General features: G+C 46.4%; 3 protein-coding genes and 1 non-coding gene across 15 annotated transcripts in view; 1 reads left to right on the top strand and 3 right to left on the bottom strand.

Annotated features, from left to right (window-relative positions):
• Positions 1-11,289, top strand: part of LOC119396471 (plasma membrane calcium-transporting ATPase 2) — a 332,288-nt gene extending 320,999 nt beyond the window's left edge. For 2 of the 8 annotated variants that reach the window (XM_037663712.2, XM_037663709.2), the window contains 2 exons: positions 1,060-1,089; positions 4,072-11,289. In XM_037663712.2, coding sequence (XP_037519640.1) covers positions 1,060-1,089; positions 4,072-4,350 — 309 coding nt within the window. In that variant the 3' untranslated portion in view covers positions 4,351-11,289. Of the gene's footprint in view, positions 1-1,059; positions 1,090-4,011 lie in introns of all 8 variants that reach the window. The other 6 variants (XM_037663710.2, XM_037663705.2, XM_037663713.2 and 3 more) reach the window with 3 other exon arrangements.
• Positions 11,290-16,440: 5,151 nt separating this feature from the next.
• LOC119396468 (sodium- and chloride-dependent GABA transporter 1-like) lies at positions 16,441-37,041 on the bottom strand. Its single transcript, XM_037663684.2, has 14 exons — positions 36,889-37,041; positions 33,133-33,316; positions 32,011-32,142; positions 29,764-29,983; positions 28,769-28,901; positions 27,288-27,422; positions 26,244-26,347; positions 25,772-25,896; positions 24,742-24,854; positions 23,652-23,780; positions 23,169-23,271; positions 19,021-19,121; positions 18,273-18,443; positions 16,441-17,462 (listed from the first exon to the last, which is right to left on the bottom strand). The coding sequence occupies exons 1-14, from the start codon at positions 37,009-37,011 to the stop codon at positions 17,370-17,372; spliced, it is 1,866 nt and encodes a 621-aa protein (XP_037519612.1). The 5' UTR covers positions 37,012-37,041; the 3' UTR covers positions 16,441-17,369.
• A 2,659-nt stretch (positions 37,042-39,700) lies between these two features.
• On the bottom strand, positions 39,701-60,042 carry LOC119396469 (sodium- and chloride-dependent GABA transporter 1). 5 transcript variants are annotated; one of them, XM_049417113.1, is made up of 17 exons: positions 59,947-60,042; positions 59,712-59,791; positions 58,327-58,435; positions 57,525-57,654; positions 56,664-56,847; positions 54,933-55,064; positions 54,262-54,481; positions 52,743-52,875; positions 49,714-49,848; positions 48,676-48,779; positions 47,486-47,610; positions 46,464-46,576; positions 45,574-45,702; positions 44,996-45,098; positions 43,957-44,057; positions 41,988-42,158; positions 39,701-41,321 (listed from the first exon to the last, which is right to left on the bottom strand). In XM_049417113.1, the coding sequence occupies exons 4-17, from the start codon at positions 57,642-57,644 to the stop codon at positions 41,229-41,231; spliced, it is 1,863 nt and encodes a 620-aa protein (XP_049273070.1). In that variant the 5' UTR covers positions 57,645-57,654; positions 58,327-58,435; positions 59,712-59,791; positions 59,947-60,042; the 3' UTR covers positions 39,701-41,228. The 5 variants fall into 5 exon arrangements, with proteins under 5 accessions (XP_049273070.1, XP_037519620.1, XP_037519616.1 ...); XM_037663692.2 differs by lacking the exon at positions 58,327-58,435 and having other exon boundaries at positions 57,525-57,663; XM_037663688.2 differs by lacking the exon at positions 58,327-58,435.
• On the bottom strand, positions 53,301-53,374 carry Trnas-gga (transfer RNA serine (anticodon GGA)). Its single transcript has one exon. It is a non-coding gene; the product is annotated as a tRNA-Ser (tRNA).
• Positions 60,043-71,115: the final 11,073 nt, after the last annotated feature.

Here is a 71,115-nt window from a genome sequence, read left to right as displayed (position 1 = left end):
GTTTCCTAACCTATGCTTTTAATACGACGACATGCATTGCACTTAGGACGGCAGCTGACACGCTTTCGATGAACATAGCAACCTACAAAGTGCCATTTGATAGTAGCAGAAGATTGAACTATCACCTTGGCTACTTGTCGCATTGAATCTAGCAATTAACGGCGTCATTTCTCAATGAAGCTCTGCTGCCCCATCTGCTGCACCTAGCTCCCCTTGGTTCTGTTTAATTTTCTTTTTGTTGTTGTTTTGTATTGTCTCTTTATTTTTACATCATTTCGTGAACTGCTGTTGTAAAGGAATTTCTCGTTACTTGGCTACTCGTTCTACCGCTTTTACGAGCTAGCTTCAGTAGCTAGAGGGCTAATATGTTAATATTTTGCTGTTTTGTCGTTGCCATAGTTATTGGTCTAATTACCCACGCTAGAGTGCAACTTATGTTGCTGTCCAGCGAGATCTTCAAGTAGGTTGCTCAAATTACAGGTCCTCTGTGTAATGCTGCTATACTGCACTCATACTTAGTGCATTTCTGCATTCGGTCAGGCTGTCAGTTACACCCATAGCTAGCATGTGTTTGTGCATATGACATGTGAGCTTCAATTGCTAACAGACACTGTACTTGCTTGACCATTGGAAACTGCTTGGGAAGACACTACTAATGTACAGATCAATTACCAACTGACACTCTCACTACCGTCCTTTCTCCCTTACGTCAACACTAGGACTGGCTTTCTCTTGTACATGTATATATATGGCATATAAAAAAAATTTACCCATTGTAATGTGGCTGTGGTAAAAATCAAGTTGGGATCATTTTCTTGTGCATTTTTCACCACAGGCAGCAGCATTTGTATCCAACGAATCATGGACTCTGGTTGCCCAGTTTTACCAAGGTTTCTTTTGCTTTTTTGTTTTATAATTTGTTTTCGTGTCAGACTCTGTCTCCGTCAGAGGAGCTGCAACATTCTGTTGTTTTTTTTCTGATTTTCACGCCTTGTTTGTCCTCTCTTTTGGTGCCTCTGAGAGCGTGTAATTTACTCCATTTGTCATTTACGCATGCAGGCCTATCATTCTGATGTTTTGGCGAAACAAGTAAGTTGAAACCTTCAACTTATAGGCACGCAACTGCGACGCAACTGGCATGGATATCTCTGTTTGTGCCTTGACGAGTGGACAGTTTCCCTCCTCTCTCTCCTACCGCGCTTCACCAGTTCTCGCGTCGTTCGCATGGCATACTCTGCCGTCATTATCGCTCTCTCTCTCTCTCTCTGCCCAGGAGTTAGGTTGCGACTTCCTGTGCTGTGATGGTGACACGCTTTGTCGGGTCTTGTGTGGTGTGTGCGCCTGCATGCCGCTGTCTTTGCTGCTGCTGTGGCTGCTACGTATGCCGCTGCTGACGCTGTATTAGTGCCTCCTCTGGTGTTGACTCCCGCAGTTATTTTACTCTCCACTGTGTGTTCTAACCTGTCTGGTGGGCTTACTCCTTTTGGATCTTTCTCGTCGTCTCTCGTGAGCGCGTGCGTTGTCCGGAGGTTCCCCCCTTTCTTTTAAGCTTTCGTAACGCAAGGAGAGAGAGGGGAAGTGATGCGGTCTGTCCCTTTTTTTTTCTTTTACTAGTGCGTGCAGTGATGCCTGTTGTGATGAAAGTTTGGCTTTGGAGCTACAAGTGTTGCTAGTGCCTTGCTAGCTTGTGCTGCTTTATGGTTTGGTTTCGTTTGTGATGTGGTTTCCTGTGCTAGGCAGCTTCGCTTTCTTTTCTGTATGCCTCCTAAAGGACGAGACTCAGAATACAAACAAGCAGTTGTGACAGGACGAAAGCATTTGGTACGATACATGCCGTGCAACACATAGCTGCCTTTCTTTTCTTTTTGTCTTTTTGTTTGTTAGGGCTTTGTGTGACGAAATGAGAAATTCTGAGACACTGGTCACCTCACTTCCACACGCGTAGCGCTGCGCTCATTGGTCACCGCCCTCTGGTGTGTGCGCAAAGGTAGCACGACAGTCTTGGCACTGGCAAACACAGCCGCCTTAGCCAGGTCCCCGCACCCTGTCTTGGTGGCAGGGTCCTGGTTTTAGGTCGACGACTGTGTTTTCCCGCAATGTGTGACCAACAGCGCACGCCACGCGACACGTGTTTGACATCACGGGAAAATGTGACAAGGGGAAACAGCTGTACATGTCCATGGCACTTTGTTCGCACTGTGTTCGAAAGAGCATGCTGTGACTGTGCGCAAAGTTCCCACAAAAGTGAATGAACAGAAACCGGGACAACGGCTCCGAGAGGTGATCTGGAGGAAGACATCGCAGACCAGTCACACACAACACCTGCTACAACCCACCTCACCACAGAATCTGAAACTGCCGAGACCTGCGCGGGACACTGGAGGAACACCTACAACCACCACCACCACCACCACCATGATCACAACCGTCACAGACTGACTGTAAACATATCGGTTTTGGAATTTCCCTTTGTTCTTTGCCTGCTGTCGACACTTGGGGGTCGCCACACTGCTGCACTTGATGAAATACTTGATTTCAAATACTCAACCTTGTCAAGCAACAAAGACCAAAGATACGAGCTCTCGTGCGCATGTCTTGGTTTTTCTAATCTTAATGTGTATGTTTGCATTTTTTTGTTTCTTTTTCTTGTTTGGCTGCCCATTTTGATTTTCAGCAGCTGTTTACCTTGAAAACCAACAAAACCATGCAAACAGCATAGACGACAAAAGCACATGAGGTTATCAGTGCGAGCTCATACCATTTCTCGTGGTTAGCCACATATTCATCCGCGTTGCATTAACATAACAGGCTCTATAATATGCTTTTTTGATTGTTTTGCTGGGGTGTGCACCTTGGCAAGGATTGTCCACTGTGTGTGTATGTGTGTTTTGTCGTGCCTCTGAAAAGTTCACTGGATGTGGCAGCGGATGCTATTTGCAATGGAGTCGAGCCTGTAGCTACTCTATCGGAATTGCACACCATAGTGTCAAGTGCGCACCACCATTGAATAGGATCCGCTGCCACCCAGCTGCGATTGGATGCATGCATTCTTTTGGTATGAGCATGCTTGCCTTCAGGCACAGCTCTGCGCAAAGCCATGCAGTCGGTGGCCATGCATATTCTGTTCTGTGTTTTGTTGGGTGAGATGGACCATTTCTGAATTTGCCCGTGTCACTGGGAGAGTGCAAGTGTCACGGTGATTGCAAGCTCTCATTCTGTGCACTTCGAAATAGTATGTATTGGCACTTTTCTCTCCTCCCGAGCTACTCCTTATTTTTGTGACCCCCCAGGCAAGCACTTGTAATGGCTTTGACAGCTTGCTCTCTCCCCCTTTTTCTCTCTTAGTGCTTTAACATTAAGTAGTTCTGCCAGCGTGGATTTTCAAGCTTAGTATGGCGCCTCTCTGTAGAGCTAGCCTCTTGTAGCTTTGAGGGCACAGCCTCTGTGCACTAGCGCTACATTGCCACGCACTGACTTTTTTTTTTACCTCCTGCGGCACTATCTCATAGCTGTAGTGGATCAGTTTTGATATGTCTCAGCCTGAGCGAGGCAGTGATCGTGCATTTGGTTGCCACTTATTTCTACCAATATGGGTGCTGCTGCAACTGCTCTGCCTTTTTCGACAAAACTCTATCATCTTTTCCGCCTTTTTGCTGCTATCTGGCTGTGCTGCCTCATACTTTTTTTATATTTTGGTTTTCATTTTTGCGAGCATTGTTTTGTTTTGAAGCTTCGTTTAGTTTGCTCTCGTTTGTTTTGCTGCATTTTTGTTTTGAACTTTTCTCTCTCTCTCTCTCTCTTTCTCTCTCTTTATTTTGGTTTGGTACTCACACGTTTTTTTGTTGCCCCCCCCGCCCCCGCTCCCTCTTTTTTCTTTCTTTCTTACCCCCCTGCCTTCGTGGCTCCCGTGTTGTTCTCTTTGCTTTTCTCTCCCCCCGCCATCTTCTTCGCCTGGACTCCCCCCTTTCCCCCGCCCCCCGTCTCTCCCCCCTTTTTTCTGGCCTGTTTCAGATCCGAGTAGTGAATGCTTTCCGCAGTAACTTAGACGCTCGCAATAATCCTGCCTACCAGACCGCGCTCCTACGGAAGGCGTCGGCTGCTTCCCCATCGGGCACGGGCACCGGCTTTGTGCGGTCTCAACTGCACTCGCAGCCGCACACGTCCACGTCGGCCGCTGCGGGATTCGCCTCGCCCAAGGAAGAGACGGCTGCCTCATCGGTGGCGGCACCTAGTGCCGCCGCCCCTGCCTCCTCGCCCCCGGGCCGGGAACCTCAGCAAGCGTCGTCGCCGCCAGGTGGCCCCAAGGAAGGCGACGCGACATCCAATCACAGTGTCGAGACTGCCGTGTGAAAGAAAAAAAAATAATGAAAAAAAAGTGGCCGCGAGATCGGCCCTTCTTCCTCCATGCCCGTGTGTTTTTTTGGACGCGCACGCTACCACGATGATGACGCCGCTTTTTCTCTCTTTCTCTCTCTCTCACTGTCCCTTCTCTTGTCTCCCCGAGTTCCCGTTGATCGCGCCGTATGGCGCTGTTAACAGCGTCGCTTTCGATTGTAACATTGTGTGTGTGCCTGTGTCGCCGACCCCGATTTCCTTTTCACGCCGCTGCCGCGCATTCACTTTGACCGCCGGAGAGATATCTCGAATGCACACAGCACGTGTTACCTCCCTCCCCCCATGTCTGGCCCATCCGCCTCTCATTATTACCGTTACTTCGCGCACCTGTCGGCCCGTCGCCGAACTTGGCTTCCTCGGCCACGACATTTGATTCAGTCGCACTTGCGAGAAGCAGCGCCCTTGTCTTGTATGTGTATGCGTGTATGTGTGTCAGTGTCTAGGTCTGGCTTTTTATGCCATTGAACGAAGGTTAGCCGAGACGTGCGACGGAAACAGAGCGAAATGCGTGGAGATTGAAAAAAAAAAAGAAAGAAAAATGTAGGCGAGTGTCTTCGGAGACTCGCGTCTCTGCATCCGTTCGCTCTATCTCCCCCGCTACGTAGCACGTGCCCGCTGAGAGAGAAAAAAAAAAGTGCAGTTTCTCGTTTTCATGCTCTTTCAGTTTTTTTTTTCTTATTTTCTTTTCCTGCCTTCTTACGTAGCTCAAAGTTTGTCGCGATCTTATTCTATATCGGTTACGAACCGACGTGCGAGTGTCGGTAGCACGGGTTGCGGCACTGTAGTTCAGTCACTTGAGCGGTTGTTGGCGGTTTGTTGGCTCGTGGGGCTGAGCGGTCGCGGATAAGATGGAGGAACGTTGTCATGGCAACCTCGAGGCGCCCGCGCCCGGTGTCGCCCCGTCAATCAAAGCTTTGAAGGCACTCGGTGTTATCGTTGACGAAACGAAAACTGATCGACGGTGTGGAAATGTTTTGCAGTGTGTGTGTGCGAGCTTGAAAAAAATGCTAGCGGAAAGTGTCGTTGGGACAAGGTTGCCTGAGAGAGATAGCTCCGTTAAGTTTGTGCATATTTTAACGCTGGGCAGCGCTCCGGAGGAGCATTAGAGAAACGTACTCGAGAAATGCTACACCAAACGTGCGAGTGAGTTCATTTTCTTTAGCCTTTTTTTATTTTTTTGCACAGGTTTACTTACTCTTTCACGCGTTTGTTCTGTCTGCAGTGTGTTCGTAAAGTGCTTTAAATCGTTCTACTTTAACCCCTCGCATTGCCCCCTTCCCCTTTCTCACTAATTTCGCTTACGAATCAAATTGTGACAGAGGACTTGTCGTACAACATGATTGTTAGTTACTTCGCAGTGCTTGCTGAATTGTATGTTAGTCGTATACAAATATAAATACTATACAGATTATATAAATATATATATAAATATATGACGAGCATTTATTTTAGCATTACATTGCAATGTCGCGAGTAAGTAGGGGGAAGAGAGGGGAGAGCGCGCAGTTTCACGCAAAAAAAAAAAAATACTAGTAGCAAAGTTTTTTCAGTACTTCGCCGGAGCTGGTGGTAGCAGCGGAAAACACATAGTAGCGGCCGCGCAGGTTAAGCAAAACAAAACAAAAAAAAATGGCTCAAGCTGTCCCCGCCTGGCCTCCGTGCGTACGGCTTTTGTTGGGCTTGGTAGATTTGCATGTTGCCGAAGTTGTACCTTGTTATCGAGAGAGACATGCCATTCACCCACCGTGCACCCCCACCCCACCCACCCCGCACTCCACTTTTGTGTAAACTCCGAATCCTTGCAAAGGGCTGCCCGCCTTGTTGACGGAAGGTCGATATCCAATGCCTGTCTCTTGCTATTAAAACTGCACCTCGCGTCTCTGAAGAAGCATGCGTGAATGAGTTTTTGAGTGTACGCCTACACCCTCCCGTCTAGAGTTGTAACATAACGGAGGCGATCGAAGACGCGTACAAAAGATGAGGGGAAGAAAAAAAAAGGTGTTGGAATTGTGTAAATGTTTATTGCGCCCAGCGTCCCGCGTCACTCTTGCCTTACATGACCTCACGTGTCACGTGGCTCGCGCGGCTGCGCCTTATTGGCTGTGAAGCGAGCGGAGCCCGTGACGTAACCCGCACATTTTTCCCGTATAGCCCTCTTCCCTTCTTTCCGCGTTATTCCTTAATCCTCGAGAGATTGAATAACACACCCCCTTCCTTCACCAAGTATCGAGAGATTCCAGTTTTCTTCGTGGTGTTGAAAAGAGAACACTAATGCAAAGTGTGAAAGTTGCTGCTGAGAAAGAAAAAAAAAAAGTGCTTCGTGAACATACCAACTTTCCTTTCCTTTCTTTTCCTTACATATATCTATGGCATATACATATATACATATATATAAATATACATATACGATATAAATATACAGAGAGATATACATGCCTAACCTTCCCGACCTAACCCGCTCTCTTATAACAAGAAAAAAAAAAGTGTCTCCTTTTTGTCACTTCCGAGGTAAAAACCGATTTGGTCGGCAACGCTGGCGCCAGCTCTGCACTTGTACAACGAATACGACGGGGGTTTTTCTCGCGTTTAGAAGAGTCTCGGTGAAGAAAAGTTTGTTTTACTCTTCACGGAATGCATGGTTCGGTTTTTTTTTTCGTATTTTGAATGCTCGTTTTACCTTTCTTAATTTCTCTGCCTTGCTTGCACTGTTGTCGCAGTTTGGCCTTCGTTTTTTTTTTTTTTTTTGGTTGCGCGTGCGTCCTAACAAAGACAAAAGCTGAAAAAAAAAAAAGAGGAAGACTTGCGCAGTGACGTGCTGGATGTCTTAGACTGAAGGGTCCCGCTGTACGATATTGAAAAGGAAAAAAAAAAAAGGAACTGACGACGGAAATGCGTTTTGTGTTCGTTGGCCGAGCTCGTTCTAAGCTAAAGCATGAGCGTGGTGCCTCACATAACTCGCGTTCCCTCGACTGCAGTAGTCATGATGAATCAGCAAAACAACCATCGTTTTCGCGACGCAGAAGAGACGAATTCAGCTTCATACTCAATGCCATCATAAAGCTCACTGTTTTTTTTTTTCTTTAGAACGTGACGCGTGCCTTCTCTGGTTGCGCAGTTTCTCAACGTATCGGAGACAGGGACGCCAAAGAATGAGATCGTCTCAAATAACATTATGCAAATTAACAGATACACCCCCGAGCTTGGCTCGAGAAATGTCGACTCCGTTTTTAGAGCAAAGGCGAAATTTTTTTTGACATAATGCGTTCATGCCCTCAAATCTTTTCCGCCACCCCCCCACCCACCGCTTTTTTCGGAATAAGCGTGGGGTCGTTTTGTCTATACGTTTGTTTACCACGTTCTAGCAATATGTTTCGCTATCGCATGTGCATGCCACAGCCCACGAATGCGTTCGGTGACCCGCACTCGTTCGCTCAAGTGTTCTCCGTCATCCCCCCCCCCCCCCCCCCACCCTCCGCAATTAATAATCTTTAATAATCTTCAAGCGGCCCAGCGCAAATATCGCCAATAAGGAACTGTACTCCTCCTGGTAGCGTGATCTTATCGCAGTCCTCGATCTGGAGGCGCGTTGGATCGCCATGATTCTTGCGAGCATGATTCTTTTCTTTTTTTTTTTTTTGCGTCCAGCCAGTTTGAGAGGACTATGAACGTGCGTAACTGACAGCAGTTGTTATTTGATACGTAAGCGTACACTTACAAGGACACAAAGGAAATGGGGTATGGGAACAGGCTGACCACTGCCACAGAGGGAGGCACAAAGCCTATCTGCTCTTTTGGGAGGAAGGAATAAATATAGATCGAGATATGAAGAAAAGTGGGAAATAGGCAAATGACGGGAAGCACAGACAAAATTGAAGCAGGAACACGAATATAGCTCTAAAACCGGGAACTCAAGTCACGCATGAAAGTTAGCGGGACAAGATGGGCCTGCGCGTGTCGAGCAACCCACTCTCGAGTTCAGTCAGTCTATATTCCTTAATTAGCGATTTATACGCCGCCGAAGGAACGTAAGACACATTAGGATAAGATTAGCGCACTGTAACCGGCACGCAGCAAGCATTAGCGAAAGGAAAATCGCAGCAAGAATGATGGCGACCAACCGTTTTTCGACAAACGCACAGTCTTTCGTCAGAGGTTCGGAGGCCGCTCGCGCTTGTGGCAGGAACGGTTTTCGAGCCTTGCATTGAGATACTTGAAAGACTGACAGCGCTGCTGAAAGTGTTCATAGTCTTGGAACAGTATACTCCCGAGCTTGAGAGCGACAGACGTATTCCTTTGCATAGGGGCCGGTTGGCCGGTGATGTCACTTTGCGGAGGGGTATTGCATTCTTCAGGAGGAGTCCAGTGTTCACGCGTGCGTTGCTTTCCGCCGTACCTTCTTTTTTTTTTTTTTTTTTACGCTGGCTGTCTGTTATACCTCTCTCATACGCCACTCGTTGACGTCACGGGCATACTGCCCAGCTTGTTGTTACATCTATAGGTATATATATATATGTACATCTTGCTTTCCTAATTCGCACGTTCGAGATGCAGAGCGTGCCTTGGCCACTGTAGTATTCGCCACTCCGTCGCTTGAAGATCGAAGTGAGAAGGCAAGAGCGCGGAAATCTAGTTCCTTTCCGCACGAGCTTAGACTGGTGCAAGGTTTTCGAAGCGTGGAGATGCTTGCGAAGTTGTACTCGCGACGAGGGCAGAGTCGGTTATCGGCAACTGAAGAAGAGTACCAGATGAAAAGCTCTTGTAAAAGGAAATGGGGGAGGGTGAGCAGCGGATTAAAAAAAAAACATCCGTGTAGAAGTTGAGGAAAATGCTCATTTTCGCAGAATCGTAACATTTCACCGCTTTACGCGACTAAACACTAACCACGATATACTATCTGTAGAGGTTGGGCGCGTACGTTTTGGAAAGCAGGGGTGTTGATCTAACATTCGCTCTGGCTCGCTCCCGTGGGGCTTTTTTTTTTTTTTTTCGTTGCGCGATTTTCGACTTCGTGCACGGAGACCCAATATGGCACAGCGCTACGTATATCCGTGTCCGTTTCTTACGGTGTGAATCGAACTTGCCTAGAGTGATCAAGTGACTGGCAGATTGCTGTTCGAGATGTTCCATGTGGTGTACGGGCCGAGCATACATGACCAGGCGTGGTTTTACAGTAGCATCGGCCCGTACTTTTTCGCACGAAATGCGGCATTCAAATCAGCTCAGTTGATCACTCTAGCCAAGTGCGACTCGCATTATACGTGACAAGAGCAAGTCACCGAACCGCACCTAACAAAGCCATCTGTAGCAACCGAATTTCAACGCCAACGGCGGCGAACTCATGTTCGAAGCCTCGTTTGGATCGCGTGGTCTGGGCAACTTGTCTTCCGTCGCCTCTATTTCTGATACGAACGTGCTTGCACGCCTCGCGTTCCAATATCGGTGCCCTTAGGCTGAGCTCCCGGGTCGCACGGTTAACGCGCTCACAAAACTTTTTTAACGCCAACTTTCGCGGCGTTTTGAACGTTTACTTTCTCTCACACCTCAGTGTTTACTCGTTCGTGTTTTTCCCTGCACGTCAGTTTTTCCCGTGCTCGTGTTTGTTTTCGAATTCATTGCCTGGTACTTTCAAAGCATGTTCTACGCAGTAGCCAAAGTTGTACGTTTGCCTGCACCGTTCCGTTTCGTATTGTTTCTTAGAGACTAGCAACGCTATTGCACCTTGCCGAAGAGGCCCGGAGGCGGGAGGAAGCGCGTGCGATCTGTTAAGGGTCTAGACTTTACGGCGAGGCCATATTGTGCGCTTAAAAAACCACGCGTCTTCGACGACGCCTCAGGGCGCCCTCTTCTCACGTTCTGAGCGGTGGCCGAGTTTCAAGGAAGTTGCAAGAAGTCCTTTTGGGGGTGGGCGCTTTTACAGTTATAGGGAGTCATACCACAAACACACACTCACACATCGCGTAAAACTATGCGTAAGCTATTACCGTTATTATTGCCAGTTGCTGTTGACTGTTAACGATCGCGCCAGTTTTTTGGTTTCTTGTTTGGCTGTTGTCTTCATTTTTGCTAACCTCCCTTTCCCGTCTATTTTTTTTTCTTCGATCTCGTTTGAGGAACCAAGCTGTCCGTAGCTTTCCCTTCACGCAGGGCTTCTGGCCGTTGGGGTGGGTCGGTCTAAGATATCATTAAAGCTATCTCTAGCAAACTGTAGGCATCTTCGATGGTCACGATACCATTCTAGGGCCCATTTGAAACTTTTTAAATGCTACACACAGTTGTGGTGTTAGAAGCTAGTTGTATTTCGCCTTTTAAGTGTCTGACGTCCATTGTGGTCAAGTTTTGGAAAGTCTGGGTGAATATTGTTCTTTTTTTTTTTAATGGTAGAACTCGCACGACTGCAATCATCTGCAAAGCAAACTTGTGTCACTCCTCCTGTTAAACTTGCCCTTTTTTTTTTTTCACATCGCGAGAGTTCTATACACCGATCTGCCTGCTGCGTGCTTGTGTGACGACCATCTTTGCGCGTCAATGTTCATTTCGTCAAAATTGTCATAGCTTTCTTATATTCTCCTTTGCGTGCCTCTTGTTCAAACGTTGCTTTGCTTTCCTCTATGAGCACATCATGAAGTGAATGTTCTAGAAATAAAAAAAAAACGAAAGTCTTGGAAAAAATATATATAACACCTAGTGAGACGTAAAAAAAATTCTGTGTGTTAATTATACTGAATGCATGCCCGCACTTGTTTTCAGGGGTAATTTATGCAACAACTTATCGGTGGTACATCGCGGCAAGTGCTTTGCATTTGAAACATTCTGCATCATAATGACCGTTCAATGCCATTGTAAATGAATCATCAACTTCATCTTCTGTTGCGAAATAAAGTTACCCAGCTCTTGTCCGGGTCTTGTCTCTCTCTCCGCCACCAGGCGCCGCGCCGAATGCGCGCGCTGGCAATTGTGGCATCGGGTTGCGACCAGAATGACGACGTTATCCTCAAGTGAATATCGTCATTCTTTAGAGCAGATACGTCCCAAGAGCTCAGCACGTGCCGCATTAAGTAGGGCCACAATTTATTGGCATGTAAGCTATTTCTTCACTCGCCATAACCTCATGTGTAGTGCTTATCTGACGTCATGATTGTCACATGACTTCGTCATAGTTACCTACTGTATTCACTGGAGGGATATCTGGCGCTGTGATCGTGCAGCCGTCATGGCTACGGTGGGTAGTGCATGACTTAATTGCGTATTACGTCTAATGTTCGTATTACTGGCCTCAGGCGGTCGTTGCGTTATTCATGGCGCTTTATTAGCTTACATTCTTATAAGCACTCGTATTTGTGTAAACTCGTGAAAAGAGAAACACTACGCACTTGTGCAATCATTGCATTTAGAGCGAAATGTGAGCATAATCGACGTGCCAGATCCAAAAATTGTTTTGAACCCTTCGAACATAGCGATTCCAATACTGTCGGAGCGCCCGTTCATTCTAGCGCCAGATTTTCTTCCGGTAATTTTTGTCGGAAACACGTTCTTCGATGAGATGGCTGCAGATTCTCGCCGCCACAGTGACGCCAGTGCAAATACTACTTAGGAGCTTAGACTGTCGATAAGAATTCTGCGGCTGAAATGACGCCGTTACAGTGCTGCATTTCGTTATAAGGCATAGTTACGACTGTGTAAGTCGGAGCCTGTGCCCTCTCGTTTCTGAAGCGGGCGTTCTGCGAATCGAACCTGCAAGTGCGTAATCGCTTGTTTTGAGGCCATGCACTGGAAGTTCTGTATAACCCATGCATACTTAAAATATCAAAAGATTTAGAGCAACGGGGCTCAGCTCACTGCCCCGTGTTTTGGAATGCTACAGGCAACGCGGCGACAGGTTGTACCACGTGCCGAATTGATTCGGAACTATCGACAAAGATTACCTTTGTGCAGTTGCTATCGACTTTAAACCAGCACTTAGTACTTTATTGTGATCGAGCTATTACCAGCGACGTAGCGTACAAGTTTACCGGCACGCAGGAAGCTTCGCGTGGCTTGCCGCTGCTTTGCTTCTGTTCACAGGTGAAGAGGCGTCAACTACATCTTCGGCTGTCTTTGGCTCACTTTCGGTGAACCTGAAGTTCCTCCACATCTTTAATTGGCAGTGAACTTAACAATCGCCCTGGCTTTGCCGTGCATCCGTTTCACCTCCTGCCTGTTTAAACCCAATTAGACCTACACGCACCATCTGCCAAGCCACTACACCGCTGAGCTTGCTTCGTTAACATCACACAGCTTGTCTATGTGAATTAGAAGATAGAAGAACTATTTAATGAGATAAGAGTAATGATGGACAAGCCGGTTAACTGAATATGTATCTCGCCGCCTGCACTCGGCACTACGGGGAGGGGAGAGGGTAAACGCTACATTTATTTATTTTATTTATTGCATACTGCTTACCAAGAATTGATCCAAGCGGGATAGGTTCAAGAGGCAGGATATAAGCAAATATCCACGGAGTGAATGATGATGAGTGGGCGAAGCTGCGGAGGTTCATCGGTAAACCGTGAATCTTCCGTGAATTCTGCCCAGTACATCATCACCGACGTGAGATCGGGCGCGTTTATACTAAAGGTTCGATGAGTTATGACGACTTGCAGCTCACTTTAATTTTACATGTACGCTGTGAATTTTCATTGTTTAGAAAACCATTGCTTTAGAAAACATCTGGCGTCTTTCGTTAAGCAGCTGGCGTCTTTTCGTTTTGCGTTAGAAACATCTGGCGTTCTTTCGTTTTGCTTTTACAAAACATCTGGCGTCTTTCGCTGGTTTATTTCATCAATCAACGGCGTTTTGAACAAAATTTTTATTGTTTAATCACGCACAGGAGAAATCTCACCAGGCACTACCTTGGAGGTAAACAATGGCTGCTAATGGGAATGAGAGACAGAAGAAGTCGGCTTTTAGCTAACACTTACACTTCTACTTCTACTAACGTTTCCTACTGGAACATGCCAATGGCTGCTAATGGGGAATGAGAGACAGAAGAATTCGGCTTTTAGTTAACGCGCACGCTGCGAATTTTTTATTGTAAACAACGCACAGGAAAAATCTCCCACCGGCACCACCTTGGAGGTCAAAGCGTAAGACTGGTTACGCACTACGACTACTACGACTACGACTGCGAGGGACGAACGGGTGCCGCCTTAAGGAGCTTCGCCCCTAAAAAATTACACCATCTCACACTAAAGGGAACCATGTGGGGATGCGAAGCAGCGCATGGGTCGACTTAAAGTTCCGTTCATCACGGGCACCTTGGCCGATGTTAACGCGTCCTTGCAAGTGGAGCACACCATGAATTCACTGTAGTTGCTGTTGCTGTTACTCGTCCCGAACTCTTGTTGGAGCACTGCACGCGGGTTCATCGCCACGCCACGCGGGAGCACGTGGGTTCATCGCGCGTCTGCAGAATATCGTTCCCCGACGCAATCACGTGATTCCTGAGAGAGTGTAAGGGAGAAAGGCCACAGCGTCTTACCCAGCCTCTTACACAGGCCCGAACACGCTAGCGCGTGCCAGCGCGTGCCAGCGCGTTCTGACTAGAAGACAACGCGTTGGTTAACCGCGCGTCTGCAGAATCTCGTTCCCCAATACGATCACATGATTGCTGAGAGAGTGTAAGGGGGAGAGGCCACAGCGTCTTACCCAGCCCCTTACACAGGCCCGAACGCGCTAGCGCGTGCCAGCACACATGGTTCTAAGGGGGAGAGGTCACAGCGTCTTACCCAACCTCTTACACAGGCCCGAACGCGCTAGCGCGTGCCAGCACACATGGTTCTCGAGCGGACGCTCGCCAATGGAAGGACGGACACAGCCCCGAGCAAAAGCTGCTTCGCATCTAAAACACGAGAGATCGCACATCAGGCCTAGCAGAAACACAGAAGTGGGCTTCCCCTCATCGGGGCTGTTGTTGCGGAAAAGCCAGCTCTGCAGGCACTATTAGGGAAGCTGCACGTGCGTAGAACTTGGAGGAACAGCTCTCTCTCTCTTCTTTACGATTGCAACTTAACCATACGGACACACGATATCCGTTGCATCTACCGGGCTGTTTTAGTACTGACAGAGCATATGCGGCACGCTCATTGAAGGTCAGGTCTCGGGAGTTGCTTGGAGGGCTTGTCTGCAGCACGTCACGCTTCGCCTATTTTCTCTGTCGTAGTTGGGACAGCGTTTTAGCTTGCGCTGCTTGCGTGGTCGTAGCGCGTGCCGCAACAATATGCATGCCATACACCGCTCTCAGCGGAACTGCCGGTAAATATGGCAGTAAGTGTCGGGGTAAATCTGTCTATAACCATTCTATTGGGCAGCTGACAAACGCGAGCATATACTTTTTTTTTAACACGAAAGTATTTTATGCCGGGGTCCACCAAGTACATCCGTCACGGATATACGTTGGCATCACGTTGATAAAATGGACGCCAACGGGCGAGAAAGAAAAAAAAACAAGAAAAGATCCCCCGCTGGGAATCGAACCCACGATCTTGCGGCCGCGACGGCAAGCGCCCGACGCCCTACCGACTAAGCTAACTCGACAGGGCTGGACACGGCGCGAACGCGCCTTATATCTTTCACACATTCTCTTTCGCACGGTGCTCTCAGTTGGCGGTGTAGGTAGGCGGTGCGGAGCGGGGCGGGGCGGTGCCGCCGTCTGTGATAGGTGAAAAGAAGTAATGCTTCACGATCGACACTTACTAGCGCTTCCTTAGAGATTGCGCGCGATATCGGAGGTCATGGTTACAGCGTCTCGATACCAGCGAGGTACACTGGCCGCGCTGGCGTCGCCGAGGCACCCTTGACGCAGTTACGTTGGTTACGTTCTTTCTTTGCCTTTCATTTCGTGTTAGCGTGCGTCGGCTCATCGGAGTAGTGCAGCTTCCACATGCACCAACGCACCAACGGGATTTCTCCGCCGCCGACTGCTTCGATTGCGAGAGCACCAACTAACAAAACAGCTGCGATAAGCGTTGCAGAAAGGATGCGATTTCGACGGGCGAATGTCGTGCCTCGGTGACAGAGCACAGCGGGACGCACGCGTTTGCGGCTCAGGCTACGAACCTCTACCTCCCGTGTTGCTGAAGCGTAGTGCGTGGTAGTGTATGCATGAGCGCAGGGGTCGGTCACCCATTGCTAGAAAGCGCGCACCGTGCCGTTTCTCGATCCTTAATTGACGACGCTTTGAAGAAGTGCATACCGGGTAGAAATGTTGATTATGAGCTTGTTGATATCATCCTTACGCGGGATTCACGATTTTCTGTGTCCAATTATATGTTCACAACGTCAGCTACCACAACGGTTTAATCATGATCATGGGCGTTAGTCGTCGCGATAGAGACATGCCGTCAACATGGGTGCATCCACGTCAAAACGGAGCTGTAGCTGCCAAACACGAATAGACATTGTACAAGCTCTCATATATCACTGCACAATAAGCACTACTTCTGCGAAGACACGTTTCACTTTCGTGTTATACCGATTCCTATGACGGAGGGATCAATCATGTTTTTTCGCGTAAGACTCCATTTTCTTTAACGCAACTGTGGCGATTCCCTTCCTCCTCTTCCAGATCCCTCCTTTCGTCCCTTTCTTGTTTCTTTCCTTTCTCTTTGCGCACAAGTTTACCCTTCTCCTCCTCTCCCGTTTGTGGTTGGGAAACGGTGAGCAAGACGTACACGAAAAAGCTGCTTAGGAAAGCAGTTGCTGCTCTGGCGAAGACAAGTCCGCTTGTCTAAACGTTGACTCCAGCGACATTGCCTATTCAATTATTTCTTGTCACATCAATACTGCTTGAAGCATTGTAAGCTGTCGGCATTAATGAACTTCGCTCGTTCACTCTTATGCGAAGTTATTTTAGTAATAATAATGATGGTAAGGAATTGCTTTGAAGCGACCGGCTGCTTCATCCTTGGCGCAGGTTACTTACCGTTACTTTCCGCCCCTTCAGCGCTGACAGGTTGCAGCAGAACCTGTAACACTTCAGGTGCGCGTTGCAGGAGTGAAAGGAGGACGTTACAGAAAGAGCGCTTATTTATTTATTTTTTTACATCGTAAGCTCTCATCGGCACCAGTCCACATGAAAGTACAATGTTTTAGTATCCCTGAAAGACGTGAACTGCACAAAAACTGTAAAAGCTAATGTGATGTACCCTAGTAGAGACACAGACAGCCGCACTACGAGAGAAGTCATCACAGTGAGCTTCGAAAAGTAAAACGTTGAGCGGCAGTGAATTTAGGGAAGCCTCATGTAAGTGCTTCAACGTTACCCTTAAGTTATACAACTTGCGAGCAGTCGAGACATTTTGCTGCGATGAGTTACCTTGCTACGAGCCGTTATCTTTCTGGAACCTTCACACTGTCGAGGCTTTAAGAAACGCAGACGCTACAGCTAGGCCTGACGTTCATGGCGTTATCACTCAGAAACGCGAACAAGACGAAGAGCTGGGCGAAGCGTGACATTGCGCGAGCTCGCAGCTTGTTAACCAGTCAGCGCGTGTTGTCGCACCGGCCACACCATCATCTCGCACAATATACAGAAACAAGTCTGCTAAATCTTAACGAACATCGCTTAACAACTCCAGTAACTTCTTAGATGCCTCCCTCGTAAATATTCCGTATCCTCACGGGAACCGTACGCGACGTTATTCAACCACCTGCTGCTTAGGCGCGCCTATAATTTTTGTATCCTAAATGATAATCAAGCAGAACATGCGCAGCAGACCGGATTTACGTTCCAAGACATTCACACGTGCATTGTTTAGAGTTCATCGCTTCGCTTTTTTGTGACTGAGGTATAGGTGGCAAGTAGGTTCTGGCGCACGTCCGTTCTTGGACCACACACTCGAGAAAAGAACTTCGGCGGCACTGCTTCGCGTGTGCGCTGCGCAGCTACAATGCATAGTCGTTGTGTCAGGTATGTACCTCGATCATCACGAGCTTTCTCAAGATGGAGTCGCTGTGCACCTCAGCGGGTAGTCTTCTTCTTCCTTCTGGTCGCATTCCACAAGCTGTGGAGACAATCCCGCTCGGATTCGCTGGAAGAAAAGACACAGTAATGAATTATCAGTCGGTGCTACTCTATTCCGTCGGAATAGAGAAGGACCACGCGAGATCACTGACAGACAGCTTGCTCGCATTTGCACGCAGACATATATGAAAATTGAACGATCTGAAGCAAAACTATAACAATTCAAGAAAACGTCATACACACGTATGATATGCTATAGCTACATGTCCATTTGAAAGGGATCCTTGCCAAGCACTAATACGCCCAGCATGTTCTCTTTAATTTGACTTCATTGTACATTTGAAATATCAAAGCGTTTTTCGTCTTGCGTGTCAATTTTCATTATTGTACATGTGTCTGTGTGTGAGAGAAGAGGGGTGTGCTGCAGCAGTGACTCCTCTAGTGAGGCAGTGATGCCTGCGACGTGTGCCGAAAGGCTGGTTTCCAGCCCTCTCCTGTCTCCTCCTCGGTGCCAGAAAAAGAGTGTCGGCTGCGATCGCTCGTTGCGATGGCCGCTCCAAACCTTTATGCCTCCGACATCAAAGTACTGTCTATTGCAGTCCCGGAGGCAGCGCCCACCGTAGACACTGCGCTAACGGTTTTTGATGACGTCACCTCCGGCACTACCGGAATGCGCGTCGGCTGCGAGCGCTCCTTGCGGAGACTGCACTAAACTACGAGAGACCTCCCGTCTTAACGGAAAGTGAGCGACGCCGCAGGCATATAGTAAAGGAGGTTTTGGCTGCAGGCATCTATCTAAAGCTTTACACGAAGCCTGAAACTATATTTCAGGCCTGATAGGGAACTGTGCACATGATAGATGACAGTTCTGCCTCACCTGTCGAAAGGAGCCAGGCGTGGTGATTAGGAAGTAGACCACGTATGCAGGAATCGCGACCATGGAAGAGAGCGCCATGAACCAGCCCAGCATCTCTCCCCACCACGGGTACGTGTACGTCTTGGCGTAGACTAGTGGTTGGTACTTGATCACAGTGAACATAAATATAGCCTGAAAGAATGCACAGATACCTCGCTGGGTAACAGGTGTTTGGAAAGCCCGTTTTTATGCGTGACTACATACCTAAGGACAGTCTTGGCCACGCGCTAAGCACAGTTACCACATTGTTCGCACAGCCAACCAGTGCCATAAAGTAAGAAGTAATGCCTTTTCACACTCTTGGTGTCCATAACACGCGCTTGCATCTTTTACTCGACCCTTGAACTGTGGTTAAACAGCTGCTTATTTCTCGTTCGCTCGAGCATAGAGGAGACCGGGACCACGAGGGCTCGATTACAATTTCTAAATGTCACGAGCAAATGAAAAAAAAAAAAGAAACGAAGGCGACAAAAGTATTTACGAATAAAGCGGGCTATTTTGCTGTGAGGAGCTAACGTGAGATATGTCATCATAGCCATAATAAAGCGAAAATTGATTCTATTCGCTGTGAAACCTTCACCATAAAACGTTCAGAAAGAGAAAACACTTCATGTCATGTATGCGCAGTCCTGGAGAGGCAGCCCGAAACGCACGTGCTACGTTACTAAAACTACTCCCCGCAAGATAGAATAACTTCGCGGTCACGTACCACGCACATGAACGGTGTGAATACCGTCCAGCCCAGTCGAAGCAGGAAGTTTGGTCGTCGGCCGATCATTTCCTTGATGTTATCGGATATGTTCATCGTTCCTGCGTGAAAGTACAGTGCTTTGTTATGCACTTACCCGCTGTTTACACTATCTGTTCAACAAAGAAAAAGTTTTTGTAGCATTAGCTATACTGGCCGAGCCGGAGCGGTTTCGCGTGCATGTACAAGAGCCGTGCTGCGCATGCGCGAGGAGCAGTGACGTCATACGGCGCACAGCTGGCGCACCGGAGCCGCCGCCGCCGCGAGCGCACCTCGCTGGTCTGCGCCATAGAGTTTCCTATTCGCAACCTTCACGTACCGTGGCGCCGCCGAGCGGTGGCCGTCGGAAGCGCTGTTGAGATTATTGAAATGTTGGACCCGCTGGAGTCAGCGAATGTTGCCACTTGTTTTGTCTCGTTTGGGGTCGTTTTGCGACGGTGTGCACGGTCTGGATATTGGCTTGACACTTTCGGTTCTTCAATGTGAACGGAAAATAAAAAGAAAAAGGAAAATGATTTTACTGCGGGCCCCGATGCTCACAGTGTACAGCGGGTGGCAAAGCAAAAGCCTCCCGCTGGACTAGCGCCCATCCTGTCTACGTGTTCCTTTCTCTTGTGTTCGTTCCACTGCGCTGCTAAGTTCTCCCCTTCAGATTAGCGCCTCGAAAAGCCGTGAGGGGTTAAGCGGGTTGAACTTCGCAAACAAATAACCAAGGCCCATGAATGTATGCAGAATTCAATTTTGTGTCTGAGCATATACCTACTACCTCATATCACCTTTCTCGCGCTTCGTTCCTCCGCTCGACACTGTCGCTGTGCAGACAGTACCAAAATTGATTAGGAATGCGTTCCGCCTCTAGAATATAATGAAAAGTCCGGTTTCAAAGTGCCCATCGCACTATTACACGTCTGAAGTGGCTGTGATGTGCCTCCGTGACCTTCATATCTTCAGCACTTTTTGTTCGATATTACTTGCTGATGGTGTTTTTTTGTCCCTGTCCCGTGCGATGTTACTTATTGCACTTCTCATAAACACCAAAAGCGTAGGATGATAACAGAAACGTCACATCTTAAACGTGAAAATTGCGTGTTGCCGTTGGTTTCATTCGCTGCTTGTCGACCTATTGTGGCATTGCGCTGTTTTTTTTTTCTTTTTACCGATAAAGCGCAATAAAATCGTATTACCGATAATCGCGCATGCCTCAAATCGTTCTTGTGCTTCGGTCTCGAAGGGCAACACATTTTTTTTTTCATTTACTTACATTACTTCGTGCTTTGAAGTGAGCTGAGCAAGCTACGCGGCAGAATGCAATGCAAGCAAAAATGAGATAAAGCACGTCTCCGAGAATGTCTCTGATATTACTGAGAGATCTTTACTGAGACTCCTACTATCATATTCTGCTAACAACACAGCGGGGGTTGCAACGCGCGATTAAGCGCCCCAAGCAACGCGACGAGTGTGTTTGCTTTATTCACAATTGTGTGCATATTTATCTTCATATTGAGGTTCCAATAACGTACCCGACATTCCTCTACTTATTATAATATGTCATCGCAATCCTGCTTTCACAAAAACATAAATCGGAGTGCAACCGAAGCGCAAAGAACAGAACTCTTCGCCGAACGCGTACGTTCCTAAACCGTCAGCAGCGGGCCGATAATCTCAACGACGGCCATGTTGGATGTACAGTCGCGCCACCTATAGGCCGTGAAAGTTGCGAATAAATACACAAGAGGGAACTCTGGCGCTAGTGTCTATGGGAGCTGCAACGCATGGCGCTTCAGCCAGCATGGGAATGATGGGTAGTACACGGATTTGTCTAAACTTCGTTCTTTCGGCTGCGTTTGGCTCCGCGTCGCCTGCATCCGCTTTGTCGCAAAACAAAGTTCAGCAAAAGTCAGCAGTTCCACTTCACTACTTTAACCCTTTTAGGCTCACCAATTCAAATCTGCTCACGAAGTTCACAACGATCCATTCTTTTATCTGAAAGAAAACCAAAACACAACAATAAACAAAGCCACAAGTGCGTTCGAAGCCTGCAAGCACGATGACTAGGCAAATCCGTGTACTACCCATCATTCCCATGGTGGCTGAACGATCGCAGCGCCAGAGTCCTCTCTAGTTAATTTTAGGAAACTCTATGGCCTGCGCACCAAGGAGGTTTAAAAAAAATTCCTTGCTGCGCACTCGGCGTCCCTTTTTCACGAAGAGACGCAGTGCAGTCTGGGTAACGTCGCCGGCGCGGAATGCAGCATCTCGCATCTCGCGCCGGCTGCAGCCGGGGCGCGCTGACGGACGCCGGACGCGTCGGTCGTCGCTGTGCCGAGCGTGCGCGCGCATCGACGTTACGCTGGAGTATATCAGCCCCTTAATTTTGCGAGCATACGCACACGTATCAGTGGGGGTATACATATAGCGGGGAGGAGGAGGAGGAAAAGAAAAAAAACATGATTGATCCCTCCGTCATAGGAATCGGTATAACACGAAAGTGAAACGTGTCTTCGCAGAAGTAGTGCTTATTGTGTAGCGATATATGAGAGCTTGTACAATGTCTATTCGTGTTTGGCAGCTACAGCTCCGTTTTGACGTGGATGCACCCATGTTGACGGCATGTCTCTATCGCGACGACTAACGCCCATGATCATGATTAAACCGTTGTGGTAGCTGATGTTGTGAACATATATTTGGACACAGCAGATCGTGAATCCCGCGTAAGGATGATATCAACAAGCTCATAATCAACATTGGTACCCGGTATGCACTTCTTCAAAGCGTCGTCAATTAAGGAGAGAAACGGCACGGTGCGCGCTTTCTAGCAATGGGTGACCGACGCCTGCGCTCATGCATACACTACCACACACTACGCGTCAGCAACACGGGAGGTAGATGTTCGTAGCCTGAGCCGCAAACGCGTGCGTCCCGCTGTGCTCTGTCACCGAGGCACGACATTCGCCCGTCGAAATCGCATCCTTTCTGCAACGCGTATTGCAGCTGTTTTGTTAGTTGGTGCTCTCGTAATCGAAGCCGTCGGCGGCGGAGAAATCCCGTTGGTGCATGTAGAAGCTGCACCACTCCGATGAGCCGACGCACGCTAACACGAAATGAAAGGCAAAGAAAGAACGTAACCAACGTAACTGCGTCAAGGGTGCCTCGACGACGCCAGCGCGGCCAGTGTACCTCGCTGGTATCGAGACGCTGTAACCATGACCTCCGATATCGCACGCAATCTCGAAGGAAGCGCTAGTAAGTGTCGATCGTGAAGCATTACTTCTTCTCACCTCTCACAGACGGCGGCACCGCCCCGCCCCGCCCCGTCCCGCTCCGCACCGCTTACCTACACCGCCAACAGAGAGCACCATGCGAAAGAGAATGTGTGAAAGATATAAAGCGCGTTCGCGCCGTGTCCAGCTACTGTCGAGTTAGCTTAGTCGGTAGGGCGTCGGGCGCTTGCCGTCGCGGCCGCAAGATTGTGGGTTCGATTCCCAGCGGGGGATCTTTTCCTTGGTTTTTTTCTTTCTCGCCCGTTGGTGTCCATTTTATCGACGTCATATCCGTGACGGATGTACTTGGTGGACCCCGGCATAAAACACTTTCGTGTTAAAAAAAAATAAGGACAGGGAGGTTAGCCATTTGTCATGTATAGTCAGTATAGTCATGGAGAAGGAGAGCGCAAATGCTACTAAGCGGCGTAGAAAAGCGGAGAAGCTTGACATCCAAGAAAGCTAAGAATAATCAGCTGAACCGTATATCCTGGCATAGCCGAGTTAAGCCACTGCAAATTTTTTTCAATAAAGCTAAGAGTGAGCTTTGTCGTTTCAAATATCCTAGATATAGAACGGCTGATTACGTCATTTCCACCGATCATTTCAAAAGCACTCTTTCTCGTAGACAGACCAGCAGTACCAATAAAATAGGCCAGCAGGGGTTTATTTATGAAGTAGCGATGATAACTTTTCTCCAGAAAACGACTGTTCTCTCTTTCTTTTTGCTTATTGGATAATTTGGGCTCTCAGGTCTTTATGATTCGTTTTGTTTTCTTCCTGCGTGTTTTTTAGGGTAATCACAGACGAAAGGCTAAATGCTGAACACAGCAATTAATTGTGGCTCACCGTACACCCAGGAAAGAGCAGTTGCCTGAGAGAACACTATGAACAGTAGCGTGATGCCGCTGACGGCGTAGTTGTCCATCAGTTGAAACAAATACATTCCGCCCTGTAATAAGAAATTAAGATCAACATGTACTTAAGATGCACGCGCACGCTAAATTTATTCTTAGGTAAGATGTCGTTTCGTGTATAGTAGAAACCTATCGGTTACATTTCAGGATTTCTCCTTTTCTTTCTTTTTTTTTCTAATAAGACGCCAAAGAAAAAGTGCATGTGGAAGATGACTCAGTTTTGACATTTCGGCTGAGTTACATATAGGCAGCCATTTCTTACAAGACTTAAGACAGAGCGCATTTAACACACTAATTAAACATTTAATTGTTTCTTTTGAGTCACGTGTCGCAGATTCTGAGCTGACAGCTTCCTTATCAGCATACTGAAAATTTTCGACAATAAAAGAAGAATATGGCGACAAAAGCTACTTGCCTGAGTGGTCATCGGGAGTCCTAACAGAAACTGGGTCACGACCAAACAGAGAGTAACAAGCTTGCGCCGGTTGACCATTGACGGCCATTGGTCGATTACGCCGGCGACAATCGCTTCGGATGTGCAGAACTGCAAAATCATAAAAAAAAGAAAGAACGAATGCAAATGTTTAGACCCCGCTTTTTTAGCGATGCCTTACTCTCTGTTCTACGCCACTCTTAGCATCCGCTGTTGACGGTCGGCTGATCACATTGATAAGGCGGGCAAAGCGTCGCTTTCGCCAGCAATTTTTATTTATTCATCCATATTGTTAGCTTACATATTTATCCATATTGTTAACGTACATGCCAAAATAGGAGCTGCTCGATGAAGGAATAGCGAATCGGAATAGCATAAAAAATGATACGGATACTAAAGCGACGCGATTAGTAATTAATGTATAGGTAGAACGTGTTTTGAACACTCTTTTCTTTCGTGAACACCGTCGCCGCAGTGAATGAGCGAGTGAGCACGTTGGTAGAGGTGCGTTTTCTGCATGTGCTTACCGCACAAACAAACACTTTCAATGATGGTTGCAACACCTTTCACGTGACTGAAAATTGTCTTAGAATGTAATAAGAAACGATGTAGCATGAGAGGTTTATAAATGAACGGGGAAGCTATTCAAAATCGTAAGTTTCCAAGCGCACATAGGACAAGGACGACAGAACAATGAGACGCACACGGTGCTTTGTTCTGTGTGCCTCTCCTCCTCATCTTCCGCCTCTCCATCTTTCTTTCACATTTTCCTTCCCCAGAGAAGGGTAGCCAGTCGAGTTCAGACTGGTTAACTTCATTATCTTTCTGTTATGACTTTCACCCTCTCTTACTCTCTTTTATTCTATGCGCTAAGGGACGTCGATTACATAGCAACAAAAAGCCCAAAGTTGAACCTTGGTTAGGCTATACAGGGCGCGGGAATCACCCGCTTCTATTACCTTATATGACGGAGAGATATGAGTGCTACGTTATTTCACATACAACACGCAATACATCTGACGAAGCTGTTGAAGAAAAAGCCGCGGAATCGTGCGTGTCTTAATTACTCTACCTGACTGTTTATTCCGAGGATGAGCAGCATGACGAAGAAGAGTATGGACCAAACCATCGAAGCCGGCATTCGAGTGACGACCTCGGGGTACACGAGAAAAGCCAGGCCTGGTCCTGTAGGAAGGTCGCGATGGCATGAACTTTGGCACGTTTGATCCATACGTTTGACCGAGTAAACTTCCTTTCTTTATGCAAAGGAATTTTTTTTTCAGTTTTATTACTTGGTATACGTCACATGTTCCTGTCACATCAATAAGGTTGTCAAGAACTATTTGTTGGGCAAGTTCGCCTTGCATAACTGGTAGAGATATATTAGCGCAAAGAATGAACCGACAAGCAACAGAAAAGCGCGCTTGTCTTCGTTTCTTTTCTTGTGTTTCTTGTCGTCTCATACCTCGAGCTAATTTTATGTAAGCCGGGTAATCCGGTTTTAGGTACTCTACGTTCTTATACAATTCAGTGACAAACAACAGTGTTTACGCACCGTGAAAAAAGCACTGATTATAACGTATGCCATAGAGTTGTTTGCGTGAAACTCGTCACGAAGGGTAGATGTCAGAGTTTCGCGGGGTCCCCATATTTTTCGCAGCTCAAACTATGGTAATTGCATATCGATAGCAACGCTCGAGTTCGCAATGGTTAAATTACTGTGTTGTTTTCATACATTTTTTCTTTCGATGTAAGATATAACACTGGCACCTCAGGAATTGCAAGAATGCTAAAGACGCTTTTTGTGCTTTTGACGCTGTCGTGCAGACCCAGCTACGATGGCCCGTGTGGCTGTAGCACTCCAGCTTATGAAGTTTGCTTCAAAAATCACTAAAGTATAACTATGGCGCTATAGCGTCAGTGGAAGTGCAAGCGTGGTGGTTCACGCAGCATGAAATTGACGATTTACGCAATAATTTTTCATGACTAAAACACATTTTTTAATTGCCAGTGTTTTGTAGAGTGTATACGCGTTCCTCAATATACATACATATTACACAGCAGCCTTATAGCACGGTTAGAAACCAATGTAAGCCACTTACCTGATTTCACGACGTCGCCTACCGATTTTCCAGCTGCAGAAGCCATGTGACCAAGCACCGAGAATATAACAGTGCCCGACAGAAGGCTCGTCATAGGGTTGACAACACATACTATCATCGAATCTCTGTGAACAGATTAGAACAAGAAGCGGTCGATAGCAATATTACGACACCACACGTACCTTTGTGTGTGAACTCAGCGACTAAAATTATGATTAATCGGAATTCGCTGTCCTTTGAAGCTCTTTCATTCACTTATGCGGTGCCATATTTATAGGCTATTGATTGAATTCATAAGGGAAAGCCAATACTCGATATCAACATGTTGCGGCAGCTATGTCTCACATGTAAACGCGACGACACCTTCTCGTCGAACCCATGTCATTCAAAACCGTTTAGAGCAGCGAGTTGCGCACACTGCTAACTTGTGTTCTAAAACGAAAGCAAGCAAAATGCTTATGCGGACTCTGACCTTATGAAATTCTGGTGGAATTCATTGTAGCTACCGAGTGTCACGAGCGAACCGAAGCCGACTCCGTAGCTGTAGAACACCTGAGTTCCGGCAGCAATCCACACCTGAAAAAAAAATAATATCGTGATCATTGCCAGACAGGTGCGCAACTGATACCGGTAGCGATTTCCCCTTTGGTAATTTAAAGAAAAACATATTCTGGCTGAGGCGTACATTCCCTCCGCCTCACCCAAAATTAAGCAATAAACAGACTTTCGAATGGCGGCAGTCACAAACCCGATCCCACCCGAGTCCAGCTCTCATGCACCTAATACACACAGATTTGTATACGACAGACAAGTGCAGGCATTGCGACTCTGTAGCCAGCCAGACTACCTGGACATTCATACGCGAATGTCCAGGTATAAAAATTGGTCGCGTATCTGCGTACTCCGCTGTAAATGCTCTCTAAAGACGATAGAGGAGGCGCTGCGTGAGATATGGACGCCATCTGGCAATACGTCGGGAAACATGAGCTTGTGCAGAGGGTTTCCTTCCTCCGTGGCAGAGGGCGTTCGTCGGCGCGCATAGCCTGGCATTTTCAGCGCAGGCGCATTTTCAACGCAGCTTAAGAAACTAGGGTCTTTAGAATTACGTATCTATGTATTTTCTATTAAAGGAACACACCACCTAATACTTACCTAGTGATGTTGCGCCTCAGATATGCGTAATATTTTCTTTTTGATCGAAAACGTTCACAAGTATGAACAGCCGTACCAGTTCAAAATGGGTGGGCGGTAAGCAAGTGGTTCAACTTTGGCCGGGTGGCTTAATCGGATGACAGACAGACAAACAGAAAGACAGGCAGACCAAAATTTCTGCGTTTAAGCAGTTTAAGTTCCCCAAGAACGACTATCGTCTTTAATACAAAATAAGAGTGACGCAGCCTCAAACAGCGACAGCCTCCGTGTGCGCTGGGAGTCTCCGTTGCTTAGCTCGGACCTGGAGCACCACAGCGCAATGTTTACCAGTCAATGCCTGCAAAGCCTGCGTACAGTTACTCACCTTGGGTTTTAGTAGTTGACTCCAGTCGGGCGTAATGTAGTATAACAGACCGTCGGATGACCCACTGAGCGTGACGCCCCTCACGAGAAGAATGATGAGGCACACGTATGGGAACCCCGCCAACACCCAAACAATCTGGAAGGTATATGAATAATATTACGGGCGGGCTAAGGAACAAAAAGGTCACCATTGACTAGAGTGTTTGGTGATGTCACGGTGAAAGATAGCGATAGATCAAAAGAGGTTGGCCTTTCAGAACTGTCTTCAAGTTTTCAGTTGACTGATTCATCCATTGCTTTCTTTTTATCACTGCTGACTACGCTTAGTCGTTAACTTTAACGAAGGATTCACGTTTTCAAATTGCTGAAGCCGGCCTATATGTTCACTACACCTAACGTCATAATACTGCCCCGCGCTACCTACTTTATAAACTGTATGGGTCCTTAATGTCGCGCTGTTGATGAAAGATGTCGAAAAGACAACTCGATCATCGCAGATCGGAACTCACCGCATGTGTTCCCCAGAACGTCTGCGCTATGCTTTACATATTATGGTACCGCGGTGGTCATTTTTCAGTAGTTTCTTGAGTATGCTTGTATATGTATTACATCTAAGCTGTGGGAGCATTAGCCTGAGTTACTCATGGTCATGATGGCGGATGACATCCTTTTAGCTACAGGCGTAACGCATTTTATGAGCTTAAGAGAACTCAACTGCCCAGTAAACCTTCTTCATCTAAGCAGTCGTGCTTGTTAGTCGAGTACGTTGTCTATGCATGGCAACATTCTTCGGTAAGTCTATGCATATTAAGTCGAGCAAATTACATAATGCCATAAACTAGCACTTTCAAGCAAAGCTTGTTATGAGTTGCAGATTTCGGTGGCGGCGGCGGCGTTGTACGCAAGAAACCCGGTGCCGGCGAGCGTACAGAAATGCGGGCCTCGAAGGTGCGCTGGCCACATGCATCCACATGCGTATTTGTACGCACCGCTTTCCAATAAATGATGCCCTCTCAATCGTGGGCTTGCCGGCGATCAGCCATTTTTGGCATGGCAATCTGATCTTTTATCGAGAACGCTTGTCATTTCACGTTGTTACATTTCATTGTTGCCTGCACATGAACGCGTGACCGTCGTTGTTGCCTGCAGCAACTGAAGTGTTGCTCTGCTAAGCGCGTGGATGAAGGTCCAGTTAACAACATGAAGGAAGAAAAAAAGTTAGGAGGGAGCATTGCGCGATGCGATGGAAAGAAGAAGAAAGTAGTATATAGGTCAGGCACGCACACGCCAAGTTTGGCTTGCCCCTATTTTCCCAATAGGGAAAGGGCTCCTTAATGTTTTTTTTCTAAAGTATCAGGCAGAGTGTCTTAAGGGACAATGACTCAACGGAATAATGGTGCATGCCGCGACTCTAGGTGCAACATGATACCTCCCCTGCTACTACCCGTTTGCTTTTGACAACTGGAGAACAGAATGTTCTACCTTGCCGCTCTGATGAAGACCTTTCCAGATGACGAAGTACACTGCGATCCAAGCGATCATTAAGTAGAGGGCCAGCTCCATACGCATGGTCCCGATATCGTGCAGTCCGGACGTGATGCCGAGCACGTGGTTCCTGCGAGCGCCAAGAACTGTGTCAGTAACAGCGACACTATGACAGATCTCGCACCATTTTCTAGTCCTAAACACGAGGCACTTACCGATACAGCTTGATTTTATCTACATTGCCATCTATTACTGCCTGCCAGACGGTATGCGCGACACGTGAAGCAACATACAGGTGAAATTTTCATGGACCTTGGAGACATCGTAACACCTGAACTCAGTGGCGTCTCAGGGGAAGAAAGCGTACACTAAAGTATCTGCGCCACCATGCGTCATTCTGTATATCAGCCACTGACCTATACATAACATAGTGAGTGTCTACGGTTAATTAAGATCAGTATACTGATCCATCGTGACCTAAATTGGGTCTGTGAGTGGGCGCCGAGAGCGTTACCTCAAATCTAATATAGACTATAATCTATATTAGATTTTAGGCAACGCACTCGGCGCCCACTCACAGACCCAATTTAGGTCACGATGGAGAAGTGCGATTTTATTTCTCTTATGATTTCAGATGATATTTTTATGCGTGTACTGTATCACAGTTAGCACAACTGTTATTGATCACTATTAATTATCACTGAAAAAAAAGGAACGTCTTTCCGGCTGTCGGGCACCTTTAGACACACTGTGGCGCTGTATACGTTTCCAGACCTACATTTGCTACTACTTGAAAAAGTACTTGATATGAAGGCCTGTGAGCGAACTAGCGGTAGATTACAGTGTTGATGTATGTACAAAAATATCCCTCAACACGGGTCACTGGTGCATTGCCAAGGCGTTATAAGTTCTCCACATCACTGAAAAACTGCGTACCGCACAAAGTGGTGCGGATTGTTTCGTGGGTACATGATATGAACGTCTGTACTCACTCCCAGAACTCTACGATGGGCGTGACAGATCTGTTGTGTGGCGGTATTGGGTGCGTTTCGTTGTGCTCCCAGCACCTCTCGGTGTTCCAATGGTTGTCGCAGTGCTTCCAGGGAAGCACCATGGCAAAAGATGAGAGCAGGTAGAAGATGATCCATGCCACGATCACCATGTAGTAGACGTTGGACAGCGCAACAATCACGAATGACGCGATACCTATGCCTGCACAGAATACGAAGCGGCTCGTTAAAGACAGATCACGAATGCACTCACGAAGGCCATCAACGATACAGAACAGAGAACATGTGTCAGCATCAAGCAAGAACTACAATGAATGCTTTTCACATACATACATACATACATACATACATACATACATACATACATACATACATACACACACACACACACACACACACACACACACACACACACACACACACACACACACACACACACACACACACACACACACACACACACACACACACACACACACACACACACACACACACACACACACACACACACACGCTTCAATTAGATCTGATTTCCTCCAGCAATCAACGCACTCTCCAAACTCAGTTCAGTGACAGTCACCAGCTTATTCAAACGCCATAATTGACACGGACTGCCAGTAGTTTAGACAAAAGTCACTTTATGCATTTCGTGAATCGCTGTTTAGCTAGTGTCTGCGAATAAAAAGCCGTAAGGGCTCTCGCAGTGCCTCCTTCTGCGAAACATAATTGTTCTTGTTTCAATGATAATATTTCTTAGGAAGTAATACAGTTCAATTCCCATTTTACCAAGTGCATGTCACTCAGCATTTCATAAAATGGGCAATTTTGGAAAATCGTCAAAATACAAAAAAAAAGTGCGAAGCTTGCACTAAGCCGCGCAAGGCTTGAAACAGCGAAACTGGATGATTCTGAAGACTAATCTGGTTGCTTCTAGGTTGTTTCTATGCCTTATAGCTAGGTGATGCAGGTTCTAGCTTGCTTTCTAGGTTGCTGCTACGCTTTAGCTAGGTGATGCTAGGTTGTTTCTGCGTTGACTCTCAGCGCAGAGAGGTTCGAGTTAAATCACAGACAGTCACAGACACGACATGGTTGTCTAAACACCAGAGACAGAAACTCGTGCTGAAACCAAGCGTTCGCACCTCTCATAGATCTACGGGCACCTCGTCGTTGGCGAAAGCCTTCCATCGTTTCGGGGTCTTCAGCTCACCGCCGTCGCTTCGCAGCCATTTATTGGGCTAACTGTTGCCTTCTTCATGTTTGTTGGACCGGTGGTGAGTAGTGGGATTTACCCAATTTCTGCGGCACATACCCGTTTATGATGATGATAGTTTTCTCGATCGACTCGCAAGGAACGGTTTGCTAAACCGCTTCGCTGTTAAAAAAAAAGGTCGAGGTTAACTACCAGTCTATTTCTAGGGAGAAGGTCGTTTGTATTGGCTTGAAACCGCGGTTTTCCATTAAGGGCGTCAAGCCGCTTTGGTAGCTCGCGAGGGCTACGATAGCCTGTTCTCTTCCCTCTGGGGAACCAGCGAATCGTCTGGGAAGGTCGACAGCGTTCTTGACCTCGCTAGCTGCCGGCGCACTGTCTGCGATTGCGTTCGTGTCGTTGTTATCTTCCGGCACTTGTTCCGCGTCATCAGCGAGCACACAAGGTCCTCGTCATGGAAATTTCCTGTTGCGTCCGTGTGCATCGGCGCTTACGTAGTCGTCGAAATTCACTCCCGACGGGTTAACGTGAGACCGGCTGAGCTGTTCCCAGGAACTGGAAGCCGACACACGGAGCCTTTGCTCGAGATTGGCATCGTCGTGGTGCCTATAGCTTCGTCGTGAGCCATTCCGAACATAGGCGTGCGCACAGAAGAGTGGGGGTGGGGAGGAGGAGGGAGGTGCGCTCCCCCGCACCCCCTCCCCCATCTAATAATCAAAGGGGGAATCAAGAGTTTGATAAACTAACCCTTTTTTAGCACCCGGAACTTTCTATAAAAAATTTCTCCCGCGTTGTTATCACAGACTAATTTTACACAATTTCCTGCCAAAAAAAAAGCTGAAAGAAAGAAAAGAAGTGTGAGCAGCATATTGCGAGTCTATCAAGGGCAACAGCGCAGGAATTGCAGAATTCCCGTATGCTTAAGTCTCAGAAAGTATGCATGTTGAAACTTTTACAAGAGGACTATATGACGCCCACGGAAAGCGTAGGTTACGCAGCAACGCGACGTGGATGCTGCTTACCTCTGAACATAGGTGCTACGGCCCAGATTCCTATGCCACCCTTGCTCAGGTACTGTCCCATGGCCACTTCCAAGTAGAACATAGGAACCGCCGTAGTGAGAAGGCAGATGAAGTATGGGACAAGAAATGCACCTGTGTCAAAACAGACATTAGCCGTATGATTTTCACCGTTTGTGCTTTTATAAGGCGCCGATTTGTTGTTGAAGTGAAGCAAGCTTTTAAAGGCGAAAACGGCCCATCGGTCGGAACACAGCAGCTGATGAAGCAGCACGACAAGCACATCACAAGTATGATTTGATTTTTATTATGCCAATATCAAAAGATCTTTCGATATGTGTAGACATATGTGGCTTGACCAAAATTCTAAAAGCTCTCATTAATATCGTATAGATTAACTCATTGAATTTGAAGTTCCCTTATCTTTAGACAGAAGTGTGGAAACCCTTATTCACCGATTAAGGCTAGATACTGCATACACCAATCATTTTTTACGCAGAATTGGCCATGCTGAAACTCCTTAATGTGATTGTGGATATGTGGATGAAGACATGTGCCACCTCCTTCTAGAATGCCGACACCACGACACACCAAGACGACGACTTAAATCAGCGTTAATGACATCAGACCACAGACCACTAAGTTTAAGGAAACTTTTGGGTCCGTGGTCATGTTGTTTTGACTGTTGTGCTATGTCTTGACTGTTACTAAGTTGTATATTGCATGTGCTGCGGATTTGTTATGACTGGAAATTTTGGACACTATATGCTCATGTCCGACACCTCTAAGAGCTAAGGAGTAGTCGGCGCTTTATGTGTGCCGACATCTCCTTACGTCGTGTCAATGAAAAAAAAAAAAGTGTGGATTAAGAGTGAATCAACGTACATTGAAATGAATCAAGTTAATCAAGAGTGCATCATGTGAGCTAAGCGTGAATCAATAATGAAGCACGTGACAAGTGTAAATCAACAAGACAAGTTTGATATGAAGAGCCAGCTCGCTATATTATCACCCTAGCTGAGCTATAAGGAGTAAAACTGCCTGTTTAGCGCGTAGGGAGGAGAGAGAGAAAAGAAAGCGTCTCTTCTGGTAGAAACACGTATTCAATAAGGCAAGGACACTAACCTCCTCCATTCTCATAGCAGAGGTATGGGAATCGCCAGACGTTGCCCAAGCCGACGGCGTAGCTGATGCAGCTGAAAACGAAGTCCGCCTTGCCGGCCCACTTTCCCCGCTTCGGTGCGGCGGCTGAGTCCACCTGACTGCACAACCTGCTATTAGCGGACGAAGAGTCCTCCTTTTCTTCAGCCTGAAGGTGCGCAGATGTAATGGTAGACATTCAGTACGCACGTCCTCTTGTCCTTCGCCACGCAAAAACACTTCTCCACTCATGCGCGCAAATCTGCCCAAGACGCATACCTAATCGAAAGGATCATATCGCGTATTTTCTCTAGGAATCCGGATATATTGTCTGTGTCGTTGTTTAGCTTCCTGAAGTGTTCATTGTTGCCGGGTTATCGCTTTTATCGAGTCGAGGCGAGAAGCGTCCGTAGCGTCCCAAATTTCCTGAACGTCGTTGCCAGTAATATAGAAAGGATGCTCGCTGGCTGACAAGATTGTGGGTGCATCACGAATAGTGTTGTATGTACATTCTCTCGAACGTAGGCGCGAGCAGCTGCGATTACTTCTAGAGTGTACAGCGAGACGTGTACAAACAGCGAACGCCCTTCAGCCCGTGTAAGATTAGATTCGACGAGCAGACGACCGCACTCGCCGTTATCTTTATGATTTGAGTGCTGCTGGATTTTTTTTTTTTCTGGACACAAGTTTGCCCGTATAATGAATTATACGGCTTACGTATATGGGTGGTTGTTTGGAAAGAGCCTTGGCAGCACTGCTAAGGTCGTGGAATCGGGTTATCAGCTGTATTGCGAGAATAACCTGAAATGTAAGTCATAATCTCGCTTAATAGTCAACAGTGAAGCCGTTTTGTGCAAGCCGAAACGCTTAATTGCCCTGTTGTACATTCCATTTCTAACGCTGCCAGAGGGGTTTCCGTGGAACACGTGCATATGCCATTAGTTTGTTGACCCAGACTTCTGGTACGGTTTGACTTTTTGCGGTCGCTACGACATGACATGAGCTTCCACTAAACGTATCGCCATTTCCGGTTACCGCAAAGACTTACGGCAGTAGCAGTAAAATGTGACGGAAAATGTAAAAAGAAAGATCACACAAAGCTAAAACTATATGACCTGCCATATTCTACTTGAGACTTCGTGTGAATCGTTGGTATAGCGACATGATTGGTAGCCTTTAGTGCTTTTATCAATTTTATGATAAACACTCTGACCAAGACAACGTCAGAGTGTTTTGAACGCACTGTAGTTGAAAAAATCGTCGCAAGTTATCACTGCGAGCTTAGCTACTAACGTCTATGGCTACAGTAACCTGGTAAACTGCAAACGCTAAAATATTTCATACTTAGGACTGTGGAGCGCTCACAAAAAGAAAAAAAAAGACGAAGGACTAAAGAAGTGTACACGACATGCGCCGGTGTGTGCACTTCTTTCGTCCTTCGATTAAAGACTGATCTAAAGCTTTCTAAGTCTTGGGCAATTAGCATTGCCGCACTGTGCGGAAGAAATGCTTCCTTGATGAATTTACGGCCCCCCAAGCAACTAGGGATGTAACTTCGCAGATTAACGCACAAGACGTGGCAAATATAGTATTCAATACGTGAATGTTAGACAGACAGATAAATAACTTTATTGACGTGCGTGTTAGAGTTCCACCTTTTTCTTAAAGGGGCCCTGCAACCCTTTTCCAAGTAACCATCGAATGGCTTTACCAAAGGAGTTTATTTCATCAAGAATTGACCTCCGCAAAAATTTTTAGAATCCATCAAGTACGACCGGAGTTACAGAGATTTGTCGCACGCTATAATTGTTTTCTCTCCTCTCTCGTCCCGACGAACGCGCTGGAAGCTAAGAAGGGAATAATGGCACGAAGGATATAAGTTACGTCACGTGCACGTCGTGACCTTGAGCACTTTTTTTCCTTCTTTTCTTCGAACGCGCGACCTACTTTTCGTGTGATCGCGAGCACACGAGCGGGCACATGGCGGTCTCCCGCGGCGGCCGCAGTAACCATGCAGCACACGATGCTCAAATCAGCCAATGGCCGTGAATCTGGGTATATGGCGCGGTCATTTGGGTATATGGCATAACTGGTAGAAAGAAGAGCTAACGATTTCTAGCTGACCTTGAGAATTAATAGTAAAGTCCAGGCCATGAAACAAGGTGCTGCGCGAAGTAAACACGGACAAGGAAGTGAACGAAGACGGGCGCAGACTCGCGACTGAATTTTATTGAACAACGAAACGCACATTTATACGACACAAACCGCAAAATCATCTATGCGCATGCGAGGAACCTGCTTTCATTATCGTACAATGTTATCGAGGTATCACTGACGCAAATGTCTCTTTTTTTCTTGATGAAGAAAGCCTCGGCAAGCTCACGTGCCAACTGGTTCTGACTACGCTTCAAAATTTTTGTTATTGCCAGCAAAGGCTGGCACGGTTTGCCACAGGCAGCCGACGGGCATGCGCTGCAGTGAATAGGCAAATTAGAACCTTGTCCGTTCTTTATCGAAAGCTGGTGTTCCCTTAGTCGTTCATTTATACACCGGCCCGTTTGGCCGATGTATACTTTCCCGCACGTCAGAGGGATTTCATATACCACCCCCGTCGAGCACTCGACGAACTGAGTGGCGTGGCTTTTAGTGCAAGCTTGCACGCTCCTATTTCCAGCGGCGATGCGGGGGCATAGTGACGCCAGTTTGCATGGGGCAGAAAACACCACCGGCACACCATAACGATTGGCAACATTCTTCAGGTTATGCGACACCCTATGGATATAGGGGACAACTGCCGGTCGCATTTTTTCACGACTTGTCCCCTATATCCATAGGGTGTCGCATAACCTGAAGAATGTTGCCAATCGTTATGGTGTGCCGGTGGTGTTTTCTGCCCCATGCAAACTGGCGTCACTATGCCCCCGCATCGCCTCTGGAAATAGGAGCGTGCAAGCTTGCACTAAAAGCCACGCCACTCAGTTCGTCGAGTGCTCGACGGGGGTGGTATATGAAATCCCTCTGACGTGCGGGAAAGTATACATCGGCCAAACGGGCCGGTGTATAAATGAACGACTAAGGGAACACCAGCTTTCGATAAAGAACGGACAAGGTTCTAATTTGCCTATTCACTGCAGCGCATGCCCGTCGGCTGCCTGTGGCAAACCGTGCCAGCCTTTGCTGGCAATAACAAAAATTTTGAAGCGTAGTCAGAACCAGTTGGCACGTGAGCTTGCCGAGGCTTTCTTCATCAAGAAAAAAAGAGACATTTGCGTCAGTGATACCTCGATAACATTGTACGATAATGAAAGCAGGTTCCTCGCATGCGCATAGATGATTTTGCGGTTTGTGTCGTATAAATGTGCGTTTCGTTGTTCAATAAAATTCAGTCGCGAGTCTGCGCCCGTCTTCGTTCACTTCCTTGTCCGTGTTTACTTCGCGCAGCACCTTGTTTCATGATGTACGACCGACTCGCCCAGCAACATGCATTATTGAAAGTCCAGGCCGCCTGCTGCGCTATAATGTTTGGCTCGCGTGTTCTCAGGAGCCTCGACTACTGACTGGCAGCGTTTTCTGACCATGCTGATCGAAAAAGTGCTGCAGGGCCCCGTTAAATCATAAATGTATCATGCTTTACGAAATACCGCGAATATATATGGTTCGTAAAGGTAACACGTGTTAGGGAGGGGTTTACAAATGTATATTGACGTTTGTAGCGCTGGTATAGCATATGAAGGCTTTCACCTCTCCTCGGCAGATGGGCGACAACTGCTGGGGTACCAAGGGCGAGTTACCGTCCCTGCAAGAATTTCGGCGCAGGGGCGTCATCGCGAGCACGTCAGGTAGCGATCCCCTCTTGAAAACCATATTGTGTCGTTAGCTTGTCTGCGCTTTGGCTTTCTGCAAAACAAAAGTAATATAAAATAATTATCAAGAATAAGAAGTTGAAGCCAATGCTGGTGTGGCGCTCCTGTGTGCATTCTGTGGAGGCACTACGAGACGAGCGATCTGTCTTGCTCTTTTATTTTTCGCGGATTTTTTTTTTTCACATCTTTTTTTTTCAGAAGTGTCATTTCGAATACTTGGAATACACATTTCCACTCCAGACATTCTTGCTTTCTTGGGAACCGTCGCGAGGATGCTTGCTCAGCGCTGGACGACCTTTTAAGCGTTAAACGCCAACAACTTGCTCGGAATTTCTTATTCGTAACGCTTCAGTGTGTTATGCCACCTGTCACCAATTCACGTTGTTTTCATAAGAACTAAACGACAACATGTTAAATAGACGTCACCCGACTAATCACGAAGAAAGTATCATTTGGGACGATCAGTACGTATCCTTGAGGGCATGCCGGGAGAAAAACAAACAAAACACACACAATACTTACCTTTGTGAAAGGACTTCCACTTCACGGATCGAGTAGCGAACTTGCTTCAGCACTGGCAATCACGGCACTGGTCTTGCTTTAGCTGAGATAATTTATTATTGTTATTATTTTTTCCGACATGGTTCAGTGAAAGTTTCTAATGAGTATCGTGAAATATCGTGCAGTCAGGCTTTCCTGTAACTAGAGAGGTGGCACCCGAAACTGCCGCTGAGCTGAGGCATATTTTGAGCGTACTTAAAATTGTGGAGTGAACTTCACCTATGAAGCCCCAAAATCAGGTTTAACAGTAAAATTAAGCAGAGACAGCATTTCTGTAACGTGTGCCTCAGCGTTAGGTATCGTACTTTCTGACCCGTAAAAGAAGGCAACATTTCTCTTTCCTTTCAATCAGTACGAATAAAATATTGTTTTACCTGCAGCCGCCTCGGTTGATTCACGGATTTTTTTTTTTCCGGTGAAGGTGCGTGGACTGATGAAAATAAATCCAGTTGAAACGGTGGAGGGCGAACAAATTCCTCGGAAAACCGAGTCAAGCTTCGACAGCTGAGGAGAAACAACGGAATGCAGGAGGGACTCTTGTGAAATTCGCCGAGGGGGGCAGACACTGTCGCGTTGAGAAACCGGACGGCAGGACGTCTTCTCGTGCTCGTTTCGAGAAAGGACAGCGAATTCGCATTTCTAGACTCAGCGCCGGTATTGTGTCTTTTATCTTTTCGTTCAGTAGCAGTGCGCCTCTTACGTCACGGCGTTGTGCTACTCGTACTCAACGTGATGGATCTGTCATGGCACCGCCTCGTGTTTGAACCTAGACCTCCCGACAGGTGTCTCGACAGCTCGGCTGGAGATCGAGGTTTACTGTGAATTCCAATGTCTAAGCGCGTCCGGACATGATATCAAGTTGAAACGACTAAAACATTTGAAACTTGGAAGCAATACGAAGAGAACATACTTTTGTTTACAAAACAATCTATTTGGAAGCGTCTTCCTGCACGAAAAAAAAAACTCAAAGTGTCACGGAAGGTCGCTTTAGGAAAGGCAATACGGCTGGTCCTTGTTTTCTCTGTGTGTGTGTGTTTTTTGTTGGACCTCCTCTTTAGCTTTTTTTTTGTTAGGCTGTTGAAGCTCTTTGCTTCACCTCGTTAAGAGCAAGACAATGCGTTCATTTTGCTCGCCTCGCTTCACGTGGAGCGTTCATCGCGGGAAAGAATGTGGAATAAAGAATACATAATGAAGAACAAAGCGACACTTCTTCACCTTTTACAGATGCAACGTGTGACGTCAGCTGTGCATTGCAAAACCTTTCGCCTCGACGCGCGACAACTCGAAACGGGGCGCGTGACTCGTATATTCACAGTCTTGGCTCACGGTTTATCTTGCGCGAACTTCTAGCTCGTGCGGGTAGGTCGCATTGCAGACAGCAAGAACGCAGCTTGAACGCTCAAGCTCAAGCTCAAGAAGAAGCTATCTTTCGCAGGAGCTAGAGTACGGATCTGCAGGCTGGTGAAGGGAACAAGCACTTTCTTGAAGAAAACAACAAGAAAGTGACTGAATGGATCGCATGGCGTCCCGGCTGCGGTTTGGATTCCTGCGGCATCATTAGCCGAACACGGAATTCTTGGACGATGTAGTAGGGGCAGTAGAAGTAGTAGAAGCAGCAAAAGTAGCAGAGGTAGATTTTTAAACCTCTGGCGCACACCGACCCCGGACACTGGCAAAGAGCATGAAGCGCTGCTTCAACAAGTGAGTGAACTTTGCTTCCTTCTTATAGGCTTCACGCTCTGCACATAGAGCTATCAAAACGTTAGTGCATAATAATAATACATCAAGTCTTACGTGTCAAAACCACGATATGATTATGAGGCATGCCGTAATGGAGGGCTCCGAAAATTTTGACCACCGGGTGTTCTTTTAACGTGCACCGACATCGCACAGTACACGGGCAAAACTTTAGTGGAATCTCTGCAGAATCTGAGGGTCACAGCCAGCGGAATGTGTGTAGAACATTTGTGGATCAAAAAGCTGGAAATTGATACAATATTATACTAGACGTTCTCTCTCTCTCTCCTCTTCTTTCGTACAATCAATCAATCAATCAATCAATCAATCAATCAATCAATCAATCAATCAATCAATCAATCAATCAATCAATCAATCAATCAATCAATCAATCAATCAATCAATCAATTTTATTAATAACAACGAGTACATGAATGCATATGACAACTTGTACATACAGAAGGAGGCCCCAAGGTTTCAGGAATAGCGGGGACCATCTATACAACGCATGCCAAGAACAAAAAAAAATAAAGGTAGTGCAGTATCAGAATGTGTGCAAAATCATACATCTTCGATGTGAAAACAAGTAATGAGGTAGAAGAATAAGGGAATCGACGGGTCTTCATCTTTGTTGGTGACAACTATATGAACAAATAGAGAATGAAGCAAGAGTAATAACAGTGAAAGGTAATTGTTGTGTTTATTCAAATTGTAGAAATAATAATCTGAAAAAGAGAGACACACTAGAGGCGTAGAGGGTGATAACTTACGGCAAGTTGTCTTTCCGGCCATTTTCATGTCCTTTTTTTTCTTTCCGACATGACATTACATTTCTGCAATGTTTCATCTGGCTTCATTGTGCGTTTGTTTGTTCATATGGTTGTCCCTAGCTTAAGGGTGTTATGCCAGAGCCCCTTTGACGAATATTTCTTCTGCCTTTTCTTTTACTAGTATGCTTGCATACTTGCCCCACTAGTATGTTGTACATGGTGCACATTAATTGCAGGAGTCGGGGATGGCGAAGCCACTGCACAGCGTTGCCAGCTACATTGTCGGTGAATGCTATCGTGGTAAGAAATGCGAGAAAACGCGCGCTCGTTAGACTTACGTACGTTACGTAGTTTAAACAGACAAGCTGCATCTAGCCACATTTAGTTGAGTGCCAATATTAACAGTTCACGTTTCGTCTTTTGCAGACGAAACATCACATCATCATGGCGATCGGAATGTACAATGCGAAAGGCATACAATGGATCTGTACAAGCGGAAAAAGAAGTGCTATCAATAATTTAACCTGAGCACCAGGACTATTCTACGTCAAGGTATAAGCACCTTGAGACTCATAAAAAGTATACATGTATCAATTCGGCTAATCTGTTTTTGCATGCCACTAAGAATTCATTGTACACGAACAAAAACAATCGCTTAATCTGATGCCAATGATGACCTCCTCCTACTGTAGGACAATGTAAGAAAAGAGGTATATTTTTAAATTATACTGAGGCAAACAGGGCGAAAACGGGACTGATATTATGGAAGCACACGATACAGAATATTCTTGGTTATCTATAGTTGAACCACGCTATACTCTCTTGACATTATATCTCCATACTGCAAACTAACAAAAGAAACAAGGACCGCAGTGTTCGCACCGAAAAGCGTGAGAACATCCACGGGTGCGAAAGCATTGCATTTTGGTTTGCGTTAAGAACTGAATTACGTATCGGTGGCCTACGCGTTCGTACACGCTGAGGTCCGATACAAGCGCACACTTACATGCACAATACATGTCACATACGGAAACATGCTTGACGTACAGTTAAAAGTGATTTTGCATGGATCGAAACACTGAAGGTGGTGAGCCGCCGAGCCGTGCATAACAATGTCGATGATATTGATTGGTTAATGCAGCGAGGTATATCACGTGTGGACGGCTGCGTTGCTGAAGGAGTACGTCTCTTTCTCCGACGGGTAAATGTCCACCAGCTGCGGAGACAAGCCCGCTCGTATCCTCTGTAGGAAAAAAATTCACACGAGATAAGACAATGAAAATGAGAAAGAGACCTTTTAAGTTCTATAAAAATATTGAGAGACCAGAATAGCATTTTCTTGATTTTTACCGCCATCTGTATTGAAGTGTTTGAAAAGCTTTAAAGGGCTGATTGAAAAAAAATGAAAGAAGAAAAAGAAAACCAGAGAAACGAGAATGCATCAGCACTCTAAGAAGAAGAAAAAAGAGTCATTTGACTTTTTGTGAGTCCTGCCTTTCCACATAAATGACTCTCTTTAGAGAGACACTTGGACTCTCTTTGGAGATCGTTACACTCTCTTCGGAGAGTCGTGGGGCCCAAAAGAGAGTTAACGTGCCTCTTTAAAGAGAGTCATACACGAGAAAAGTCAGGACTTACCGAAAAGAGTAACGCATACTTCTTTTATTTTTTTTTTCTTAGAGTGTGTAAGCATCTTTACTATATATACAAACACTATAATGTGACAAGCATGCCGCCGCAAAACGAATGCCAGCATAGGATGCACGAAATTGCGGTAGGGCGATATATGTCGTTACTGAAAGGTGTTGTCTCCGTCTCTTCAACGTGTGATATTATTCGGCGAGCAAACCTCTTTGGGCTCAACTTGAACCGAACAACCACGTATCACTTTTTACTGACGCTGTCTTACCTGTTGTAGGGAGCCGGGTGTGCTTACGAGGAAGTAGACCATGTACGCAGGAATCATGATGACGGACGCGAGGGATATGAACCAGCCCAGCACCTCCGCCCACAGCGGGTACGCGTATGTCTTAGCGTACACCAGCGGTTGGTACCTGATCACAGAGAACATGAATATAGCCTGCAGGAGGGGAGAAGACGGCAGTAATGTTAGAGTATTTAGTGTTTGAAAGGCCAGTTCTTATGCGTGACAACATGAGTACAGTTTGAATCATATAAAATAAACAAAAGCCACATTCTTCTTAGAGTAAAAAAAAAAAAAAACTAATCGTCATGCTACTGATTGCTATAAACCGGGCGTTAGGCTCTGTATGCAGTCGTATGTCTTGCATATACCTGTATGTGTCCTGCCTATAATAAAAGCGTTTGGTGTGTGTACGTGCCGAAAGTAGGAAAGCGAGGTCTAGTTGTTTTGGCTTCGGTTTGAGTTACTGCGCCCTTGTCTATTGATGGTGGGATTAAAGAGCAATACATTGATTTATTGTTGCAAAACAGTAGTACAGCAGAACAAGGAGACGAAAAAGACGACTTGGCGCGAAGGGCGCCTGGCTTGTACCGGCAGCCATCTTGTCTATGTAGCCTTGAGGCAGCTCGCATACATATCCACCTGTACACCATAAGAGAGCGGCCGCATTTCCTGTGGCGCGGTGCGCTTAAATTCGTCACCTGGATAGCGGCCTCGAAATTCGATGATGGATATCTTAAATAACGCGAGATTTTTTTCCGATATCCAAGAAAATGGGTATGCCATATATTGGGACGCCCTACAACTTTTCCGCATAAACAGTACAGTGAACTCTCAATTGAGTGAACTTCAAGGGACCCAAGGAAATAGTTCGCTTAACTGAAAGTTCACTAAACTGAATATTCACTAGAATATGGAACAGCATTGGGCACAGCAGACATTAGAGTCAAAAGTGTGAAATGCAATTTATTTTGAAAAGAAATCTGTAATTTTCATTTGGACTGGTGTCCTTAAAGCGCAAGAAGAGACAAAGCCTTCCAGAGAGTCTACGTTTCTGTGCACTGCCTCTGGCACAGCTTGTTGCTGAGACACGAAGTCTCGCAACTTTCTAACATACTCTACCGCCTCGGCTAGAGTTACAGGATTTGAACCTGCCTCAGCCGTTACGACTTCCTCGTCGCACTCTTCTTCTTCTGGTTCCGGACGAACACTCGAAACGATTTCCAAATCCGACAGTTCTGCACAAGTGACAAGATCACAGTCACACTGCACATAGTCCTCAAATGAAGCACCACTGTCAACATCCAGCTGTGTCGCGCCGCCGCCGATGGATGGGCGATTTAGTGGTGGCTCGCATCGGCTATGCCAGTGCTGCAGTGCATAAAACTTTGTTGAATTGATTTAAAAAATGAGCCTGGGTCCGCGGATCAAGTTCGTTCAACTGAAAAATTCACTATTCTGAAATTCGTTTAACTGAAAGATTTTTTCATAGAATGCATAAGAAAATCGCCGGGGATTTTCTAAAAGTTCGTTATTCTGAAATATTCGTTAAACCGACGTTCGTACAAGTGAGAGTTTACTGTATTTCTTAATTAGTCATTCCAGTGTAACTTTAGCAGCGACAAAATGTGTCCGCCTTGTCGTAGAGTTCGCCGTTGAAAAAGACAGGTGTCTGACAATCATGGCATGTTCATACAAAATATGTATTTTCTAAAGAAGCACACCCTCTATGTTCTCTTATAGCGCTCCTTATAATTATTACTGTAATATATGTATACATATTTTTCATTCTTTTTTCTAGTGTTCATCCCAATCACCTGATTTAGCGTGCCTGGCTTGTGGCTCAGTTACCAGGACTTTCTGGCCTCTCTCACTTCGAAACAATCGCAGAAAGTTCGCGCAGATGTGCTGGTTTTCGAGCCGATTCGTGAAAGTGGAATCACCCGTCACGTACCAAACACATGGCCGGTATGAACGCCTTCCAGCCCAAACGGAGCAGCAGGATTGGTCGGCGGCCAATCATCTCCTTGATGTTATCGGATAAATTTCTTGTTCCTGCGCAGGATGACTAAGTCACAACCAGAGCACTTCTCTCGCGAGGCGTTTTACATAACACAAGAGAAATATTTCAGTTAAATATCGCTAATAGGGATTCCAATGATTTCCTATAAATAATTCTGTTGAGTGCTTTTTACTGTCTTGCCTCCTTAAAGGGACACTAAAGAGAAAACCGATTTTTCTCGTATCGAAAAATCGCTCTTTCATAATAATACCAAAATCAACACGCTTGCCGCGAGAAGACGCTTGGCAAGCGAGAAAACGCTCGAAAAGAAAATGCGGGTGGGGACGCCACCTTGAACTTCCTGCACTTATCGCCGTGACGTCATAGATTTTAACGACGTCTACTAAGGCGTACGTATTTCTTGATAGGTAAAAATGAAGTACAATGTCCTCTAAGGGGCCATAGGCTTAATATACAAAGTTCCGGGAAATATCGTTGAGCCAATGTCGCCAAAATACGAAAAATGCACTTTGAAAATTCGTGACGTCACGCGCGGAGATTTCGTCGCGAAATTTAAAAATGAGACTGTGACCTTGATTTTCTCCTCTATTATTAAAGCTATGGTGGTGAAATTAACGACATTAGACTTTTCAGGTTAATATTCGTCAATCTAAACCAATTCATTGTTTCACTTTGGTGTCCCTTTCAATAAGGCAGTTATGTTTCCAGGTTCCAAGATTGAGCTAATTAAAAGGTGTAACTTTTTACACGTGAGCCCTTGTGTGCATTTCAACTTTGTGTATTTTTCTTCAGTGGCACGTAAAGATTCCTGCGAATATGGTAGCGTTCGTGTACGCGCTTGGATGTGTATAGTAGGATAGCCTCAATCTCGTTTATGCTTGTGCCTAGGCCGGACAAGCGTCAGCCGGCAATCGCCTACGATACTTGTAAAGGTAAAAAATGTGGCGCTTTGCCGTAAACAGGTGCTTACCGTAGACCCAGGCGAGCGCTACTGCTTGAAAGAACACTATGAACAGCAGCGTGATGCCACTCACGGCGTAGTAGTCCATTAACTGGAAAATGTACATTCCACCCTGAAAGGAGAACGTGAAAGAAATTCACTTATAGCGTTTTGGGAATGCGCAGCTTAGTGGCAGATAAAGTTTTCGTTGCCCATAAATGTAGAAACGAAGACCTTTTCTCTCTTTCTTTTTTTTTTTTGTACAGGTAGTTCCAGAAGCCAGTTAGGGGGATCTGATGGTCGGTTGGAACTACCGTCAAAAGGACGACAAAATTCTTTGGGATCAAACAATTAAGCACGTGAACTGTATGCTGCTGAACACATTTTATTTCGAAGATTCTATTGGCTTGCTGCATTGTTTCTTAAAACAAAAATAATTAATTACGAAATTACTCTTAAGTACCTACGCCATTACCAAAATTTTCTGGTGCTTTTATGCACTCGACTGAAGACAATATGAACGTATAGTTGCGTTCGCGCAAGATGATCCCTATTTTGCAAATCATTTATGTTTTATTCAGAGCGAGAATACGCCAGCGAATACTTACCTGTGTTGTCATCGGAAGGCCAAGGAGGAACTCGAGCACAACCAAGCAGAAAGTTATGACCCTCCGTTTCGTGACCAGCCGCGGCCATTGGTCTATCAGACCGGCCACAATCGCTTCCGCTGGACAAAACTGCAAAAGTGGGCGACAAAAACACACGCGTGTACGATGAATAAAAGTAGGTTAACGTGGAAGTTTGGGCAACAAGTGCAGTTGAACCTAGTTATAGCGAACACTGATATAGCGAATTATCGGTTATAGCGAACTAAATACCAACTTTCGTTGGTCACGCTTAATTGCAGTGACATTGATTCTTTATATAACGAAACCCAAAATGCGAGAGCTGCTGCGATATCCGCTGTAACGAAGAAAAATTTGGTTCGCTTGAGGCTCAAAACTTGAAAGGTAGCATAAAAAGCAAAATAAATATAAAAAAAAGAATTAACCACCACATTTTTATGTGGTTGTGAATTGGTGTTAAAATCCACCAGACGAAGTCGAAGATCACATCCTTCTTCAAATAAACGTGAACGATGGCCTCTTTTGTCAAACTAACTTTGTCCAGTTATAATTTCACCTTCTTGTGTACCGGTCTCTTACCACAAGGAGACAGGTAAGCATTACCTTGTTTATAGTGGGTTTGAGGCCTGTGATAATGCGTTTTGTATCTACGATTTTCGCGCGAGCCAAATTGCCAGTTACTTAGAGCCGATTTTTATCTCTACTGTTACAACGAATATTGCATACAACGAACTCACTTATGGTCTTGGTGCTGCTTCGTTATAACGAGGTTCGACTGTATTTCGAGGTCACATGATGGCCAAGGAGCACACAGAGGACGGTGCTTCCTCTGTGTGAAGGAAGACATCCAGATTGATCCAATGGTCACGTACCTGGCTATTAATTCCGAGAAAGAACAGCATGACGAAGAAGAGTATCGACCAGATCGTCGAGGCCGGCATTCGAGCGACGACTTCGGGATACACCAGGAAGGCCAGGCCCGGTCCTGAGGATTTTCAACGAGGTGTTTAATAATAGTAATAAACGTTGGTGTTTTACGTCTCAAAACCAACATGTTATTATGAGGGACGCCGTAGTGGAGGGCTCCTGAAATTTCGACCACCTGGAGTACTTTAACGTGCGCCTAAATCCAAGTACACGGGCCTCAAGCATTTTCGCCTCCGTCGAAAATGCGGCCGCCGCGGTCGGGATTCGGTCCCGCGACCTTCGAGTCAGCAATCGAGCACCATAACCACCAGATCACCGTGGCAGGTTTCAGCGAGGAGTTTGTATATGGTGGATTTCAGATGACACACTACGGCGAAACCTACGTTCCTCACTAATGTTTTCAGAGGGGTAGGCGGGAGAGGAGAAGAAACCGACACTGCGCATGTCCGTTGCTATGACGACGCACTTGCGAGGAGGCTCACCTTCATGGTAAGCCAAACGCATGCATGCGCAGGGACATCTTCTGGGTTTTTACCGGGAGGAATAGAGCTATCGCTCTAAAAGCATAATGATATGCTTCACCACGTCGCCGAAGTAATAAATGTAATAAGGGGAGAGGAGGGTGCAGAGGATGGGGATTCGGCACCCACTAGCATCAAATCGTTTTTCCGGCTATCTATTATGCTTCTTATTTTAGAGGTAACAGTCGTTTTCTCATGCGGATGAACTTTCAATAAACAGTCTTTTTCCTCATTAGGGCGTGTAGAATTCGATTACACGGCACGCTGATCGGGTACGCTGATGTTGAAATGTCTAAGAATGTTACGAATAATTTTCTTTTCTCATAATACTTTTTTTTTGTTTTCAACCTCTTTCATTAAAAATTAAACTAGCTGAGTGTCAGGTGACTGAGGTTACTTAAACGCGAAATCCAGTCGGACGCGGTTAATAAATATAAGGCTCTCACCAGATTTCACGACGTCTCCTACTGTTTTGCCGGCCAGAAAAGCCATGTGGCCAAGGACGGAGAATATAACTGTTCCGGATAGAAGGCTCGTCATGGGGTTGACGATGCAAACAATCGCTGAATCTCTGCGGTAATGAGAACGTAGACAGTGTGTAATCAGGTGTGTGTTGAATCAGAGTGCGTTATCAAGGGCACGACTCTAGTCCCATGCAGTATGAACACTGGAATTCAGAGATTCTGACAGTAAGCCGTGACCTTATTTATGATTCAGAACAGATCGCGCACGTTTGTGATCCATAAAATTGAATAGGATACAGCCATTTCTGAAGCATTCTTTTTCCTACACTAAACCACCAAGAAAGCTAGCGTTGCGGAATCGAAAAAAAAAATTGATTAGTAGCTTGTGTACAGACATGTTGAATATATAGCAAAAACATATTATGGAATTAGCGGAGCATAAAAGCAGTATTTGATGCTCTTCACTGAATATGTCTATAGTGTTCATTTAGCGGCGGCAGCTACTGTCAGTGCATCTTTAATGGCATTGCACTGTAATTTCTGATATGTCCATTCCGGAGCGAGCCCTTATATCTGTGGTTACTATGAAGAAAAGCGAAAGATGTTTGTTGTATATTATCCTGACATTTGAAGCGTTGCACATGCATACATTGTGACGTAATTACTCCTCGTCGTATGCACGTAGGGCAAGTATCTGAATCCGAGGGCCAAGCAAATTATGTCATGGCTGCCTGTTTGGCGTCTGATAGTAGCACCTGCCCGTACCTGTATAGTAAATCTCAATTAACATTATGCACACTTGAAACCTAGATTGTTCACTTACAGGATATAAGCAGAGATGTTAGCCGTTTATGAATTTTTGTTACCCCGTGTCCTTAAAACAGTTTTTTTTTATGCTTTGCATTTTATTCGTCCGAAGGGCCTAATCTTGCAATTGCACCCATGAGTATCTGACGTTGCCAGGATCGATTCCACTCTACGAGTGTTTCTTTTCTATGAAAAGCACTCATTTAGAGAAGCGTGAACTAGAATAACACACTATTACAATATTTAATATATTTTACAGAGACGTAGGGGAAGACAAGGTGTTCGTGGGGAAAACAGCAGTGGCTCAGGCGTTGCAAGGAGGAAACGACCTCAATATCAAACACGAGACTTCGGAGGGTACTAACCTGAAGAAATTCTGATGAAAACCATTGTAACTCCCAAGAGTCATCAGAGAGCCGAAACCTACTCCGTAGCTGTAGAAAACCTGTGTGCCGGCAGCAATCCATACCTGGAATGAAAATTTCGAGAGAATTCGCAGACAACGTGGGCCAGGAGAGGGCTCCTAGCGTGCGCAACATTATCCTTTCGAAGCGTTAACTATAGGTTGATCTGCTAATGTGGACACGTCATGCTGTTAACGTGTTTGCGTGTTGTTACCATATTTAACCATCATTTTTCTAATCGTGATGGCACTGGGCCATTAAAATTCCGGCATTATAGATGCTAGCATTTTAACTTTGTTTACAGGATCCGTGCACTGGTCCGTAACAGATGGTGCACTTCGCACACATGACGCATACTGCCAGCGCCCCCCCCCACCTCCTCCAAATGGTAGAGCCTGAAAGAAAACAATCTTCGCATTGGATGCAAGAACGAAAATGAAGTAGTGAAGCGCTTCTCATAGCGGCCTGCCTCTGGTCCCCGGCTTTCCGGGGCTGAAGGTGAGATGTAAACAGTTCTTGGAATGCAAAATCAGTGGTCCTGGGCCGCCATTACTGATTAAAACCTGCTTAGCCATAACACTGCACTTTAAACAATGACAAGACAGTAAAGGTATGCATGGGTATGCCCCTCTTAGATGGTTAGGGGGCGGGGGCACCTCCTACCCCCACCCTCTCCACGCACACGCCTATGCATATTGCCCTCTACCTTCTAAAGTAAACAAACAAAAATTGGAGCCCTAACTACTTTCAGAAAGCGAATGTATTTCGAACGAATCTGCTGCTATTCACTCTCTTCCTCCTCTGAGCTTACAATGCTTCCTAGGCAGGAGTACTGCTGCGCAAAAGAGAAAATTACTGAAGAGCAAATGATTTCAAATTATTTACGATTAGCACGATCGAGAAGCGACTCGCAATACGTTCACAGTTCTCCCAGGCACCCTGGCAGCATCCATACAAGTTGTCAGATTGGCTTCAGGTTTGTTAATTAAACGTGCTCACTTTTGGTTTCAGCAGTTGACTCCAGTCTGGCTTGATGTAAAACGTGAGGCCGTCGGTCGCCCCGCTCAACGTTACGCCTCTCACGAGTAGGATGAGCAGGCAAATGTAGGGAAACAACGCCGACACCCAGACGATCTGGAATGTAAATAGGCAACATATATATGCACAGGTCACATGAGACAGTATTATCGGGCCACTTCATCTTCCAATTGGGAAAGAGATACAAGTTATAAGCAGGTGTAGAAGGGACCGCGAGAGAAATAGGAGAGACGAAAACAGGCAGGTTTAGCTAGGAATCATCTTTTGTAATCTTTCGTTTTATTTTCAGATCGTTCCTCATAATTCGTCGCGCGAACTGTCCAGTTTTCCATAGACTATGAAGGACGGAAACCGAGGAAGGTTACATAGGCGTATTCACCGGAGGGGGGGGGGGGGGGGGGTACGATGATTTCGCCATTTGTGGTCACCGTTGCCAAAAATCATGTGATGCCATCATCATTCCAGGATGGCATTACAAATTATGCCGATCTGTGACGTCATCTGGGATCCCGCGTCTTTTTTGCATCGTTCGTTCTGACGCCGACGGTGACATTTCGCGTTTGATGAGGCATGTAATGCTTTCGCATTAAAATACCACCTTTCATCTCCGGCAAGACCTACATGTCAGGCCCCACCGCCAATGCACGTGAAAAGCCGCAGTGCAGGGAGGTTGGCTTATGTGAAAGGATTCCCGCAGGGGCGTCTGCTTGAGCAGGCGTTTGGTGTGTAGCGACACCACGGACCCGAGCTGATTGGGGGAGGGGGTGGTTTTAAAACCCCTTCCAACGGCTAGCCGTGGGTGGCTTAGCTCAATGTATGGCAACGTCTAAAACGGCAGTATTAGCAACAGCAGTGCCCTACTTACCGAGAAATTAAGCTAAATTTATCACACGATGAGCGCCACGAGCGGCACATTTTGGAAATGATCCCGATGACGTGAGAGAGTTCGACTAAAATTATTCACTCGTAATCAAACTAGCTGCAATAAAAAAATAACCTTCCGTGCGTCAAGAGACCTAATAAAATGCTGCTTGTTCGTTTCTGTTTGATTCATGGAAAAAAGAACCTCTTTGGCGTTGCCATGGGGAACGGCGCGCGTGGTTCAAAGGTTCCGTTTTCGCCGAACTGCGCTTCGCCCGGCACCCTGCTTCGCTCACGCGGTCGCGTCTCAGTGGTAGTTTCGATATCGCGTACTGCCGCGTGTGTTTTACGCGCTCGTGAAAGTCGCTCTGACAAAAAGTCCGACAAAATGCCGCATGCGTGTAATGTTGCCGGATGCCCGAATGGCGCACGCCAGTGCACGCGTCCGCGCAGTAAAGGCGGGCAACGTTGGGCACGGCAGCAGTTACGTGAGAAACACCGCTTTCAGGCGGGTGATTTGAAGTGCGCTAACACGATGCGAACCACTAAAACGTGATTTTATTTCAAAATAAGCACTTCCTTGGCACAAAAGTAGCACTACGTGGTTTCTGGACCGTTATTTCAACAATCAACGTCGACTTAATATTTGCCTTTAGTGTCCCTTTAAGTGAAAAGCGAGGGAGTTCTATGTAGAGCAGGCTTTCTTCGAAAATGGCGATGGATCCCGTCGATCGCGATTGCGGCGTTCATGTGAGACTTCATTAGTAAGTATGTGACGATTGTGTGTGGAGACTGCTGCAGCCCGTTTATCCTTCTTTCACACCCACTACCACAGTAACACGTCATTCTAGCGATCTCACATTTTTCCAGCGCATCAGATCTCGTCTAGCTTAGACCACGCGTATAAAAAGTTACCACACTGAAAATTACCGGAATTAACCTCTGGTACTTTCAATAGATCAATGGAATTCACTTCTATCTAGCATTGCTACTATCAAAGATTATCAATCTTTTCAGTCAGCGCTTCACTAATTTCCCGATCGTGACAACGTTTTTTAATAGTTAATTTCTTCGTATTTGTTGCTGCATGAGGTGTGTGATTGTCGGTCATTTCTGAAACTGAAAAAAAAAAAAACATACCTGAAAGTTATCTTCCTGACGTTATCTTCATCTTGTGGAGGGTTGGGTACATCTTACTTCGAAAAAGATTTGGTAGAAATTCACAATCCACTGTGATTCTAGGGCAGCCATCCGAGTATTCGCCAAATCAGTCGTCTCTAGATAGGCCCTGGCAATTTTCGAGGTAAAGGTCGTCAAACCCCATCCGATCATCTCATATGGGAGAAATTAATGGTGCTCCCGCGATCCTCAACGAATCTGCCTACAATGCTGCAGCAGGACTTGCCGTGCAACCACAAGGCAAGAAGATGTTGAGGTCCCAGATTGCGGGGACCACGTGGTCGCATAAGAGAACAGGTACCTGCTCTCTTACAACGAGCTAACCAAGCACTTCTACCTAGGACGCAGGGTCTTCCCCCCTCAGCACAGTAAACTAAATAGAGCTCAGGCCATTACGCTAAGGCTCTTACAAACAAGAACCTATTCGAACCGGCTATTAATCAACAATATTTATCCGGAGTTCTCTACTCCTATACAACATGCGATAAATTTAACGACACCCTAGATCTTAGTCATATTCTCTGGCGTTGCTCCGCGTGACGCAGCGACAAGGAAGACACCGAAGAGCGGTGGGACGCAGCTCTACGCAGTCTCACATTAGGGGGTCACTTATGGGGAGTCCAACGGGCCCGCGAAGCGGCCGAAAGGCTATAGGCCTTTCGGTCCCAACGTGGGAGCGGCCCGCTTCGAGCCAGGAAACTAGCGCGACCTAATGGACCTCAATAAAGTTTTCCGTCCATCCATCCATTTCACTGTCCTTGTCACTACCGTAAAATTTTTCATTTTGGCGTCGTAGTTCTGGTGTCTTTCAATTGCTGCATTTTTCCTTCATTATGATTGTATCCTTGCTTCCTTTGTAAATGCGCCTTTGTTAATGATTTTCTGGCCCTTACGGTATCCAAATAAACATAATTAATTAATTAATTAATTAATAGGCTTTGTGTGTTCACCTTTCCGCTTTGGTGAATACCCCGCCAGATGACAAGGTACACCGTGACCCAAGCGAGGAACAAGTAGAGGGCTATTTCCAGACGCATGGTCCCAATCTCGTGCAGTCCGGACGTGATTCCGAGCACGTGGTTCCTAAGAGCACCACATGCAGCATGAAGAACAGCGAAAGATATACGTCGAGAGAAAAATCAGCAAAATAACAGACCCGAAGGTCAACCATACCAGTTTGCTACCCTGCACATAGGGGAGGAGGTTAAGAGGAAAAGAAGGAAAGAGTACGAGGAATATCGTTTCATCCGAAAGTGCGTGTTGAAACCACAGTTAGGCACTGCGAAAATTAAAGCACGCATCCGCAATTTGGGACCCACCCCAAATTAACCTAAATAAGTCCACCAAACTAGTCCAAAACCGCGCAGTTAGATTCATCTACTCCGATTACTCATACAATACCAGTGTTAAGAAAGGGAAAATAGACAACCACACATTTGTAGCACGAAGCCACAAGGAAATCCATACGGATTTCTCAGAAATAAATCCTCTTAGTTGCCGAAAAATTCGTCCTGGTCCGGGGTTCGAACCCGGGACCAACGCCTTTCCGGGGCGGTCGCTCTACCAATTGAGCTAACCAGGAAGCTAGCAATTGGCAGCGCGAGGGCGAATTCATCGACAACTCGGAGCTACTGGACACATATTCCAAATCAGATCTGCGGAATCCCGCAAGGTGGCGGAAGGGTTAAAGGGGTCATGAACCACTTTTCCAAGTAATGATCTAATGACCTCAGTATCGGAGTGTACTGCCCTCCCGAATCGATTGCCGCAAAAATTTCTCGAATCCGTCAAGAATCAGCGGAGTTACGGGGGTTTGGCGCACGCTCCCAGCGCTTTCTCTCTTTTCTCGTGCCGACGAGCGCACTGGAAGCTAGACAGGGAGGGATGGCATGGGGGAAAGAAGTTACGTCAGCGCGCGTCATGAAACGCGATCGCTCTCCCGCTGTGATATGCTTGCGCGAGTGCGGCTACCGTGTACTGAGGAGTGCGGCGCCGGCAAGTGGCGGCACCCCGCGGCAAGAAGCGCATCTGATCCGAACGCCGCTCTCGATTTACGTCGGCTATCGGCCAATAAGCATGCTATGTCTCTTGCGACGTAAACGGACAGATCCGCGACGTAAACGGACAGACGCCCCGCCCACCGACGAGAGTGAGAACCGGCCTCTGTTTGAAAAGATGGTGCCTGGGGAAACGGCAACTTCGCGCTCCGCTTGTGGCCATTACGCGGCGCGCACGACTGTAATATTTGGCAGAGCAGTTCATAGCCGTGTCAGCTTTCCGCAGGATGTGTTTTTTCAACAAGCCCAAGGGGTGCTTCATGACCCCTTTAAGAAAGGGAACCGCGCAGTTAGATTCATCTACTCCGATTACTCATACAATACCAGTGTTAAGAAAGGCAAAATAGGCAACCACCCATTTGTAGCACGAAGTCACAAGGAAATCCATCCATGTATCAGTGAATGTACTCACTCCCAAAACTCCACGATGGGCGTGACCGTTCCGTTGTGCGGTGGCGTCGGGTGGGTATCGTTGTGCTCCCAGCATCTGTCGGTGTTCCAGTAGTTGCCGCAGTGCTTCCAGGGCAGCACTGTGGCGAACGATGAGACCAGGTAGAACAGGATCCAAGCCACGATCACCATGTAGTAGACGCTGCTTAGCACCAATAGCACGAGCGATGCGATGCCGATGCCTGCGGGGAATACGGCGCGGCTCATATACTGAGGGCGCTTCAGCTAACTTGCGCCAAGTATAAAATAAACAAGCATACGCGCTACATACACGATACGCGCTACGCGTATCGAGTCGGCCCAGTATTGTTCTGAGCTGCGTGTAGCACGTCATATCTTTTTCCTATCCGCCAAGCTGGGTAATTAACAAAGATTGCTTAATAAACTATTAAAATAGTAACTCTAGTGAAAAGTCCTCGATAAAAAAAGCTGTAGCGGTGGTTCAGAAAGTCGGCTTATTTCAGCGGTGCGAAGATAACTGCACTGTTTAAGTTCTTTTCAAGCTTTTATTTAGAGTGGGTGAAATTAAAAAAAAACAAATACTTGGCACTCGTTAGCTGAAAGATTCTGCATATATATTCGTTCTTTGGTATTGCATGATTGTTCTTTTACCAAGGGTGAACTAGGACGTGCCTTTGAACATCGGCGCTACGGCCCAGACACCGATGCCTCCCTGGCTGAGGTACTGGCCAATGGCCACTTCCAAGTAGAACATGGGTACCGCCGTGGTGAGGAGACATGTGAAGTATGGAATGAGGAAGGCGCCTGCGCAAGAACAGACAAGCATTGTTCGATGTTCAGAATTGTCAAAGGTTTATTCTCATTGATATGTGAGTATGATCCACAACGAAATCAAGGTACTGGGAAGTATATATGTATATATTTTTTCGATATATATCGAAAAATGATTCTACGGGTCCAATGCTTTCCCTGATGATTTCCCTGATGCCCCGGCCGAAACATTGGAAGAAATAAACATTTTCATGCGTTCGTACGTAATTTTCAACGTTTAAATTTTCAACGCACTTCTCTTATTACGCTTATCTCATTAGTGGGGGCGTGTGGCGTATTTTAAATTTAATTTCCTCGATTGCTTTATGCAACGTGCACCTTCGGAACATAAGATTCGAGCAGAACCATTCCCCTATACTCGCAGTGCCCTTCCGCGTGAAGTGCGCTGATATGGGGTGACGTCCTTAAAAAAATATAGGCTAGCAAACGATGACCGCAGCTGAGCGCGTTTTGCGGCCACGCGCTCACCCTCGCCGTGTTTTCAACCCAATTGACTCCGCCATATGGCACGGACGCACAGAGAGGTCGGCTCTCGGGCCCCCTAGTTAAAGGTTTGCCCAGCTGTATACGTGTGTGTCAGCTGGTATGACAGCAACAGCTTTGCGCGGTGGTGATAACCGTACGAAGTTAATGTCATACTAGCGCGTACGCTGGCTTGAAATTCCTCGCCAACAGCACGTGCGGTGCGCAGCTTCCCGGAAAAAAGCACATACGAGCGAAACGTGCCTTATGATGATACACGGCGCTGCGATCGCAACATTGCAGTGCCCACAGGAAATCAGTCCATAGTCGATACGATTTCGTGTATGAAGAGGCACGCAACGCATCAGTAACACTTCCGTTAATCTTTTTTTTGGCGAAGAGTTGCAACCGTTGGCGCACTGATGCGACCTTTCGCAATGACCGGTGCACGCATGCGCATCTGGTTTGTTCCTTCAGCTTGGCTCTGCGAATCATCAGTTGAATCTTACGGTCCGCTGTTTCGCCGTAAAACTTCGCCAACGTTACTAGGTTCCATGTTTAGAGTATGTTACAACGTTTTCCAGTCCCTTTGTATTGATAAACAATTTGATACGTTCAAACAAGCGTAGGTACTGTCAAATTTTATGGCGCCCCAGTTATAGCGCGGGAACTTCAGGGCGGTGTCGACCGCACTTTTCGTTAGTTCGTTCGTTTGTCTGTTTGTTGTTTTGTACGTGTCGATTTTGTTACCGCCGTATTTTTTGAATTACCAAACCTTCTTTCGCAATGAGACTGATTAGTTTGTTTCCATTTGTTTCGATGAAAAACCTCGGTTCGATTTATAAGGAGAGGATTATATCTGTTGGGTACTCGGAGAACGGAGTTGACAAGATGTCACGTGAAAAACAGAGCGCAAAGATTAAGGCATGAGAAGCAAGACCTGCGTTTGATCTCTGTTAAAGACGCATCGATGGGAATATTGCCTACTGCATTGTGCATAGCAAGCCGATAAATCTACTGTATTCGCGAGTGTGAATCGGAGTTATTACAATAGAGAAGTAGCAGTCACGCAGAAGCATGTACTATATGAATAGCAAATAATATTCTGACCTCCTCCGTTCTCGTAGCAGAGGTATGGGAATCGCCATACATTTCCCAGACCTACGGCGTAGCTGATGCAGCTGAAAACGAAGTCGGCCTTGCTCGCCCACTGGCCCCTCCTCGGTTTGACGGAAAAGTCGAGGTGACTTCCCAGGCCGCCAGAGGCGTGAGAGGACTTATCGCTGTCTTCAGCCTGAATAAACGCAGAACATGTGTCAAACATACGCACGAGTTTGAGTTCAGTTTATTCCACCACATGGTATGTACATAAGAGTACACATAGACGTGGTTAGGTGTGAAGGGGAAAAAAGCAGCATTTCACAGCTTGACGGGCACCATCACCCGGAAAACAACAAAATAAGAAAATTACAAGCATCGGAAAGCGACAACACCAAAGAAAAACACGCATGTGGCCCATCGCAGCAAAGAGTAACATAAAACTCCGAGATAAATTAAAAACTATTCAAGGCAACGCAATAAATGAATGAATGGTACTAATTAGCCATCACAAAAATTACCTAACATTCATGAATAATACAGTCAGCATATCATATGCACTATATCAGGTTCAGACAAGATACATAAACCTTCAATTGTCAATTTCCACTCGTTCAGTTCACTTGGAAACAGAAATGTAACGTTTGGAGTCCGTAACCAGTACGAGGACATTATAAATGCATGCGAAGTCTCTTTATGTCGAGTGAGATTAAAACCAATTCTCGATCAGAACCTCCAACGCGCTGAACGCAAGTGACTACCGTCTTCTTGAGCTGATGAGTTGTGCACAAAGTTCGCACTTACGGAGGTGATTCTAAATACGTTTAATAGGCGGTCACCACAAGTTGAAAGCTTTCCTCAACAGCATCTTACCTCTCCGAAGATAGGCTGTTCCTGTTGACCCTCCAGGGGTAATCCAAGGTCTTTGCACGAGCTGCGTCTCAAGGATGCCAGTGTAAGGACATTGGGTAACGATGCCCTCTTGATAACCATGCTGAGCTGCCTGATGCGCCTCTTAAAATAAGAACGATAACAAAGATCATCAGGCGATGTGCTTGACATCTGACGTTTTGGCATGAAATACGCTTTTTACATTTGTGTACATACACGTACTCAGAGAGACAGACAGGCAGTATACCTTTAAATTTATCTATTTCTAGAGTTGTGTAGAGCATACAGCGTGACTGAGCTTGGTGACGTCGGTGACTTCAAAAAAGTTAACGTTACTTACGCCACAAATGCTCTGGTTACTGAATAAAAATTGTTACTAGTATTCCTTTTGATATTGTTCAACTTATTGCTCATGTACGAAGTGCGATAATTGAACATAGATAGATAGATAGATAGATAGATAGATAGATAGATAGATAGATAGATAGATAGATAGATAGATAGATAGATAGATAGATAGATAGATAGATAGATAGATAGATAGATAGATAGATAGATAGATAGATAGATAGATAGATAGATAGAAAAAAGAAAAAGGAACAGATAGCGTGACAAATAAAACGCCAGGCCTGCGCGGAAGGCGCAGCATAGTCACAGCGAAAGCTGGAAGAGTGGCATCTCTAGAGCCCGTTATAAACTCTCTTGTGACTACTAATACAAGTACACCAGCAACGTACCCACTACGCCACAAATCATAATTTTTGTGAAGTTGGGAAGCACCCACCACGATATTATTCGTCATTCTGCGGAGAAGCGAGGTGCCATCTTTGAGGCATCCTGTGCACTTTGTTGATGGGACGGTTGATGACGGTGCAGAATTACGGCTGAGCCCTCTGTAATGGGTTGAAACCTTTAAACGACCCACTAGTTACGTAATTCACATTGTGTGACGCCGGGCCGTTATATAACTCTCCCACCACGCTTTATAACGTAGGTTAACGTGAGAAAGAGAGAGAGCGGGGAATTAACTTTATTGAGAGCCTGAGGAAATGGATCATGGGAGCCTTATGGTCTTCCTTGGCAACCAATAGAAGTGCACTTGCGAGGAGCCCACTACGCTATAAATCTTCATAGTTTTTGTGAAGCAGGGAAGCAGCCACTATGCAATTTTTTGTCATTCTCCGCTTTCGTGCAAACTTCCTTACTGGATCGCAACCACTGATAACTCACATATGAAGGTATACGTGATCAAAAGGCGCCACGAAGAGCCCTGATTACACGCAATAAGACCTTTTTGCAGGCTTGTTGGTTCATAATATTGAATTGGTAGCATGCTGCGCAAGCACGAAGGATGGATGGATCTTGCCTGTCTCTCTTCCATCGTTCGTGCTTGCGCAGTACCCTACCCATTTGATTATACGCTAACGCGCCCATGAGTCGTCTCACTCAGACTCACTATGACTCAGGTCAAGCATTGACTGAGTATGATTGTGTACGGTTCAGCAATATTGTGGTGAACTTGAGTCCGAGTGAGACCGGTTGAGGAAAATTTTAGCGAGTCTACGAGTGAGTCCGGTTGAGGAAACATTTCGTTGAGTCTGAGTCCGAGTGAGCCCTAAGCGCGAAATACATTTTTTTTGTGAGTCTGAGTGAGCTTCACTATTTTTGTCGACCTATGCTTAGCCCTGATTAAAACAAATTCTCAGTCGAACTTTCGTTCCAGAGACACTTATTGTTCAATACCTCTGGTCGTACACACTGTCGAATAGCTTCTAAAGGCCAGGAGTACGAAAAACGCGTATTGCAAGTATGTAAAATGATGAGCGATATCCCCCACTATGACGTGCCTCATAATCATATCTATGTTAGACACAACCAACGAAGCCGGCAGACAGTTAAGCCAATGAAATCATAAAGCACATTATTTGTGTTTTAACTGTATTGTAATGATTGCGACCTAAATTGAATGGAATTAATTTGGACCAAAAATCACGCTTTCCGTCGGTGGGATCCGAATCCACAACCTTTGAATTAGTTGTGTCTAACAAAGAAACGAGTCCATTGAACAATTCCTCTTCTTTCGTATAAGCCTGTCTTGATATAACCAAAAGAAAGTGAAATTAATCTAAAGCTTCCACTTATTCGTGAGTTCTGCAGACTAATACTCACTGAAAAGCCTCCACTGTCGTGAGGGAATTACAGCGTTGTCAGTTCTTCTCCTGATGATATGCCACCTAAGTGCTTGGAGCCTAAAATGCTACAAAGAGAGAAGTTAACTGTAAAGAATGAACACACACATATCTAGCAATGATCTCCTTGTGCCTATTTCTCGTGCTTACGGGGTACGGTAATAGCTGGAAGTATTTTACACCTCGTAATTGATAGGAATGAAATCCTACTTTACCCTGCGCATTCGTTGCCGTAACTTCGTTTCCTCCGTCGAATGTGTGCACAGAAGGGAGCAGATCCTCCTATGACGGAGCAAATCGTGAAACTGTGCGGAGGCCCAGTCACGTAGACCGTAGGAAAAAAAAAGGAAAACTAGGGGGATGGGCTGATGAGAGCGAAGGGAAAAAGAATGTGCACTATGCCTGTCATTCACAAGTGCGCATCTGTTAGCTGGGGGGGGAGGAGGGGCTGTTTTGTTCTAGTTCCGTGAGCAGGGGTCACTTCGAAATTTTTTCTTCCTAGTGACAAAACTGACACCGACTTTCTTTTATGTTCTTGTTTATATTTATGTGTCCCGCTGGCAGCGCACGACGTTGACGTCGTCGCGAACGTGATGGATCTGCAGACGCAACGTCGGAGAGTCGGTGCGGCGGCTACTGCGCGCCCCACGTGGACAGTGAGTGGTTTTGGCTGGCTGGCTGGAAACTTCGCGACTGCTTCACCTTGGATGTACGCCTTGCCATTCAGACGTCCATGCAGGTTGCATCAAGTCGCGATATTGCATCACCCACAGGCGTGCGCAGGTGGGGCGGGGTAGTACTAGTTAAGCTTGGAACGTCGTAGTTTTGAGGTAAATAATGTATTCGAAGGTTGTGGGTTCGAATTCCACCGACAGAAAGGGGTGCTTTTTCGTCCACTTTAATTCATTTCAGTTTATGCCATAATTACTACACTACAGTTAAAAACAACAAGTAATGTCTCCTACGCTTTCCCTGGCTTAATTGTATGTTAGACTGACTTCGTTGAGTCGAACAAAGAAACGGGCCCCTCCAAAAAAAAAAATTCCCTTTTTACGTAGTGTAGTCTCGAGTGTCACGAGACTGTTCTGGCTGTAAGAAAGAAAGCACGTGTACGTCTTTTTTGCCCTTGCCAGCTTTGCGAGTTCTCTTTTTTTTTCGTTTTTACTCATTAGGCTGGTGAGAAGAGCTTTCTCGTTAGAGCAAGCTTGTTAGCCTAAGTTAGAGCGTTCACTGTCTGGCTTTTGAAGCTCTAGACCGATACTGTGTCGCAATACAGTGCGTCTCAGACGTCCTTGTACTGTTGCTATACAGTGAGAAAGGATCAGCGTGTCAGGTATTAGTCAACGGTGTAGTGCGGCACCGTGCTTATTCTCAGAAGCAACAAGGATCTACCCCCACCGGCTACGCTCACTATGCAGGGATTCAAGGGCTTGATGGACTGAGCCACGACAAGAGTCGAAAAGCTTGCTGGCGCCGGCTACATTTGAAATATTCGGCTGTCGTCGAACGGGCTACGACATCGCTTTCTACACGAACACGAGGGCAAAAGTACAGCTTGTCGGCTAAGCCTTTAGGGCAATTCTGCGGTCGTGATGACGTTTCGCGAATCATGGAAGCTCGGTACTCCAGAGGGCTTGCTGTGCACACGTGAGTCAACTACGATTTTCTCTCTAGTCTCGATTGTGTATACAGTTAAACCTCAATATAACGAAATTTTCAATATAACAAAGTATTTCACTTTTCGCAACTTCATGTTCATACAACACCATGTATTTTGAGCCTCGATATAACCAAGCGTATTATCCGTGATTTCAATATAACGAAGTTTCAGTGCTGCCCCATAGAAAGACCGAGGCGATAAATTGAAGCATGTGATGGGGTCTGTGGTCATGCGGTTGAGTTGCACGGTTGAGTTTCTGTGAACTATATATTACCACACTGCGTTGGACCTGCATTTCTTTCGGTTTCACACGTGATGGTCGGCCACTGTGAAGAGGACTTCTTCGCCGGCGCACCATCAAACCGAGGTCGCCGGATCTCCGGTTTAGGAACACTAATTTTTTTTCGCGTTATCGAACTTAGTTTTTTGTACTGCCGTATTATACAAACATTCTTCTGACACTTCCCGTGCAAAAAAAAAAAAGCTTCTGGCGACTATACATTGCTTGAAAGGTAAAGCTTCAATTTAATGAAGTTTTGATATAACGAAGTAAATTAACGATTTTACCGACTTCGTTATATTGAGGTTTAACTGTAGTCCCTGCCTCACTTGCAGTTAGCAAACTAAACTGGAAATAATCGTTAGGCCCCGTGAAGATTGCGGGTTAAGCATAATTTCTTTCTCCACTGGCCCTTGACACACGAGCTTTGCCAAAACGGCCCGTAGTGAAAATTCGAGATGTAGCTGCAGCAAATGTGTCAAATCAGAATCTTAAGATAGAATTCGGTGAGATTTTCTCCCCTAAGCCTAAATTTCAATCATACAGGGTGTTAAATAGTCGGCTGCAAGATTATCTTACACACGCGAAAACAAAAAACATAGTAGCCACAGATGCTTCAGTAATTGACGAAAAGGCAGGCGTAGGTATTTACTCCCCTTCGCTTGGCTGGTCATTTTCATTAAGACTGCCGGACTTCACCCCTGTGTTTGAAGCGGAACTCTCGGCAATTGTACTGGCGCTGCGAAAACTAGATTTGAACGACCATTGCGCAATAATAATAACAGATTCCCTGTCAGTATGTACATCTTTAACAACTTCATCAAAATCAATTGCCCTAAAAACGCTCCTTACGCTAGTTACTCCACAGTTGAAACTTTTGAAATTATTATGGGTACCTGGCCATTGTGGATTAGAAATGAATGAAATGGCCGACACACTAGCGAGAGCGGCATTGAACGGTCCAATAATTTCGGTCCTTCCTGTAGTAGCCAGCATAACTGCGATTAGGTATAGAAAATTTTCCCTTCGAGCAGACGCCATAGAACCAATAACTTCATGGACAGAATTTAGGCATTTAAAATTTCCATGGAAAATCCAGTGGTGTCAAAATAGACAGTTAGAAGTATTGTTAACTAGATTACGATGCCGAGTGCCCCCGTTGAATCTGTATGCACACAGGGCTGGTCTGGCGATATCTCGCCTCTGTCACTTTTGTTCAGAAATCGAATCAATAGAGCATTATTTTTCATCGTGTCACCGCTATATATTACAAAGAAAAAGACTTCTTGAAACTCCATGTGCTAAGCTGGGGATAATCTTAACAATAGACGCTATTCTCACCTTCGGTGCTTCGGCTCTGGGCGTCATCCACAGGAATATTTTTGATGCTGTAATTGCTTTCCTTCAGGAAACAAAACGAGTGTGTTTTTAAGTTCTTAATTACAAACCTGTTCCGATAATAGCAATGAATCAATAAGAAAAAAAATCAATAAAAAAGAAGACGTTCGGTACCACATTAATTTCATTATTCTAATTTCTAGTTAGGATGAGAAGTCTGGGCTGAATGTAGAAATAATTATTGCACTAGTTCTTTTTATGTTTGCTTGTCTTTTGTGTTAACTCAGTAGTTATAACTTTAAGTCTTCATATCTACAATTCTTGGCCAATCCCCCAGTGTGGGTATGAGCCATGTGTAGAGGCACATCATCATCATCATCACAGGGCTCGAGCTGCGCGTTCTCCTCGTGGTTCAGACGTTCGAAATCGAGCGTCGGAACATGACAGCCGGAACCAGCGCTCCAGGTGCATCGCGTGTTCCATCAGAGCCTGGCCGGCTTCGAGACACGTCACTCATCGCTGTTCCAAAGTGCAACAGGCGGAAGAAGCGGAAATCGGAGCTGTCCTTCAGCTTCGGCTCGGCAAGCAGTGGTTCCAGTCCCTCGCACTTCAACATGCAGGCAAACCTTCCAGAACTTCTCGCCCCCGTGTCGCTTCTCGCTCTTTTGACGTTGCCGCAGAAAGCTGATCGAGGTGAGCGTCAATTCGTCATTGCCGAAACCGCACAGAAAGCAGATGCTTTCCATTTCCGTTCTGAAGACGAAGCCTTCCCGACTCCACCGAAGCTGCCGAATGACAAGCGCAAGCGAAGATGGCGCAGCATCGAGCAGTCAAGCGGGAGGCAAGGCAAAGCCAGCGCGTCCAAGTTCGCCGAATTCCAATCCGGTTTCGTGGGCGACGAAGTCATCGCGCGTGCCAAACCGGAATCAACATCTCTCGCCGAGTTGTGGGTATTTGGACGCTGCTACGAGATGTCTTGCGGGAGAATGGTCCGTCCCAGGAAGATGACCTGCTGGAAGCGCTGAGTACTTCGCAGGCCCAGGTCATTATCAACGTATACGGCACGATCACTGGACGTTTTCGTGCGTGCACTTAAAGCCCTGGACGCTTGCCGTGCACCTTCGCCTACTACAAGTACACCGATGACGAAGGCGGACCTCCCAGGTTGAGCTACCGCCGGACCGAAGATAATAAAATATTCGTTACGTATGGCTGTTTCCGTCTTCCTTTGAATCCGCCAACTTTCAGTCAAGCGACGATATCATGTGATGACGGTATCATATGATGTCACGTGATGTGACGCCACCATGACGTCGTGATGACGTCTTCACGAGATGATGATTTTTTTCATCACTCCTGTTGACGCCGACGGTCAATTTTCGCATTTGATGAGGCATCTAAGGCTTTAGCCTTAATAAATCATTGGTAATATTGGCAACAATTGGGGGGGGGGGGGAGGGTTTCAACCACTCATTATGTATGTTCATGCGTGTGTGTGTATGTATGCGTGTATACATACATGCAAAACTGAAAATTTTCGGAGGGATTTGAACTTTCCCGGCTACGCCAGTGGTCGGGGCTTCCTGCACGAATACGAGGCCGAAGATGACCTTGTCGGCCGAATCTTTAGAGCGATTCTGCGGGCGTAATGATGTTGCACAAATCATAGAAGTTTTATACTCCCGACGGCTTCGATGTCGACTTCGATTTTCTCTCTACAGTCTCGATTGCATATAGTTCCTGCATCACTTTCAGTTATGCGTCTAAACTGCAAACAAGTGTTAAGCTCTGTGAAGAAGAAGAAGAACAAAACTTTATTTTGAGGGAATGGGTAGAAAAGGGGGTACTCAGGAGCCTGTTGGTCGGGGCCCCAAGTCCAGGGCCCCACTGGCTTGCGCCGCTCGCCTAACTTGACTCAGAAGCGCTAATTGCACCTCTGGGTCCGAGCTGGCAAGTTGTGCCTCCCACTGCTCCGAACGTCCTACAGTGTTGCTGCCTAAAAATGAGTTTAAGTTCGCTGGCTTTCGGTCACACTCCCACGAGATATGGTATAAAGTTGGCGTTTGCGAGTGAAGTACAACTTACTCCTTCACTGGCCCTTTACACACGAGTTTTGCCCAACTCCCGTAGTGGGTAGTAGCCACGAGTTGAGGAAAAAGAGTCATGCGTGATAAGGCCGCTCTCACGAGTCGTGGCCGATCCCTCGTGGTGGGTTGTGCCATTCGTCTAGGAACAACCAACCAACGAACTTAGTGGTCCGATACTCTCAATTATTCCCACATCAGCACTCATAATTCGTGACAGATTTAGAAGGCGTGCCATAATTCAAGATTCCAGTAAAACATTAATCAGAAGGACAGAATGTTGGGCGAGTTGGTAATTCATTCTGGAAACAAATAGCGCGAAAAAACGTGGGACTACTAGAAGAAAGCAACAGGACAAGCGCATACTAACAACTGAACCTTTATTAAAAAACGAATGTATTTATACCAAACAAACCACACGTTCACCGTGCACAAAACCCAAACCTCAGATGTGCGCATCCAGATACCCTATCTCAACTTTGTTCAAAGCAAGAGAAGGTTTAGCCACACAGTTATCACCGCCTTTCCCAATAAAGAAAACCTCCATAAGCTCACGTGCCGTCTGGTCAGGATGGCGTGCAAGCACTTTTGTGTATGAAGTACCTTTCACTTGCGGCAAATATTATATTGGACAGACAGGCCGCTGTCTGAATGCTCGCTTGCAGGACCACCGGTTATCTTTGAAAGGGCAGCTGTCGTCTAACCTGTCGCTGCACTGCCGTGACTGTGGTTGCACGCCGGTTTTAACTGATGCCAAAGTGCTTGCACGCCATCGTGTCCACACGGCACGTGAGCTTATGGAGGCTTTCTTTATTGGGAAAGGCGGTGATAACTGTGTGGCTAAACCTTCTTTGGCTTTGAACAAAGTTGAGATAGGGTATCTGGATGCGCACATCTGAGGTTTGGGTTTTGTGCACGGTGAACGTGTCGTTTGTTTGGTATAAATACATTCTTTTTTTAATAAAGGTTCAGTTGTTATTATGCGCTTGTCCTTTTTGCTTTCTTCTACTAGTCCCACGTTTTTTCGCGCTATTTGTTTCCAGAAAACATTAATCACTCATCTAAACGAATATCGACACCTCTTGTTTCCTTGGCGTAGGAATTTATGTTTAACAAGAAAAGATGAAATTATTTTTACTGACTGACGATGTCGCGTTCCAAAACTAAACTTTTATAGGCATAGATCTGGTCTGTATCCTTCCCCTCTTTGCACGTTTTGTAACACGGACGATACAATTGAACGCTATTTCTTATCATGTAACAGCTTCAATTTACTGAGGAAAAAGATTCTCAAAGCAGCGTTTAATTGTATGAGATTGGATTTCATTACTGCTAATATCCTTGGGAGCCTCCTCATTAGGTCATTGTCACCGGGATGTCTGTTGCGCTGTACAAAAATTCTTAATTGAATCAGGGCGATCTTGATTCTGAATTTTTAAATTAGCATTATAATATATTCTAACCTTCTATAATTCATTTTCACATGTGACCGCTTTTACCTATAACTTATTCGTTTCTTGGCCAATCCCCCAGAGTGGGTGTGAGCCATTTAAAAATGTCATCATCATCAGCAGCAGCAGCAGCATCATCTGGGCTCGAGCTGCGCGTTCTCCTCGTGGTTCAGACGTTCGAAATCGACCCTCGGAACATGACAGCCGGAGCCAGAGCTCCAGGTGCATCGCCTGCTCCATCAGAGTCTGGCCAGCTTCGAGATACGTCACTCGTCGCTCTTCCAAAGTGCAACAGACGGGAGAAGCGGAAATTGGAACTGCCCTTCAGCTTCGGCTCGGCAAGCAGTGGTTCCAGTCCCTCGCACTTCAACATGCAGGCAAACCTTCCAGAACTTCTCGCCCCCGTGCCGCTTCTCGCTCTTTTGACGGTGCCGCAGAAAGCTGATCGAGGTGATCGCCAATTCGCCATTACCGAAACCGCACAGCAAGCAGCTGCTTTCCAGTTCCGTTCTGAAGAAGCCTTCCCGACTCCACCGAAGCTGCCGAATGACAAGCGCAAGCGAAGATGGCGCAGCATCGAGCATTCGAGCGGGAGGCAAGGCAAAGCCAGCGCGTCCAGGTTTGCAGAATTCCAATCCGGTTTCATGGGCGACGAAGTCATCGCGCGTGCCAAACCGGAACCAACGCCTCTAGCCGAATCATGGGTATTTGGACGCGGCTACGAGATGTCTTGCGGGAGAACGGTCCCTCCCAGGAAGACGACCTGCTGGATGCTCTGAGTACTGCGCAGGCACAGATCAATAACATGTACGGCACGATCACTGGACGTTTTCCTGCATGCACTTAAAACCATAGACGCTTGCTGTGCACCTGCGCCTACTACAAGTACACCGATGACGAATGCTGACGTCCCAGGCGGAGCTACCGCCGGACCGAAGATAATAAAATATTCGTTACGTACAGCTGTTTCCGTGTGCCTTTGAATCCGCCAACTTTCAGTCAAGCGACGATGTTAACGATGTCATGTAATGATGGCATCATATCACCATATGACGTCACGTGATGTGACGCCACCATGACGTTGTGAGGACGTCATCATGTGATGATGATCTTTTTCATCACTCCTGTTGATGCCGACGGTCAATTTTCGCATTTGATGAGGCATCTAAGGCTTTCGCCTTAATAAATCATTGGTAATATTGGCAACAGTGGGGGGGGGGGTGTAGGGTTTCAACCACCCATTATGTGTGTTCATGTGTGTGTGTATGTATGCGTGTATACATACATGCAAAACTGAAAATTTCCGGAGGGATTTGAACTCTCCCGGCTACGCCAGTGGTCGGGGCTTCCTGCACGAATACGAGGCCCAAGATAACCTTGTCGGCCGAATCTTTAGAGCGATTCCGAGGGCGTAATGATGTTGCACAAATCATGGAAGTTCGGTACTCCCGACGGCTTCGAAGGCGACTTCGATTTTCTCTCTAGTCTCGATTGTATATATTTCCTGCCTCACTTTCAGTTATGCGTCTAAACTGCAAACAACTGTTCAGCTTTGTGAAGTTTGCGAGTGAAGTACAACTTCCTCCTTCACTGGCCCTTTACACATGAGTTTTGCCCAAACGCCGTAGTGGGTAGTAGCCACGAGTTGAGGAAAAAGAGTCATGCGTGATAAGGCCGCTCTCAGTGGTCCGATACTCTCAATTATTCCCACATCAGCACTCATAAATTCGTGACAGATTTAGAAGGCGGGCCATAATTCAAGATTCCAGTAGAACAATAATCACTCATCTAAACGAATATCGACACCTCTTGTTCCCTTGGCGTAGGAATTTCTGTTTAACAAGAAAAGATGAAGTTATTTTCACTGAATTACGATGTCGCGTACCAAAACTAAACCTTTATAGGCATAGATCTGGTCTGGCTCCTTCCCCTCTTTGCACGTTTTGTAACAAGGACGAAACAATTGAACATTATTTCTTATCATGTAACCGCTTCAATTTACTGAGGAAAGAAATTCTCAAAGCAGCGTTTAATCGTATTAGATTGGATTTCATTACTTCGAATATTCTATCCTTGGGAGCCTCGTCATTAGGTCATTGTCACCGGGATGTCTGTTCCGCTGTACAAAAATTCTTAATTGAATCAGGGCGATTTTGATTCTGAATTTTTAAATTAGCATTATTAATATAATCTAACTTTCTACAATTCATTTTCATATGTGTCCACTTTTAGCTATAAATTATTCGTTTCTTGCCCAATCCCCCAGAGTGCGTGTGAGCCATTTAAAAATGTCATCATCATCATCATCATCTGGGCTCGAGCTGCGCGTTCTCCTCGTGGTTTAGACGTTCGAAATCGACCCTCGGAACATGACAGCCGGAGCCAGCGCTCCAGGTGCATCGCCTACTTCATCAGAGCCTGGCCGGCTTCGAGACACGTCACTCGTCGCTGTTCCAAAGTGCAACAGGCGGAAGAAGCGGAAATCGGAGCTGTCCTTCAGCTTCGGCTCGGCAAGCAGTGGTTCCACTCCCTCGCACTTCAACATGCCTGCAAACCTTCCAGAACTTCTCGCCCCCGTGCCGCTTCACGCTCTTTTGACGGTGCCGCAGAAAGCTGATCGAGGTGAGCGTCGATTCGTCATTGCCGAAACCGCAGAGCAGGCAGCTGATTTTATTTCCGTTCTAAAGACGAAGCCTTCCCGACTCCACCGAAGCTGCCGAATGACAAGCGCAAGCGAAGAGGGCGCGGCATCGAGCAGTCGAGCGGGAGGCAAGGCAAAGCGAGTAAGTCCAAGTTTGCCGAATTCCAATTCGGCTTCATGGGCGACGAAGTCATCGCGCGTCCCAAACCGGAACCAACGCCTCTCGCCGAGTTGTGGGTATTTGGACGCGGCTACGAGATGTCTTGCGGGAGAATAGTCCGTCCCAGGAAGACGACCTGCTGGAAGCACTGAGTACTTCGCAGACCCAGGTCGTTATCGACGTATACGGCACGATGACTGGACGTTTTCCTGCGTGCAGTTAAAGCCCTGGACGCTTGCCGTGCACCTTCGCCTACTACAAGTACACCGATGACGAAGGCGGACCTCCCAGGTGGAGCTACCGCCGGACCGAAGATAATAAAATATTCGTTACGTATGGCTGTTACCGTCTTCCTTTGAATTCGCCAACTTTCAGTCATGTGACGTCACGTGATGTGACGCCACCATGAAGTCGTGATGACGTCATCACGTGATGATTTTTTTTTTGCATCACTCATGTTGACGCGACGCCGCGGGATACCGATGATCAATTTTCGCGTTTGATGAGGCCTGTAAGACTTTCGCCTTAATAAATCATTGGTAATATTGCCAACAGTTGACTATATGCAGGGGCGTAACCAGGAATCTTTTCGGGGATGGGTGGGGGATGTTACACCACCCATTATGTATGTCCGTGCGTGTGTTTGTAGGTATGCGTGTATACATGCACATGCAAAATTAAAAATTTTCCGAGGGGTTTGAACTCTCCCAGCTACGCCAGTGGTCATGGCTTCCTGCAAGAATACGAGGCCGAAGGTATACCATGTCGGTCGAATCATTAGAGCGATTCTGCGGGCATAATGATGTTTCACAAACCATGCATGGAAGTTCGGTACTCCCGACGGCTTCGAAGTCAAGTTCGATTTTATCACGATCGCATATAGTTCCTGCCTCACTTTCAGTTATACGTCCGAACTGCAAACAACTGCCAAGCTATGTGAAGTTTGCGACTGAAGTATTAACTTCTTCCTTCACTGGCCCTTTACACACGGGTTTTTTCCCAAACCCCGTAGTGGGTAGTAGCCATGAGTTGAGGAAAACGAGTCACGCGTGATGTTCTTGGCCAATCCCCCCGAGTGGGTATGTGCCAATATGCACAGGCTACAAACAAACAAACAGGCTCGAGCTGCACGTTCTCCTCGTGGTTCATACGTTCTAAATCAACCGTCGGAACATGGCTGCCGGAACCAGCGCTCCAGATGCGTCGCCTACTCCACCAGAGCCCGACCAGCTTCGAGACACGTCAGTCGCCTCTGTTTCGATGTGCAACAGGGGGAAGAAGCGGAAGTCGGAGCTGTCCTTCAGCTTCGGCTCGGCAAGCAGTGGATCAGGCCCCTCGCCCTTCAACATGCAGGCAAACCTTCCAGAACTGCTCGCCCCCGTGTTGCTCCTCGATCTTTTCGCGGTGCTGCAGAAAGCTGATCATGGTGAGCGTCGATTCGTCATTGCCGAAAGCGCACAGCAAGGAGCTGATTCCCAGTTCCATTCTGAACGCGAAGCCTTCCCCGACTCCGCCGAAGCTGCCGAATGTCAAGCGCAAGCCAAGATGGCGCAGCATGGAGCATTCGAGCTGGAGGCAACGCGAAGCGAGCACGTCCAAGTTCGCCGAATTCGAATCCGGTCTCGTGGGCGGCGAAGTGATCGTGTCTGACAAACCGGTACCGACGCCTCTCGCAGATTTAGACGCGGTGATGTTTGGGTGCGGCCAGGAGATGTCTTGCGGGAGAACGGTCCATCCCAGGAAGACGACCTGCTGGAAGCGCTGAGTACT

Source organism: Rhipicephalus sanguineus, chromosome 6 (genome assembly GCF_013339695.2).
Source record: "Rhipicephalus sanguineus isolate Rsan-2018 chromosome 6, BIME_Rsan_1.4, whole genome shotgun sequence".
Lineage (NCBI taxonomy): Eukaryota > Metazoa > Arthropoda > Arachnida > Ixodida > Ixodidae > Rhipicephalus > Rhipicephalus sanguineus.
The sequence above is the reverse complement of the archived record's forward strand: the minus strand, read 5'-3'. Positions and strand labels throughout refer to the sequence as shown.

Excerpts from the sequence above, each read along its gene's own strand:
- LOC119396468 (XM_037663684.2), bottom strand. The coding sequence starts at position 37,011 with ATGGTTTTCAAGAGGGGATCGCTACCTGACGTGCTCGCGATGACGCCC. Across the intron at positions 23,781-24,741 it reads TCCTCGGAATAAACAGTCAG|TTCTGCACATCCGAAGCGAT; the intron begins GTAGAGTAATTA and ends ATGATTTTGCAG. Across the intron at positions 18,444-19,020 it reads TCACACCGTTCATGTGCGTG|GCTATATTTATGTTCACTGT; the intron begins GTACGTGACCGC and ends GCATTCTTTCAG.
- LOC119396469 (XM_049417113.1), bottom strand. The coding sequence starts at position 57,644 with ATGGTTATCAAGAGGGCATCGTTACCCAATGTCCTTACACTGGCATCC. Across the intron at positions 47,611-48,675 it reads TTTCATCAGAATTTCTTCAG|AGATTCAGCGATTGTTTGCA; the intron begins GTTAGTACCCTC and ends TCATTACCGCAG. Across the intron at positions 42,159-43,956 it reads TCATACCGGCCATGTGTTTG|GCTATATTCATGTTCTCTGT; the intron begins GTACGTGACGGG and ends CCCCTCCTGCAG.